The sequence below is a fragment of the Pistacia vera genome, unplaced genomic scaffold (assembly GCF_008641045.1).
Source record: "Pistacia vera cultivar Batoury unplaced genomic scaffold, PisVer_v2 Contig27, whole genome shotgun sequence".
In the NCBI taxonomy this organism is placed as follows: domain Eukaryota; kingdom Viridiplantae; phylum Streptophyta; class Magnoliopsida; order Sapindales; family Anacardiaceae; genus Pistacia; species Pistacia vera.
In genome coordinates, this window is record NW_022196079.1 from 444302 (window position 1) to 515566 (window position 71265).

The 71265-nt window shown below is 33.7% G+C and overlaps 7 protein-coding genes across 8 annotated transcripts in view; all 7 read left to right on the top strand.

The window, feature by feature from the left end:
• The first annotated feature begins 808 nt into the window (after positions 1–808).
• Positions 809–16687, top strand: LOC116133458. Its single transcript, XM_031419163.1, has 9 exons — positions 809–1236; positions 2299–2649; positions 2739–2954; positions 3482–4131; positions 4885–4981; positions 5072–5125; positions 5206–5303; positions 15326–15522; positions 16050–16687. Exons 1-9 carry the CDS (start codon positions 943–945, stop codon positions 16685–16687), a joined length of 2595 nt encoding a protein of 864 aa, XP_031275023.1. The 5' UTR covers positions 809–942.
• Positions 16688–17196: 509 nt separating this feature from the next.
• On the top strand, positions 17197–22450 carry LOC116133459 (probable NAD(P)H dehydrogenase subunit CRR3, chloroplastic). The gene is given in 3 exon segments (XM_031419164.1): positions 17197–17445; positions 17835–17977; positions 21967–22450. Coding segments are annotated over 3 exon segments (480 nt in total). The 5' UTR covers positions 17197–17233; the 3' UTR covers positions 22092–22450.
• A 7589-nt stretch (positions 22451–30039) lies between these two features.
• LOC116133471 (U-box domain-containing protein 39-like) lies at positions 30040–31525 on the top strand. The gene is made up of 2 exons (XM_031419176.1): positions 30040–30273; positions 30800–31525. Exons 1-2 carry the CDS (start codon positions 30081–30083, stop codon positions 31435–31437), a joined length of 831 nt encoding a protein of 276 aa, XP_031275036.1. The 5' UTR covers positions 30040–30080; the 3' UTR covers positions 31438–31525.
• A 797-nt stretch (positions 31526–32322) lies between these two features.
• Positions 32323–37487, top strand: LOC116133442 (probable NAD(P)H dehydrogenase subunit CRR3, chloroplastic). 2 transcript variants are annotated; one of them, XM_031419147.1, is made up of 3 exons: positions 32323–32571; positions 32961–33137; positions 37004–37487. In XM_031419147.1, exons 1-3 carry the CDS (start codon positions 32360–32362, stop codon positions 37029–37031), a joined length of 417 nt encoding a protein of 138 aa, XP_031275007.1. In that variant the 5' UTR covers positions 32323–32359; the 3' UTR covers positions 37032–37487. The 2 variants fall into 2 exon arrangements, with proteins under 2 accessions (XP_031275007.1, XP_031275006.1); XM_031419146.1 differs by having other exon boundaries at positions 32961–33103.
• Positions 37488–40085: 2598 nt separating this feature from the next.
• LOC116133427 (putative clathrin assembly protein At2g01600) lies at positions 40086–48144 on the top strand. The gene is made up of 15 exons (XM_031419132.1): positions 40086–40311; positions 40445–40514; positions 40642–40739; positions 42062–42200; positions 42370–42497; positions 44258–44350; positions 44567–44617; positions 45237–45302; positions 45396–45461; positions 45608–45688; positions 45785–45865; positions 46632–46817; positions 46912–46993; positions 47096–47220; positions 47466–48144. The coding sequence occupies exons 1-15, from the start codon at positions 40222–40224 to the stop codon at positions 47829–47831; spliced, it is 1722 nt and encodes a 573-aa protein (XP_031274992.1). The 5' UTR covers positions 40086–40221; the 3' UTR covers positions 47832–48144.
• Positions 48145–55546: 7402 nt separating this feature from the next.
• On the top strand, positions 55547–59459 carry LOC116133437 (myosin-binding protein 2). Its single transcript, XM_031419140.1, has 4 exons — positions 55547–57097; positions 57194–57340; positions 57419–58806; positions 58892–59459. Exons 1-3 carry the CDS (start codon positions 55756–55758, stop codon positions 58771–58773), a joined length of 2844 nt encoding a protein of 947 aa, XP_031275000.1. The 5' UTR covers positions 55547–55755; the 3' UTR covers positions 58774–58806; positions 58892–59459.
• An 8526-nt stretch (positions 59460–67985) lies between these two features.
• LOC116133479 (putative receptor-like protein kinase At4g00960) overlaps positions 67986–71265 on the top strand; it is a 4335-nt gene continuing 1055 nt past the window's right edge. The window contains exons 1-4 of the mRNA XM_031419185.1: positions 67986–68167; positions 68282–68421; positions 69071–69281; positions 71016–71250. Of these exons, the coding sequence (XP_031275045.1) occupies positions 68107–68167; positions 68282–68421; positions 69071–69281; positions 71016–71250 (647 nt within the window). The 5' untranslated portion in view covers positions 67986–68106. The remainder of the gene's footprint in view (positions 68168–68281; positions 68422–69070; positions 69282–71015; positions 71251–71265) is intronic.

A 71265-nucleotide genomic window follows, 5' to 3' on the forward strand; every position in this document is an offset into this window, starting at 1 on the left:
GACACTGTTTCTTGTGAATAGTTACATTTATTGAACATATTTAGTGCATAGTTTCCACTAAATTGTTGTGATAATTGAAGGGTTCATGAATATTATCATGTTTAGATTAAATGTACATATGTAGAATATCAGTAGTTAAGAGATTGTGATAAATAGTTACATTTAGTGAATATCTTTAAAATATTATTTTGAAAAATTATTACTGGTAATTGAAACCATGACTATTATAGCAAGCCCAATAAACAGCAAACACGTGGACCAATTAACAACATCCTACATGGCGATCATATATCAATCCTACGTGAGGTCAGAAGAAGCAGTCTGCTTCAGTATTATATTAATATATAGATATTATTAAATATTATCACTTTTAAATTTTAATTTATAAATAATTGTTTTTGGTATTGGATATATAAATAAATTTAAGAAAAATCAGAATAATGTATCTGTGCCTAAATTAATATTATCTTTGTAGAATTGTTTTTAAAATAAAATACTGAAATATGTATATAAAGGGATGAATAATACTACACATACATCATTCTCATACAATATTATGTGACAAGATATGATTAGGTGAAAGTTTAATTTTAACTTTAAATTAGTCAATCATATCTTATTACATAATATTATATGAAAATGATATATATGTAGTATTACTCATATGAAAATAATAATATTATATAAAAATAATATATATATAGTATTACTCATATGGAAATAATATATGTGTACTACCCATCATTGTAATTTAAAAAAATGTATTATGATTTTATTCGTGATAAAATAGTTATATATTAAAAAAAATTCTCAAAAATCTAGTAAATTCCGACTGCCAAGTTCCCAACCAGTGTCCCTGCAAAAGACGAAAAATTTCGCCATTAAAACCCTCTTTCAAAACCTTTACAATTCCCATTTTTTGAGCATTTGAAAGACCAGAAAATGTTGGGTTCAGCACTCCCAGCAACTCATTTCAACTTCAGCATGAAGTTGAAGCCTCAGTATTGGAATGTGGATGTGGGTAGAGTTAACGCCACCTCCTCCATTAAAACAATGCCTAGAATCAGAAGAAACTCCAAAACCTTTTCATCTTTTCACTTTGGCCCCCATGTTTTATTTATCTTTAAGCCCAAACCTTCGTCTCTCCCTACACTTTTATCAAGCTTCAGTTGTTGTTGTAGTAGTGGTGGTGGTGATGGTGCCTCTGATTCAAATTCTCAACTCTCTTCTTCTGTTGTAAGTCTCTCTATATCTTTTTTCTTTTAATTATTCTCATTTTTAATATGGGAATATCGGTTACTTCGAAATTCTTGTAAATGTTGATTGAGATTGTTTATGGTAATAATGGGTTCTTCGTGTTTAGTATATTTATTTATTATTTATTAGTATTATTATTGGTTTTATCTTTGATATTGCAAGTTTTACGTTTTCACGTTATAAGTTTGGCTAGTATTATAAGAAGTTTGATGCAGGTTGTCATAAAATTTGATTATAATTTTAGTGAAGCGTCTGACTGACTCGCCGACGATATTGAATTTGTAGGAATATGGTTTGGAAATTAAGTTTGGTGGTCTTACTTGCTTGTGTTGTTCATATAGAGAAGTGTTTACAAGTCCTGTGCATTCAATTGTTCCTTTTCTTTTGGGAAACAACTTATTTAGTAGATTGTATGTGGAGCTATTATGAAAATTTTGAGTCCTCATCAGGGGTTATGAATTAAAGACGGAATGTAAATAGCGTACTGAACATCAAGTGGCCATGCTTGAAGAAAGGTTTAGAATTCTTTGAAATCAATTTATAGTTGTATGAATTCTCATGTTGGTTATTTTGAGAATCTAGATAGACTTTTTTGATGCTCCATTGTCAGCTGTAGTTCCTGCAACATATATTTTTTTTTTTTTTTTGTGTGTGTGTGTGCCTAGAATCGTGCTGTAATGACTTGCTGACTGCAGATTAGACCGCCTAGCTGAATTGGTAGTGATTTTCAATATTGATACTGTTGCCATGGATTCTTGTTCTCACCGCTGACCACAAGTTCATACTAGATAATTTTTCTCTTTCTATAGGCCAAAGTTTTTGAGCAAGATTCCAAAAGATATTAACATAATGCCATTTGGTCTTAAGGATTTTTATTTTTATTTTTAAAGTACTATTTGGAGCATTTTTCAACCCTAAGTTGTTTGGGCTTTTGCAATATGAAGTATTTTTTGCTTTTATTGACATTGGTTTGCATATAAGGATGACACTTGTTCATTAGTTCAAGCTACATAATGATGCAGCTTGTCACTTTGATTTCAGGATACTAAGGAAATAAAAAATAGCTCTTCTACTTTTGGTGACAGTTATGTTGCCTTGTTTGTCCGGATGCTTGGTCTGGACAATGATCCACTCGACAGAGAACAAGCAATAGTGGCACTATGGAAATACTCGCTAGGTGGAAAGAAGTGCATTGATGCTATCATGCAGTTCAGTGGCTGTATAAATCTCACCATTAACCTTCTTAAGTCAGAATCTAGTGCTACATGTGAAGCAGCTGCAGGCCTTTTACGATCAATATCTTCAGTCAATTCATATAGAGATTCTGTAGCAGAAAGTGGAGCTATAGAAGAGATTACTGGATTGCTGAGTCAATCTTCTTTGACTGCTGAGGTATAGGATAGGTATCCCGCCATTGGAATTTCTCTCTCATATTTCTTTGTTGTGGAAAATTGAGGCATATTGTGAACTTATTTCTGCAGGTGAAGGAGCAGAGTATATGTACTTTGTGGAACTTATCTGTTGATGAGAAGCTTAGATTGAAAATTGCAAATTCTGATATTTTGCCATTACTTATTAAATCCCTGGAAGATGAGGACATTAATGTAAAGGAAGCGGCTGGAGGGGTTTTGGCAAATCTGGCATTAAGCCGCTCTAATCACAACATAATGGTTGAAGCAGGTGTTATTCCCAAACTGGTAAGATGATGTTTTATTCGGTTGACAGTATTGATTGATTTCAGAAGTTAAATCAAACTCTTTATTCATTTGGTGCTTCACACTTTAATGATGTTTATATTCTGTCAACATAAGCAAAGCAAAAGCATTTTATATTTGTGAAAAATAAAATAATGACAACAAACCAAAGGAACAACAGAGGTTGGATTCATGAATCGATAACAGCATCCTTCTTATTTGGTATGATTTTTGTTGATTAATATCTTCATTTTGGATTGGATTCCATCTAGCTGTGAAATATGTAAAGTATACAGTTGTGGCATATTTGGACACCTTGTGGAAATTGAATGTGTGTAGATTTGTTTTCTAGACTTTTAAGGATATGCATCTTTACAATCGGTTTTGTTTTGAAAAGTGAATCTGTTTACTGCAGCAGATTCAGTTGGGATCTGTTTGTAGAGAAAGTTTCAATTGACATCTTGGAATGTTTCTATTTTGAAATTTTAATTGTAACAATATAGGCCAATTATGTTGGATACTTCCTGCAGGCAAAGCTCTTAAAAACTGATGTGGAAGGATCCAAAGTCATACGAAAGGAAGCAAGGAATGCACTGATTGAACTTGCTAAGGATGAATATTATAGAATTCTTATTATAGAGGAAGATCTGGTTCCTGTCCCCATGATTGGTTCAGCTGCATATAAGTCCTTCAGACCTGGTTTGTATTCATGGCCTAGTTTACCAGATGGTACTGAGATTGAGCGGACTTCACAAGGCCCTTCCAGGTATGGTGCCAATGAACTACTCCTTGGATTAAATGTTAGTGAAAAGAATGTGGACATAGAGGAAGCCAAGATGAATGCTGTGGTTGGACGGGCAAAACAACAATTTCTTGCTCGTATTGGGGCTATAGAGTTGGAAGATGAAAGGAAACCTCAATCTGATTTGCCTACTGGCCAGCGGGTAACACTTCTGCCATTGATGGATGGTGTGGCTCGACTAGTTTTAATACTTGGACTTGAAGATGAGGCAGCCATATCAAGAGCTGCAGAGTCAATTGCGGATGCATCTATTAATGAACATATACGGGTGTCATTTAAGGAAGCTGGGGCTATCAAGCTTTTGGTTGGGCTTTTAGACCATAATAATGATGCTGTCAGATTGGCTGCAACATGTGCTTTGGAGAGACTGTCTGTCAGGTATTTGAATTTTCCTTTCTTTAATTCTCTGTCCTAAGTGCCAAACTTGATCTTGCTAGCTAAACATTTTTAATTTCAAATGAGTTCTTATAAGAAAGCAGGACAGTAGTCATTTTTGTTTTTATTTTATTAAAAAGCGTTAGTTGGTTGTTGAATCAGTAATTTACTTGCCAGTCAATGAAGGGGCACCTGTGCTTGTCTCAAAATTCTTGTGTCAGAGTAGTGAATTAGCACTTTTTATTCTATTCTAAGTTGCTGGTGCAAGATTTTTCTCTCAGCCTTAGAGTGTGTGTGAGAGAGAGAGAGAGAGGTGTTTCTAGTTCCTGCACTTGCTGTTGGTCCATCTGTCATGAACAAGCTAAACAAATAAGGTTTCCTAGTGCTAATGCTATTCTTCCTAAAGGAGGTTCCTTGGGTGAATGATGTCAAAAGGCTTGACTCTCAACATTTTTTTGTGAAGTTGCCAATCTTGATATCTGTTGTACAGTCATGTGACAGTGATGGATACCACCTTGGGCATTGACAGTGATACAACATCTAGCTTCTTGTTTTTTCCATTTTTGCATGTTGGAAATGCCTTCTGTATTAAGATTTTTTCCTTAAATCTGTGTCTAACATATATGCTTTACTCCACTTCTGCATCTTGTTATGAGTTTATCTTCATATGTTAATAAGGCCTAAATAATTATTATCTTTTACATGCTTGACGTATCATAGTTCAAAATTAATATTTTCTTCACTTTCTTGATGCAGTCATGGTGTTTGCCAGATTATTGAAGCTGAAGGTGTTATTGATCCTTTGGTTAATACTCTAAAGCACTCAGACATCTCTGAAAGCTTGATGGAAAAGGTCTTATCGTTATTTTGGTTGGCTCAGAAATTTCTGAATAAGAATTCTGATTTTGTGTTGATGATGATGTGAATTTTTGCTGCAATGCAGACCTTGAATATACTTGGTCGTATCATAAACCCGAGTAAAGAATTGAAATCAAAGGTTAGTTGGCACTTTCATGCAGAAAATTATAAATGCTTTTAGTGTTCTGCTGACTTACCTAGTATGTTGATGCATCCCAGTTTTATGATGGACTGGTTAATGGATCGAGAAAGGGATTCGATGCTTCTACAGGATCTGGAACCACAGCTGAGATACCATCATCAGAAACCAATACAAGGTTTTTTTTTCCCATCTCCTGCTTTTGGTTCCTTTCTTTTTCCATTGTTATGTGCTATTACGCTGATTCTTATCATTTGTTACTTTGAATTTTGCTTACCCTGTGTGAGATGAAAACACAATATAAAGCAAGCAAAATCATACATTTTCATAATGGATCTCCTCGTCTAGGTAATGCCAAGTTTGATTGTTTTGTCTAGATGGTCTGGCAAAAGTCATGCTTGCTTGTAATGCAACAGGATGCAATATCTTCTCATAGCTGATGTAGCCATGTAGGACATATTTTCCTAAATTAGGACTAGTTTTTATTTTCCTTTTTATTATTAGATTTTCTAATTTTAATTAGGATTTTGTATTTGTAAGTTTAGTTATTTTTGGATTTTAGTTAAGTCTTGTTTTCTTATTATATAATTCCTTGTACTAGTAGTATTAGGGAATTTTTTTTTTTTTTTTTTTTTTTTTGTTTTTGTTCTATTGTATTAGGATTAGTTTTGTATAAATAGGCTTGTTATCCTACAACAAAATCAATGGTTTATCAATAAAATTGAGTTCCCTTATGGGATTCTTTGTCTTGGATTCAACATCCCTAAGAAAGCTACGTGTTAGCTTTTTTTTTTTTTAATCCTTTTTTGTGTTTCCGTTTTGTCAATCGCCTAATAATCGAGATAGCGACCATCTTTCTAGCAATGAGTAAATGATGAGGACCATAACAACGCAAGATGTTAGGGATATCATTCGGGATCTACTACAATCAATACTTCATAGGTTGGATGCATTAGAGACTAGCGGCAACAAGAATTTAGAACGAAAACATAGAAAAGCAGATGAGGCTCGTGCTCATTGTCCACTGTCAACGAGATGGATTCTTGATTTCAATCGAAGAGCTTTTGCAAATAACCATTATCAACAAGGTTCTAAGCAAAGCTGTAATACTCCATATTTTATGGGATTTTCATTAGAATTTAAAAGACTTTGAAACTTTGGAGGGAGTAGAGTGTAACAACCGAAACAAATGAGGACTAAAGTGAAATTTGTCAGATATTTTTTTTGAATAGTAATAGATTTTAAAAGAGGAAGGATCGGGAAGAAGGAAAAAAAAAAAAAAAAGAGAAAAGAAAAGAGAGAGAAGAGAAGAAAAAGGAGAAAAGAAGGAAGGGAAGTTTGGCCGAGAAGAAGAAAAAGAGAGGGAGAGTTTTCTTTGTGCCTTCTTTTCACCATTTTTGTGTGAAGAATTGAGAGAGTAAAAAGCAAAATTTGAGTGAAGAGGAAAAGAAGAAGAATTGGTGAGTTGAGTGGAATAGTATTGCATTTAAAATTCATAGTTTGTTATTGCATTTGTTTTTAGCTTTAATTGTGTGATATATACATACATACATTTGTGGTATGTGTGTGTGTATTGTTTGGAGATTTTTTATTGTAATTCCACTAAACAAAAAAATGTGGGAGGGCTGGTTTGATTGTGTATTGTGTTAGAGTTGGGAGGTTGGAAAAAAAAGTTGGGGTTATTGAAACCTTATTTGGTGGAATTGTGTTTTGGTTGTTATAAATGAGTTATCGTATGCATGTACATATGTATTGGGGTAAATTTGATGAGGGAAAATGTTATAGAATGAGGAGATAAGTATTGAAATGGTTAAGTTGAGAGAAACCCAGAAATTTGGGTGAAATCGCAATCGTGTTGCGGCGAAGAAAAAGCTTTGTTGCGGCAAAAGAGTTTTGGAATGGTTGGGAATTTTCTGGGGAAAACTTTGCCGCGGTGGCGAAGAAGCGCTAGATTTTGGGCCATAAGAATTGATGAATATAGGACTTGGGTTTGCATCTTGATTGGGTTGTGAGAAGAAGAATGAAGCCCATTTATATTGGGCTGTTGGGTTTATTGTTGAGGTGCGTCGACTGTTATTATTAAGGTCCAGTTAGTTGTTTGGACTGTTGGGTTTTATTTAAGAAATTGATGGGTTTAATTATATTGATGGGCTAATTGAATTGGTGGATTTAATTATTTAAGTGGGCTGAACTATAAATAATGAGACCCAATTATTTGATTTGGATAATTAGATTTATTAAAGAATTGGTAGCTGGCATGTTAAGGAGTTGGAGTATCTTACTTTAGGCCTGTTGGAATTGGGCTATAGATATGGCCCAATTATGTGTTAGAGGTATTGAGTTTTATAGTTAAATTGTTGGACTTGAGTTACTTTGGTGGGTATAAGGCCTAGGCTTTTTTTTTTTTTTTTGTTGTTTTTTGGGTTAGTAATTGATTGTAATTGGTGGAAGGATAACCAAGTGGTAGATTATCATTTCTGCGAATATTGAAGCACAGGCTGGAGGTTAATTGTAAGGATTTAGAATATACAAAGGTTTGACTGTAAGGGTTTAAAAAGGCAAATAGTTGATCGTAAGGATTTAAAAGTGAAGGGGTTTGACTCAAGGATTCAATAGTTTAGGAGGTTGACTTAAGGATCCAAAATGTTTGGGACTTAATTAAATGAATGAAAAATGTAAGGGGTAAATTGATATTTTACATGTACGTATTTTGGGACGTTACACTCTTTTTTACATGTTGGCATTGTTAAGAACTATATAGCACCCATATTCGAATTACTTGTATGAAAACATGTAATGTCATTGGAGCTTGGGAAATTCAGAGGTGTTATTATAGAAACTTTATTTTGGACTGTAACCATCGTTTTAGTACCCATCCCCCTCCAGACATTAGCTAATACTTATATTTGACCTCATGCACGTGATGAGCTAACCTATACTACCGAACGATGACGACTCTTTACCATCCTAAAACGGTGGTTACAATTCGAAATAAAGTTTTTTATATATTTCGCCTCAGCCTATACCCGTTGGGTATTCACAAATTCCACCCCAGCCTATACTCGCTGGGTATCCACAAATTCTACTCATTCAGTTAATGCAGCCACTATAACCATCACTTTAGTACCCAGGGACCTACATCATACATCTCGATTTTCAATTCCTAATATAGACAAACAAATTAGTTGATCAGATTAGGCCAATACCCGCCTAGGGAGCTATCTTGGGCCAATACCCACCCCAATGATCTCGAACCCACTTAGGCAAATACTCGCCTGGTGTAATAAAAGGCCAATACCTGCCCAAATAATCTCAATTCACCTTGGTCAATACCCGCTTGGCGAAATAAAGGACCAATACCCACCCAAATAATCTCAACTCATCTAGGTCAATACCTGCTTGGTGTAATTATCATCAAATCCCATCCAAACCAATACTTGTTAGGTGTAATCTCGCCTGGAGCTTGTCAGGCGCCCCATCCTGTCCCGGTAGGATGGTATAGAGTCATCATCGTTCAATAGTACTGGTCATCTCAATGCACACATGAGGCTAATCAGATCCTACTTAGGCCAATACCTACCTGGTGTCATCCTGTCAAATCCCACCCAAGGTCTATCCTCGGGTTGTCATAATCCACTCAGGCCAATATCCGCCTGGTGTAGTACTTTCAAATCCCAGCAAAGGTCTATCCTCGATTTCAAAATCCACTCGACCAATATTCGCTTGGTGTAGTATCGTCAAATCCCACCCAAGGTCTATCCTTAGGGAATCATAATCCACTCAGGACAAAGCTGCTTAGTGTGGTATCGTCAAATCCCACCCAAGCCAATACCCAATCAGTGTAATCTTGTTTGAAGCTCGTCAGACGCTCGTCCTGTCTTGATAGGATGGTATAGGGTCGTCATTGTTCAGTATTACAGGACATCTCATTGGCGCATGAGGTCAAATATAAGTACTAGTTGATGTCTGGAAGGGGACGAGTACTAAAACGATGGTTAAAATCCGAAATAAGGCTTCCACACTCACACCTTCGAATTTCCCAAGCTTCAATGATATTACATGTTTTCATGCAAGTAATTCGAATATGGGTTTCATATAGTTCTTAATAACGCTAGTATGCAAAAGCGAGTGCAACATCCAGAAATACGTAATTTAAAATATCAATTTACCCCTTACATTTTTCATTCATTTATTTTGTCCCAAACATTTCAGATCCTTACAGTCAACTCTCTAAACCATTGAATCATTGAGTCAAACCCCTACACTTTTAAATCCTTACTATCAACTGCTTGTCTTTTTAAACCCTTACGGTGAAACTCCTGTATATTCTAAATCCTTATAATTAACCCCCTGCTTGTGCTTCACTATTCGCATAAATGACAATCTACCCCATGGGAATCCTTCCACCAATAACAATCAATTCGCTAACCCAAAACAAGGAAACCTAACCCTTATGCCCACCAAAACAAATCAAGCCCAACAATTTAATCATAAAACTCAATACCTCTAACACGTAATTAGGCTATATCTATAGCCCAATTCCAGCAGACCCAAAGTAAAATACTCAAACTCCTTAATATGTTAACCCACTAATTCCTTAATGAATCTAATTATTTAAACCAAGTAATTGGGCCTTATTAATTATAGGTCAACCCACTTAAACAATTAAACCCACCAATTCAATTAGCTCACCAATATAATTAAACTCATCAATTTCTCAAATAAAACCCAATAGCCCAAAAAATCAATTAGACCTTAATAATAACAGTCGGCCCACCTCAACAATAAACCCAATAGCCCAATATAAATGGGCTTCATTTTTCTTCTTGCAACCTAATCAAGATGCAAACCTAAATCCTATATTCATTCATTCTTACGGCCCAAAATCCAGTGCTTCTTCGCCAAGGCAAACCAAAATTTTTGGGTTTCTCTCAACTTAACCATTTCAATACTCATCTCATTCCACAACACTTCCCTTCATCAAATCCTAATACATATGTACATGCATACGATAACTCATTTAAAACAACCAAAACACAATTCCACCAAATAAGGTTTCAATAACCCTAACATCAAAACCCATCTTCAACACTTCTTTTTCCCACCCCCTAACTCCAGCACAATACACAATCAAACTAGCCCTTCCACATTTTTTGCTGGAATTTCAATCAACAATCCCCAAACAACACACACACACACACACATATCTATATATATGTACAGCACACACTTAAAGCCAAAAAACAAATGCAATAACAAACCATGAATTTTAAATGCAATACTATTTCATTCACTTCACCAATTCTTCTTCTTTTTCTCTTCACTCAAATTTTGCTTTTCACTCTCTCAATTCTTCACACAGAAATGATCAAAGGAAGACAAAGAAGACTCTCCCTCTCTCTTTCTTCTTCTCGGCAGAACTTCCCTTCCTTCTCTTCTCTTTTTCTTTTATTCTTCTCTTCTCTTTTCTCATTTTTTTATCTTCTTCCCGATTCTACCTCTTTTAAAATTTGTCACTATTAAAAAAAATATCTGGCAAATTTCACTTTAGTCCTTACTTGTTTTTAGCTATTACACTCTACTCCCTCCAAAGTTCCAAAATTTTACACTTATCCCTCGAAAATCAAAAATATATTTTAATAAAAATCCCATAAAATATGTGGTATTACAATCTTTCCCCCTTAAAGAATTTCGTCCTTGAAATTTAAACACTTGATTAGAGTAACTCTGGGTATTATGCCTGTATATCCTTTTTGCACTCCTAGGTTGCTTCCTCTTTCGTATGAGTATTCCATTGAATCTCTACCCAAGGGATGGTCCTGGGGATCGTGGGTTATGGGCCCACCACGCTTCCATTGTGCCACTATGATGTTCACTTCTACTAGTTAGCATAATAAACACTTTGAGTCAAACTCTACAATCTCTCTTTAGTACATAGTCACCACATCTTGCAGCTGAATCTTCAATCCCCTTAACTTTATTGGTGCTAGGTACGCTTGACATTCCTTCTGGGGTACTTCCTCCTCTAATGTGGCCTAGGCCTCTTATTGGGTCATGGTAATTACTCAGCCTGATTATAAAGTTATCTCGATTCTTTTTGTCTACCTTTGCTGCCACGACTCGTACTAGTCTTTCCTTTATTGCACGTAGTGGGTTCTTCCCTAGGTTGGGACCTCTATTGTCCCTCAACACGACTACTTACTCCCTGGGTGCCTTACTGGACAACCTTCTGAGATACACTCCCACTTTGAGACAAATTGGGGCACTCTCTCTCTTAATATGTCCATGTTGTCCACACTGATAACAGACTGGAGCTCTGCTTCAACATTACCCTTCATGGTATCTGCCATATTTGTCACACAACATCTTTTGTTCCCACTAAAAGCTCTATTGCCTGACCTTTGGCCATTAAATTTCCCTTACCTCCCGCTGGCCCTAGAGCTCCAGCTACTAGATGTACTAGAGAAACTACTTTCACGCCTCTGTACACGATTCCTCCCCTTCTTTCCTAACTACACTCCGCTCTACCCTCATGGCAGATTCTACCAGCCAAACAAAATCTGAGTAGGAGTATCTAACCATTGCTATTATGATTCTCTTCCTAAGGCCATCCTCAAGCTTCCTACACTTTTTTATGGTATTCTACTTCCTTGAATTGTTCGCTGTCCGACTACGAGTAGCTCAAGTAAACGATTGGGCCAATCCCTCAATGGTTCGCGCTATCCCATACTCACTATTAGGGGAATGAATCCCCTGTTCTATCTCTTGCTTCCCTTCTGACCCTTCCATTTACGGTCCCCCTACATGGGCCATAAAAGCTTCCCCCTCGATCCTCTTTTCCTAATCCTCCCTTAACCCTGAGGATCGATTATTTTCCCTTACAGGTTGAGTGCGTAGTCGGCCTCGTTGACACATGATCAAATCTATGAAACAACTCACTTGTTTAGACCCAAAATATGTCATGCATGCTTATGAAAATGCACTCAGAATCCACACCTAAGTTATGATCAAAGTTCTACTTGTCGTAAGGTAAATATTGATCTTCTTTATTTCAATGGTAATTTGCATGTGGAAGATTTTCTTAATTGGTTAAAGGAAGTGGAAGAACACTTGGTGAATATTCCGAAAGAAAAGCACGTTAAACATGTCTTTTATTAGAAAGCTAAGCATATGATTGGTGGAAACATGTGGAGTATAATAGAAGTAGATGGGAAAAAGGCCAATAAGAATATGGTCTAAATTGAAGAAATTATTAATAGAAAAGTTCTTACCACAGGAATATCATCAAAAGTTTTATCAACCACCCTATTTTTACCACAAGAATATCATCAAAAGTTTTATTAGCCACCCAATCTTCCATACTACCCAAACTACAACAAGTTAGTCATGCAAAAAGAGTCACAACCAAAACCACCTTGTCGTATTTCTAACCCAATTTCAAATCAAGAGTTCCTAAAGAATCTCTCATCTATGACTTTTAAATTAGAACCTAATCAAGAAGTTGCTTGTAATACTTGAGATGTCAAAGGTATGTTCCCAACTCTAAATAATCTTTTAGATTAAAGGGTAGGCAAAGTGGCTTATAGACTTGTGTTGCCAGTGAGTATGGAAAGAGTCTATAACATCTTCCATGTTTTGTTGCTGCGTAAGTATGTTAGTGATCCTTCACATGTGCTTCAGACAGAAGAAGTGGAATTATAGGATGATTTGGTTTATGAGGAATGCTCAGTTCAGATCCTTGATAGAAAAATAAAAGAACTCAGAAACAAGCAAATTTCACTTGTAAAAGTGTTTTGGAGGAATCACAAGATAGAATAAGCTACTTGGGAAGTGGAGCAAGATAGGAAAAGTAGATACACGAAGTTGTTTTTATAATTTCGGGAACGAAATTATTATAAGGGGGAGAAAATGTAATACCCAAGATGTCAAAAGTATATTTCCAACTCTAAATAGTCATTTAGATGTTAATTTTATGTTAAAAAACATAAAATATAATTAAGGGCAAAATAGTCAATTCATTTGAAACGGTATGAATCAATTTCCATAAAAAGGTATTAGGGGTAAAATTGTCATTTTGCCTATGGATAAGCATTGCAAAAAATCAAGGATAAGTAGACTTAATTGCATTTAATGGCATTAATTAAGTAATAATTATGTTTAGTGTCAAAAGACTTAATTGCTCCTATATGAGAAATTAAGGACTTGTGAGTTTAATAATTAAAATAGTTGGGCCAATAAGGTGATTACATGTTATAAGGAAGATGAACATGATAATTCAATAAATTTTGGCCATAAATTTCGACCAAGAGAGGAGAATGAATCATTTTTCTTCAACCTCTCACAACTTCTCTCAAATTCCACTAATCTTAGTATTTGATAGAAATTGTGAGAGGTTGATGAAAAATTGTTCATTCTCCTCTCTTGGTCGAAATTTATGGCCAAAATTTGTTGACTTCTCATGGTCATTTCCCTTATAACATGTAATCACCTTATTGGTCCAATTATTTTAATTATTAAATTCATAAGTCCTTAATTTCTCATATAAGGGCAATTTGGTCTTTTGGCTCTAAAAATAATTATTATTTAATTAAATACAATTAAGCATACTCATTCTTGACTTTTTGCAATGTTTATCCATAGGCAAAATGACTATTTTGCCCCTAATACCTTTTTATGGATAATTGATTCATACCATTCCAAATAAATTGACTATTTTGCCTTTAGTTATATTTTATGTTTTTTAACATCTAAATGACTACTTAGAGTTGGAACATACCTTTGACATCTTGAGTATTACATTGATGGTACACCAACGGAAGGAGAAAAAAATTCTTAGATAATCTTTGAAGCGGTTTTTGACGTAGTTCATGATTTGAGCATTGAAGAAAAAATGTTTGAAATAGTTCACCAAAATCATAATAAAGTGGTTGAAGAACAAGAAATTCAAATTAAAGATAAACATGTTGAAGTTGAGCATTTGAAAGAGAAGATATAATTAAAGAAGATTGAGCAAGAGCAATTTGTCCTAGAGGAGTAGATTGAGCAAGAAGAGTCAGAAGACTACATTCAACAAGAAGTATACATCAAGTAGAGGATCAAGAGGGTGAAACATCGACTTGAAGATTGTGGTGCAAGACAATTCTCCAAGGAAGATCGATGACGTAGGGTATTTGTTTGCTCCAACGGATGACTTACTTCTCTACTTCAAGTATTACCTGTCAGATTGCAAAACTCGAGGACAAGTTTTTTTAGAGGGGGAGTATGATGTAGGACAAATTTTCCTAAATTAAGATTAGTTTTTATTTTCCTTTTTGTTATTAGATTTTCTAATTTTAGTTAGGATTTTATTTTTGCAAGTTTAGTTATTTTAGGATTTTAGTTAAATTAGGAAGGTTAATTTTTGTTTTCTTATTTTATAATTCCTTGTAATAGTAGTATTAGGATTTTCTTATTTCTTGTTCTAGTAGTATTAGGATTAGTTTAGTATAAATGTACTTTTTATCTTACAAACAAAATCAATGGTTTATCAACAAAATTTTGAGTTCCCTATGACCAATGCTCACCTATCAGAGACAAAAAAATGTAAATTGAAATTTCTGCAGAATACATTTTCCTTTGGGTTAACAATTGTTTCAGTGCTCTATTGTAGGGAAAGGATTGAAACTCTAGTTTACGGATGTACTAGAGCTAACCTTTGATAGAGTTTGGGTTGGTTTCAGCTGGATCAACTAAGCTGCCCCTCCTGAATTCGACCTCATTCATTATTTGGCCAACCCAACCTATGTACAAACTCAATAACATTATAAAAAATATTAGAACTGTACAGATATATAACAAATTTTGCTATCTGAGTGCAATTCAGGTAGGCCTAACCTGGACTTGACCTACTCATCACCAGCTTGGGGATGGGATAACTCCAACTGACTCTTTTAAGAAATTCCAGCCGTAATATCTGTTTAATTTGGTTAGGCTATGGGGTTAGGAAAGAAATACCTAGATCTAGGTTCATGTTTAGATCTCTTTTTGTAAAAATTAGCTTTGTGCAAGCTTTTGATTGGATGTCATTTTTTTACCAAACTTTTAGTGTGCATGCGTGCTTGAAAGTGTATTTTTAGTTTGACATGTGATTTATTCATGTAACTTGGTAGTTTAGTGATGAAAAAATGGTGAAAGTTTGGTGCTGATAATCTTGTAAACCAGTTATATGAAAGAAGTGTTGGACTCTGTCTTCATCAGTCGCCTGGTTGACATTCTGAAGACCTCTTGCCCTAGTTTACAGAGGAAGGCAGCTTCTGTCCTTGAGTTTGTGACAATTATTGACCCAAGCATGGACACAATCATTTCGGCGGATGTTGAATCTGGTCTGGATGCCATTTTCCAACAAAAAGTTTTGGAAGGTATGAGGAACAATAACACTATGTTGTAAAGACTAATTATCTCATATCTGTATGTTTAAGTTTGAATGCTATTTTGGATCCTTTTTTTAAACTTAAGCCTTATGAGATTGCTAATTCCTCATCATGGTTTCATAGCTTGAGTGCGAACCCAGAAAATCTATCCATGGTGTTAACTTCAGATATTTGCATGTGGTTTGATCCTCGTGATAATAAAATTTAGCCTTGTATTTGAGTGTAGCTAGAATTTAAATACTATTGTTGACCGATTTCCAATAAGCTTGAATATTGGAGTGATGGTTCCTCAGCATTGTAAATCCTCCACATCTGAGTTTAACCCTTTAGTTCCCTGAAGATACGAGTTGCCATGTTGTGCAAGCAAACTTTTTTGTAGCTCGAGTAAATCCTACATTTGCCACTACATAGAGAGTTTTAGTTCTAGAAGCCTAGATTAAATGCTATCTCGAGTGGTGTGGAATAGTATTATCTTCGCACCTGTTTCAAATGAATAAGTGTGTTATTTCCTGCAGATTTAGAGTCTGATGTTGAAGCTCAGCAACCAGAAAAATATGCCCTTGAAATTGAAGAAGCTGGTCTCACAATCTCTGCTGCATCGCGGCTACTGACAAAATTGCTTGATTCCAAGCAGTTTTCTCAAACCATAGACTCCTCTCATTTCACTGAACTGCTGCGCAGAATCCTTAAGTCAGATATCCCTCTTCACTACAAAGACTGGGTTGCTTCCTGTCTAGTTAAATTAATCTCTCTGTCCGGTTCTAACATCGACTACGAAAATCCAATCAACATGGAGGTAACGCTTTATGAGACAATCCCAAGACTCATCGAGCAAATGAAATCCTCATTCTCGCCCGAAGCTCAGGAATCTGCAGTTGTAGAACTGAACAGAATAATATACGAAGGGGTGGTAGATTCGACTCGAGCCATTGCGTCAGAGGGCGGAATATTTCCATTGGTGAAGCTCATAGAAGAAGGGACTGAAAGAGCTGTTGAAGCAGGCTTAGCAATACTGTATAATCTGAGCATGCACAGTGAAAATCACTCGGCCATTATAGCTGCTGGTGCAGTCCCAGTTTTGAGGAGAATTGTTCTTTCACAGAGACCACAGTGGACAAGAGCACTTCGGTTGTTGAGGAATTTGCCCATTTGATGAAACAAAATACATACTTGATGTTGAGACAATGTAGAATTTATGTAAATCACATTTGCTTCATTATGTAACACCATTTTTATGAATTCATTAATATTTTTAATAATAAATATTAACCTTTCTTGAAGTTCTAAAAATCATTATAAATATTTTGGGATCTTTCTTCAAATTTCATAAAATTCTCATGGGTGGAATACAAAATTTGGATCAAACAAAAAATACAAGATTAATTCAATTTATTTATTTATTGATCCTCCATTTTTTTTAAAGTCTAAACAGGAACTTATATATAGAGTTAGTCACTTATTCTCTGATATAACTTTTTTAAATTCGGATCACTGTCAGTAAATAGAAGAACACAAAATTTTAATATCATTTTTTTATTGAAAATTATAAAATTTTGTAAATTTTAACACTTATGGGAGTCGATAAACAGAATTATGAAATTAAAAAAAAAAGAATTGGATGAATTTTGTCATATATATACCAAAATATCTATTCTACTTCAACCTATCTTGAACTGAAACCAGACCCTCGAACTCCATCATGTATTGCTTATCCAGCAGCCATTACACAACTCTAGCTTCTCTTACCAATAACTCTTCTTCTACTTCTCCTCAGACCAACCATCCCACAAACCCTCCTTCACGTAAACCTAAAATCCCCAGAAAAAATAACTCACAGCAGCAGAAACAGCTCCAACTTATGGAGATTGAACGAGCCATCGGTGCTGGCACTTTTCGTGACAATGAACCCAGGCAAGTTCCTTTAAGTCTTTCTCCATTTGTTTCTTTTTTTTTTTTTTTTGTTAAGCAACTTTTTTTTTCAGTAAATAAATCGAACTTTTTTAACTTTAGGATATTTCGTACTGTAGTATTGGAAACATTATCGGCTAATATTGAACCTTTTATCATTAGGAATCTGTTGTGGTACTGGGAACAGTAACATTACCCGGATGAATCTGTTAATTGTGAACCATGATGAATCATGTAAAAGTGACAGTCTAATTTTGTTTACTGTTATTATGTTTCAAAATTCTGGATTTTAATGTCGCTTTTTTAATGATAAATGAGTGAAACTTGTCCATTTTTTTTGCCAGTGATGCTAAATTTTGAAGATTTTTTTTCCTCTTTTGTAATGTGTATAGGGACTCGGAGAAGCAGAAGAAGATAGTATTTAATGGGATTTTGCCAGATCTTAGTGGCGTATTTGAAGGACCTGTTGAGAAGCAGCTTCGTGAGACTGGAGAGTGGTTTTCTAGTCACACCGAGAAACGCCTCCGATCCTCCAGTGTTGATTTTTCTCTTATTTCATCAATCTTTCAGTGAGCTCTTAACATGATTTAGTTTCTTTTATTCTTGATCAAGATGACATATAAGCCTTAAATTTTGTGTTTCAAGAGTAAGTGTTTACAACTTGGATAAACTAAAACCCAAAATTGTTGAACCATTTGCTAAAGATTTGAAAGCTTAAGTGCTGATGGATTTTGCAATTTGTCTTCATTGTTACGAATGGCTTGATGTGACAACATTTTTCTAGTGAATTAGAATTAGAATTAGAAAAATTCAGTAGACTGCTAAGTGTCACGTACTTAGTTCTTTGGCTAAGTTCCGTGCGGCCTTAACACTAGGAGATGGTGTTAAGCAGCCTTAAATTCACATAAACACAAGGACTAGCAGTAATGAAAATGAGTAGGAAGGGAGTATAGAGAAAATTATAAACTCTATTGCTAGAAATTTTGGATCCTACACATTATACATTTACAAAGTGAAGTGCCCTATTTATTGGCAAAACCTCTTAAAGGAACTGTCTATATACATTTAATACTTCATGCCTAAGTTTCCTAAGTTAGTTGACAATTAGCAAATCTTGAAATGGGTGAAGCATAAGGTAATTGCTCATTAGAAATGAAGTTTCCTAGCTATGAAGTTTCCTTGGCCATGAAGCTCCTTAGCGATGAAGCTCTTTTAACCATGAAGTTCCTTAGCAAGGAAGCTTTTTAGCCTTGAAGCTCTCTTAGCAAGAAAGTTTACTTAGTGGTGAAAGAGTTAATAACTTCTTTGAAGCTTTCTTACTAATGAAGAAATTACTTAACAGCTTCTAAGAAGTTATTATGCCGGTTGCCCACGACGTCATGCATGATGCTTCTGTTGTTAAGCAGGTTGGTTGTGACACTCTCTCACACTTATTGCTGCGATGCCTTCGTCACATTATCCTTGTAGCGCTAGATTGATAATTGGAATTGTCATAATGAGTCTTTGGTCTCCCAATTGGCTTCGGTAGCGGGCAGTCCCTTCCATTTGACGAAGTACTCCCGATAATTTGGCATGCCATGTCGCCTAATGACTCTATTGGCAAGTATTTCTTCAACCTCCTTGTCAAAGGATGTTGCAATGGTTGTTGGTGCTCGGGTCAAGACTCCTCGGGATGGCTCCTCCGAGTCTTCCTGGAATGGCTTTAGCAAGCTTACATGGAAGGTCGGATGTATCTTCAATTTCAGAGGAAGTTGGAGTCTATACAAAACTTTGCCTATGCGCTGAATTATTGGAAAGGGGCCTTCATACTTGCGCACTAGACATTTGTACACCTTTCTTAGCGTTTTGAATTGTTGAGGCAACAACTTTACAAGGACAAGGTCGCCTTCTTGAAATCAACATGCTTTCTTTTCTTGTCAGCGTACTTTTTCATTCTGTTCATTGCTTTATATAGGGTAGCACGGGTAGGTTACGCTGGTTCGTGCCATGATTTGGCCAACCTGAATGCTGCGGGGCTCCTCCCATCATAGCATGTGGCTAAGGAAAGAGGTGTGTTTGGTTATTTTCCCATGATGATCTCGAAGGGACTCTTGTTGGTTGCCTCACCCCACTGCAAATTATATGAGAATTGGGCTATATCAAGAAGTTTTGCCCAATCCCATTGGCTAGCACTCACATAGTGTCATAAATATAGCTCTAACAGTGCGTTGATGCGCTCGATTTGGCCACCAGTTTGGGGGTGGAAGCTAGTTGAGAACTCTTTCAAAACCTCCCAGTGAACCAAGGATCACGATCGCTAACAACGCTTCTTGGAATGCCCCATAGCTTGACAACGTTGCGAAAGAAAAACCTAGCTGCTTCTTCTGAAGTGCAATCTGTGTATGCGGGGATCAAGGTAGCATATTTGTTAAACCTGTCCACTATGATTATAATGCTTTCGAACCCTTCAGACTTTTGCAAATAGGTGATGAAGTCCATTGAGACACTCTCCTATGGTCTCTCGGACACGGGCAACAGGTCTAGCAAGCTTGCTGGTTGCTGCTGCATTACCTTGTCTTACTGGTAAATAAGACACGTTCGTACATACCCTTCAATGCCATCTTGCATCCCAAGCCAATAGTAGGCAGTCTTCAAGAGAGCAAGGTGTCACGACGAGCCTGCTCGATGACACAAGCATCCTGCATGATGTCGTGGGCAATCCGTACAACAACTTCCTAGAAGTTGTTAAGTAGTTTCTTCATTTGTAAGAAAGCTTCAAGGAGGTTATTAACTCCTTCACCACTAAGTAAACTTCCTTGCTAAGAGAACTTCAGGGCTAAGGAGCTTCATTGCTAAGGAACTTTATGGTTAAAGAGTTTTATGGCCAAGGAGCTTCATGGCCAAGGAAACTTCATGGCTATGAAATTTCATTGCTAAAAAGCAGCCATCTCATGCTTCATCCATTTCAAGATTTGCTCATTACCAACTAATTTAGGAAACTTAGACATGAAGTATTCAATGTATATAGACATTTCCTTAGGAGGTTTTGCCTATAAATATGGCGCTCCACTTTGTGTAAATGCATAATGTGTAGGACCCAAAATTTCTAGCAACAGAGTTTACAATTTTCTCTATACTCTCATCCTGCTCATTTTCATTACTGTTAGTCCTTGAGTTTGTATGAGTTTAAGGCCATACGGAACTTAGCCAAAGAATTAAGTATGTGACAAGTGGTATTAGAGTCTTGGTTGATACACAATGGCAAAGGATACTGTCGGTGGAGCAAAGGGATCCAAGACGTCTGAAACTGAAAATCCCCGAGAACATGTTCGTCAGGAGAAAGTTGACACCAACCTCTCAAAGCCGCGAGGTAAGTCTAAAGACCTTATTTCCAGTTTTGACTTACGTTTGTCTCGTGTAGAAGAAAGGGTGAGCACAGTTGAATGAGCTAGATCATTGGATGGATGATCTAGAAACGAAGGTTACCGAAATCCATATTGTTGTGAAGGTCATGATGGTCCAACTGGAGGAGTTGTTGAGGACTAAAATGGGGAAAATCCATGACGATTTCATGGGTGAACTCGCCAAAACATGTCATGTGTTCCAGACCAAAATCAATAGCACTAATTTAGTGCGACGCAAGTGCGCCATGGTTGCAAGACTCGGTAGCAACACCATTAAAGTTCAGAGGATTGATGTTCCAAAGCCTAAAAGCTTTGGTGGCTCCCGCAAGGTGCAAGAAGTTGACAAGTTCTTGTGGGAACTAGACTAGTACTTTTGGGCTGTAGGCGCCACGGAAGAGACCTCCAAAGGCAAACGTTGGGACAAAAGCTCCAACAAACCACACCTTGTTGAGTGCCTCTAAGGAGCTTTTGTCCTAATGTTTGTCTTTGTCCCTGCCCTTGGATGAGGTAGTGTCCTGGCGGGCATCCCAATTGTTTTCTTTGGTTTGCCTTCTGTCTCCCGCACCTTTAGCAAAGTTGCCTTTCTTATCTTTGGGTTTGCTAGTGGGCTCTCTTTGGTTGTTATAATCTATTAAGCTTTCCTCAATCGCTATGGTTGTGGCAACATCATGTACTCCTCGACGCCTCAGTTCCTTTTTCACCTACGATTGTAGTCCATCTTTAAATTTGAATTGCTAGTCTTTGTTGGACATCTCAGGGATCTCCAATATCAAGTTTGTGAAGTCTTTGATGTAATCACGGATTGTCCCTGTTTGCTGGCAACGTTTGTTGGAGACAAACTAGTGAATGCATATCCTTTTAACAGGGATTCATGAGCGTGACAATTGAAGGTTGCTTAGTTTAGGAGAAGCTATTTTTTGGAGAGGAGAATTTCTACTTCCTGACAACTTCATTTGCCTTGTTTCCATTTACAAAAGTTAATTGTATTGAAGATCTTCAAAAAAAAATTACCCTAGATTCTTTATTAGATTTACATATATGACAGACAAAAGGCTAAAATTTTTTTACCATACTCTTTTTTATTCATATTATGAGATATGTTAAAAGTATATGATTTAATGTTGGTGTGTTTAATTTGCAGGAAAAGGAATTCTGATGCTGTTGATTAAATGGATTCTTCCCATATGGACTTTGTCACTCCTGTTGGCTCTTGCAGCCACAAAGCTTGCATAGACCATACCATTCATGGATGATCTCATTATATGAACATGGAAGTAATTCAAGCCTTCTCTCCAATGTAGTTACTTCTTGTACAGAACTACGAATCATCCGCCGGCTTCTCGCACGATATCAGATAGAAATATGATTACAAAATGTTAATCTCTTTTTTCAAGAACTTCCCTGGTGAGTTCCATTGCCAAAACTTTGTATGGTATTATGTTATCAGGTTATAGTGACCGCCTTCCGTTAATGAAAGTCCGGATTTCAAAAAATATGGACGTCTGCACCTGAAAAATCTTGTCTGATTATAAATGTAATGCATAATTGCAATTCACTTGTTAAGCTTATGTCTGGCATCTCATTATAATCTAAAATCCAGATCCTAGAGTTTCAATTTGTATTTAGAATTTATGTTTTCGAAGTTCATACTTGAATCCAGTGTCTTAATATGCTTTTTCTCATTTTTCATTTTTTTTTTTTTTTTTTTTAATGGGGTGGTCAAATACAGAAACATTTTAGTGAGTATCTGCCAAAGACTTAGAAATTTGATCTTTGAAATTCAAAATTCATTGACTATACACTATAAATTAAAGAATACTCACCAATATTCTAAATATGGGTGTTGAGAGTTGGAGATCTGGTTAAGATTATATTCAAATCTTGGTTGTAAATAAATAAACTTCAATGCTTCACTCCATATAATCCTCATAATCTTTAACTTGGCATTTAATTTGTTAAAATTATAAAATAAAAATAAAAATAATTTGACTATTTGAAAAGTAATTCTGATTTTTCCTTTTGTCAATTTGACTTCTCCCTGACAAAGTCAAGCCGATATTGGGTATTAAACAACAGAAGAAAACAAAGTTTAGCAACCAAATCCCAGCTGCCCACTTTGAAAAAGTCGTATATTTACTAATTTTGATTTTTGAACACTCAACAATTAGATATAGAAATATTCTTTTCTTTGTTAAGGATTGTTGTGGCTATGCCTCCAAAGTTTTGGTTTTCTTTAATTAATTAATATGATTAGTTATTAATTTTGGAACGTAAAAATGTTGTTTTATATTACCAGTTTTATATTTAATAATAATAGTATTTATCAATTGTAGGACACTGTTTTTTTAAATTTAAATTACTTAAATTTCAATATACAATAAAAAAATCCCCCCCGAAAAAAAAAATATATATATATTATTGTGAAGTCTAATAGAAAAAAGAAATTGAAAGATATAAAAGCATTTCAATCAATAATTGAGGAGAAAAAAAAATTAAGAAAATAAAACAGCTAGGATTTATTACATTATAAATTGGGAGATATTGTCCCTTTTTCTTTCTTCGTTATTGGCCTAAGGGTATTTATATTGTTTAATTTTTATGTCAAATTTAAGAATAACTAACTTGTTTTAGTATTGTTTATATTTACCCTTAGAGGCTTAGAGCACACTTTAAAAGAATTATTTTTAAATTTATATATTTTCTTTTAATAAGTGTATGAAAAACTGTCCTTTTAACTGTAATAGTCCTTAATAGTATCATAAATATTGTTGGAAAATCATTATAAAATTGGTTTACCATAAGGTTAATTAATTCTGGTTCCCTACTTTTTCGCCAATTGCTTGTGGGCTTTATTTCTTATTAATGTTGGCTTTGGAGGACGTCATTTTCTTGCTTTGGTTAAAAAAGCAACTTTATGGTTTGTCAAAACCTAAATTATATCATTTTCTTTCACACTAAAGACTGTCGATATTATCAAGGCATTCATTTTTTATATTTATTAAAGCATTTATAGGACATTAGGACGTAACCCCATGGTCCGTTTTTCTTTAAAATGTATAATAAAAGTTTTTTATCTCTCAAATATTTACAATTTTAATTTTATGGGAATTTAATTAACTTATTTTTTAATTTTAATAAATAGAAATCATAAATCATAATCAATCCAAAAATTATATATTGAAAACTTAGATTATAATTCTAATTTTTAAAGCACATGTTAGTTTACAACTCTTATGAAACGATAATTATCTTTGATAAAATCCAAAAATTCATAAAAAATATATATTTATAGAAAATCCAAAAATTACTCATTCCCAAAGAGTTTAAAGGCTCCAAACCCAGCTGGGACAAAGCCAACCAGGAGACAACACTTGGCCACCCGATCAAGAAAAATTTATTCCTTCTGCTTTGTATTTAATCAATTTATTATTATTATTATTATTTAAACATATATTAATTTAAATTAAATTAATAAAAAGTAGTTCCAAACCGGTGCAACACAGTTGGTCACCGCACTCGTGGCACTTAGGCCCACAGAGGCACCAATCTTCTTTACTATAGTTGTCAATTATTTATTTTATATTAAAGTATTCAATATTAAAATAAAGTCATAATTTAATAATCTCTGATATAACTTTTTTAAATTCGGATCACTGTCAGTAAATAGAAGAACACAAAATTAATATCATTTTTTTATTGAAAATTATAAAATTTTGTAAATTTTAACACTTATGGGAGTCGATAAACAGAAGTATGAAATTAAAAAAAAAGAATTGGATGAATTTTGTCATATATATACCAAAATATCTATTCTACTTCAACCTATCTTGAACTGAAACCAGACCCTCGAACTCCATCATGTATTGCTTATCCAGCAGCCATTACACAACTCTAGCTTCTCTTACCAATAACCTTCTTCTACTTCTCCTCAGACCAACATCCCACAAACCTCCTTCACGTAAACCTAAAATCCCCAGAAAAAATACTCACAGCAGCAGAAACAGCTCCAACTTATGGAGATTGAACGAGCCATCGGTGCTGGCACTTTTCGTGACAATGAACCCAGCAAGTTCCTTTAAGTCTTTCTCCATTTTTTTTTTTTTTTTTTTTGTTAAGCAACTTTTTTTTTCGTAAATAAATCGAACTTTTTAACTTTAGGATATTTCGTACTGTAGTATTGGAAACATTATCGGCTAATATTGAACCTTTATCATTAGGAATCTGTTGTGGTACTGGGAACAGTAACATTACCCGGATGAATCTGTTAATTGGAACCATGATGAATCATGTAAAAGTGACGTCTAATTTTGTTTACTGTTATTATGTTTCAAAATTCTGGATTTTAATTCCTTTTTATGTAATGTGAACTGTCATTTTTTTTGCCAGTGATGCTAAATTTTGAAGATTTTTTTTTCCCTCTTTTGTAATGTGTATAGGGACTCGGAGAAGCAGAAGAAGATAGTATTTAATGGGATTTTGCCAGATCTTAGTGGCGTATTTGAAGGACCTGTTGAGAAGCAGCTTCGTGAGACTGGAGAGTGGTTTTCTAGTCCACCGAGAAACGCCTCCATCCTCCAGTGTTGATTTTTCTCTTATTTCATCAATCTTTCAGTGAGCTCTAAACATGATTTAGTTTCTTTTATTCTTGATCAGATGAATATAAGCCTTAAATTTGTGTTTCAAGAGTAAGTGTTTACAACTTGGATAAACTAAAACCCAAAATTGTTGAACCATTTGCTAAAGATTTGAAGCTTAAGTGCTGATGGATTTTGCAATTTGTCTTCATTGTTACGAATGGCTTGATGTGACAACATTTTTCTAGTGAATTAGAATTAGAATAGAAAATTCAGTGACTGCTAAGTGTCAGTACTTAGTTCTTTGGCTAATTCCGTGCGGCTTAACACTAGGAGATGGTGTTAAGCAGCCTTAAATTCACATAAACACAAGGACTAGCAGTAATGAAAATGATAGGAAGGAGTATAGAGAAAATTTAAACTCTATTGTAGAAATTTTGGATCCTACACATTATACATTTACAAAGGAAGTGCCCTATTTATTGGACAAAACTCTTAAAGGAACTGTCTATAACATTTAATACTTCATGCCTAAGTTTCCTAAGTTGTTGGCATAGCACAATCTTGAATGGGTGAAGATAGGTATTGCTCATTAGAAATGAAGTTTCCTAGCTATGAATTTCCTTGGCCATGAAGCTCCTTAGCGATGAAGCTCTTTTAACCTGAGGTTCCTTAGCAAGGAAGCTTTTAGCCTTGAAGTCTCTTAGCAAGAAAGTTTACGTATGTGTGAAGAGTTAATAACTTCTTGAAGCTTTCTTACTAATGAAGAATTACTACAGCTTCTAGAAGTTTTATGCCGTTGCCCACGAATCAGCATGATGTTCTGGTGTTAAGAGGTTGGTTGTGACACTCTCTCACACTTATTGCTGCGTGCCTTCGTCCATTATCCTTGTACGCTTAGATTGATAATTGGAATTGTCATAATGAGTCTTTGGTCTCCCAATGGCTTCGGTACGGGCAGTCCTTCCATTGACGAAGTACTCCATTAATTTGGCATGCCAGTCGCCTAATGACTCTATTGGCAAGTATTTCTTCAACCTCCTTGTCAAAGGATGTTGCAATGGTTGTTGGTGCTCGGGTCAAGACTCCTCGGGATGGCTCCTCCGAGTCTTCCTGGAATGGCTTTAGCAAGCTTACATGGAGGTCGGATGTATCTTCAATTTCAGAGGAAGTTGGAGTCTATACAAAACTTTGCCTATGCGCTGAATTATTGGAAAGGGGCCTTCATACTTGCGCACTAGACATTTGTACACCTTTCTTAGCGTTTTGAATTGTTGAGGCAACACTTTACAAGGACAAGGTCGCCTTCTTGAAATCAACATGCTTCTTTTCTTGTCAGGTACTTTTTCATTCTGTTCATGCTTTATATAGGGTAGCACGGTAGGTACGCTGGTTCGTGCCATGATTTGGCCACCTGAATGCTGCGGGCTCCTCCCATCATGCATGGCTAGAAGAGGTTGTTTGGTTATTTCCCATGATGATCTCGAAGGGACTCTTGTTGGTTGCCTCACCACTGCAAATTATATGAGAATTGGGCTATATCAAAAGTTTTGCCCAATCCCATTGGCTAGCACTCAATAGTTCATAATATAGCTCTAACAGTGCGTGTGATGCGCTCGATTTGGCCACCATTTGGGGGTGGAAGCTGTTGAGAACTCTTTCAAAACCTCCCAGTGAACCAGGATCACGATCGCTAACAACGCTTCTTGGAATGCCCCATAGCTTGACAACGTTGCGAAGAAAGAAACCTAGTGCTTCTTCTGAAGTGCAATCTTGTATGCGGGGATCAAGGTGCATATTTGTTAAACCTGTCCACTATGATTATAATGCTTTCGACCCTTCAGACTTTTGCAAATAGGTGATGAAGTCCATTGAGACACTCTCCTATGGTCTCTCGGACACGGGCAACAGGTCTAGCAAGCTTGCTGGTTGCTGCATGCATACCTTGTCTTAGGTAAATAAGACACGTTCGTACATACCCTTCAATGCCATCTTGCATCCCAACCAATAGTAGGCAGTCTTCAAGAGAGAAGGTGTCACGACGAGCCTGCTCGATGACACAAGCATCCTGCATGATGTCGTGGGCAATCCGTACAACAACTTCCTAGAAGTTGTTAAGTAGTTTCTTCATTTGTAAGAAAGCTTCAAGGAGGTTATAACTCCTTCACCACTAAGTAAAATTCTTGCTAAGAGACTTCAGGGCTAAGGAGCTTCATTGCTAAGGAACTTTATGGTTAAAGAGTTTTAGGCCAAGAGCTTCTGGCCAAGGAAACTTCATGGCTATGAAATTCATTGCTAAAAGCAGCCATCTCATGCTTCACCATTTCAAGATTTGCTCATACCACTAATTTAGGAAACTTAGACATGAAGTATTCAATGTATATAGACATTTCCTTAGGAGGTTTTGCCTATAAATATGGGCGCTCCACTTTGTGTAAATGCATAATGTGTAGGACCCAAAATTTCTAGCAACAGAGTTTACAATTTCTCTATACTCTCATCCTGCTCATTTTCATTACTGTTAGTCCTTGAGTTTGTATGAGTTTAAGGCCATACGGAACTTAGCCAAAGAATTAAGTATGTGACAAGTGGTATTAGAGTCTTGGTTGATACACAATGGCAAAGGATACTGTCGGTGGAGCAAAGGATCCAAGACGTCTGAAACTGAAAATCCCCGAGAACAGTTCGTCAGGAGAAAGTTGACACCAACCTCTCAAGACCGCGAGGTAAGTCTAAAGACCTTATTTCCAGTTTTGACTTACGTTTGTCCGTGTAGAAGAAAGGTGAGCACAGTTGAATGAGCTAGATCATTGGAGGATGATCTAGAAACGAAGGTTACCGAATCCTATTGTTGTGAGGTCATGATGGTCCAACTGGAGGAGTTGTTGAGGACTAAAATGGGGAAAATCCTGACGATTTCATGGGTGAACTCGCCAAAACCGTCATGTGTTCCAACCAAAATCATAGCACTAATTTAGTGCGACGCAAGTGCGCCATGGTTGCAAGACTCGGTAGCAACACCATTAAAGTTCAGAGGATTGATGTTCCAAAGCCTAAAAGCTTGGTGGCTCCCGCAAGGTGCAAGAAGTTGACAAGTTCTGTGGGAACTAGACTAGTACTTTTGGGCTGTAGGCTCCACGGAAGAGACCTCCAAAGGCAAACGTTGGGACAAAAGCTCCAACAAACCACACCTTGTTGAGTGCCTCTAAGAGCTTCTAATGTTGTCTTTGTCCTGCCCTTGGATGAGGTAGTGTCCTGGCGGGCATCCCATTGTTTTCTTTGGTTTGCCTTCTGTCTCCGCACCTTTAGCAAAGTTGCCTTTCTTATCTTTGGGTTTGCTAGTGGGCTCTCTGGTTTTTATAATCTATTAAGCTTCCTCAACCACTATGGCTGTGGCAAAGTCATGTACTCCTCGACGCCTCAGTTCATTTTCACCCACGATTGTAGTCCATCATAAAGTTGAAGAGCAGTCTTTGTCGGACATCTCAGGGATCTCCATATCAAGTTTGTGAAGTCCTTGATGTAATCACGATTGTCCCTGTTGCTGGCAACGTTTGTTGGAGACAAACTAGTGAATGCATATCCTTTAACAGGGATTCATGAGCGTGACAATTGAAGGTTGCTTAGTTTAGGAGAAGCTATTTTTTGGAGAGGAGAATTCTACTTCCTGACAACTTCATTTGCCTTGTTTCCATTTACAAAAGTTAATTGTATTGAAGATCTCAAAAAAAATTACCATATATCTTTTATGAGATTTACATATATGACAGACAAAAGGCTAAAATTTTTTTACCATACTCTTTTTTATTATATTATGAGATATGTTAAAAGTATATGATTTAATGTTTGGTTTTAGTTAAATTAGGAAGGTTAATTTTTGTTTTCTTATTTTATAATTCCTTGTAATAGTAGTATTAGGATTTTCTTATTTCTTGTTCTAGTAGTATTAGGATTAGTTTAGTATAAATGTACTTTTTATCTTACAAACAAAATCAATGGTTTATCAACAAAATTTTGAGTTCCCTATGACCAATGCTCACCTATCAGAGACAAAAAAATGTAAATTGAAATTTCTGCAGAATACATTTTCCTTTGGGTTAACAATTGTTTCAGTGCTCTATTGTAGGGAAAGGATTGAAACTCTAGTTTACGGGTGTACTAGAGCTAACCTTTGATAGAGCTTGGGTTGGTTTCAGTTGGATCAACTAAGCTGCCCCTCCTGAATTCGACCTCATTCATTATTTGGCCAACCCAACCTATTTACAAACTCAATAATATTATAAAAAATATTAGAACTGTACAGATATATAACAAATTTTGCTATCTGAGTGCAATTCAGGTAGGCCTAACCTGGACTTGACCTACTCATCACCAGCTTGGGGATGGGATAACTCCAACTGACTCTTTTAAGAAATTCCAGCCGTAATATCTGTTTAATTTGGTTAGGCTATGGGGTTAGGAAAGAAATACCTAGATCTAGGTTCATGTTTAGATCTCTTTTTGTAAAAATTAGCTTTGTGCAAGCTTTTGATTGGATGTCATTTTTTTACCAAACTTTTAGTGTGCATGTGTGCTTGAAAGTGTATTTTTAGTTTGACATGTGATTTATTCATGTAACTTGGTAGTTTAGTGATGAAAAAATGGTGAAAGTTTGGTGCTGATAATCTTGTAAACCAGTTATATGAAAGAAGTGTTGGACTCTGTCTTCATCAGTCGCCTGGTTGACATTCTGAAGACCTCTTGCCCTAGTTTACAGAGGAAGGCAGCTTCTGTCCTTGAGTTTGTGACAATTATTGACCCAAGCATGGACACAATCATTTCGGCGGATGTTGAATCTGGTCTGGATGCCATTTTCCAACAAAAAGTTTTGGAAGGTATGAGGAACAATAACACTACGTTGTAAAGACTAATTATCTCATATCTGTATGTTTAAGTTTGAATGCTATTTTGGATCCTTTTTTTAAACTTAAGCCTTATGAGATTGCTAATTCCTCATCATGGAATCATAGCTTGTGTGTGAACCCAGAAAATCTATCCATGGTGTTAACTTCACATATTTGCATGTGGTTTGATCCTCATGATAATAAAATTTAGCCTTGTATTTGAGTGTAGCTAGAATTTAAATACTATTGTTGACCGATTTCCAATAAGCTTGAATATTGGAGTGATGGTTCCTCAGCATTGTAAATCCTCCACATCTGAGTTTAACCCTTTAGTTCCCTGAAGATACGAGTTGCCATGTTGTGCAAGCAAACTTTTTTGTAGCTCGAGTAAATCCTACATTTGCCACTACATAGAAAGTTTTAGTTCTAGAAGCCAGTTTAAATGCTATCTCGAGTGGTATGGAATAGTATTATCTTCGCACCTGTTTCAAATGAATAAGTGTGTTATTTCCTGCAGATTTAGAATCTGATGTTGAAGCTCAGCAACCAGAAAAATATGCCCTTGAAATTGAAGAAGCTGGTCTCACAATCTCTGCTGCATCGCGGCTACTGACAAAATTGCTTGATTCCAAGCAGTTTTCTCAAACCATAGACTCCTCTCATTTCACTGAACTGCTGCGCAGAATCCTTAAGTCAGATATCCCTCTTCACTACAAAGACTGGGTTGCTTCCTGTCTAGTTAAATTAATCTCTCTGTCCGGTTCTAACATCGACTACGAAAATCCAATCAACATGGAGGTAACGCTTTATGAGACAATCCCAAGACTCATCGAGCAAATGAAATCCTCATTCTCGCCCGAAGCTCAGGAATCTGCAGTTGTAGAACTGAACAGAATAATATACGAAGGGGTGGTAGATTCTACTCGAGCCATTGCGTCAGAGGGTGGAATATTTCCATTGGTGAAGCTCATAGAAGAAGGGACTGAAAGAGCTGTTGAAGCAGGCTTAGCAATACTGTATAATCTGAGCATGCACAGTGAAAATCACTCAGCCATTATAGCTGCTGGTGCAGTGCCAGTTTTGAGGAGAATTGTTCTTTCAGAGAGACCACAGTGGACAAGAGCACTTCGGTTGTTGAGGAATTTGCCCATTTGATGAAACAAAATACATACTTGATGTTGAGACAGTGGAGAATTTATGTAAATCACATTTGCTTCATTATGTAACACCATTTTTATGAATTCATTAATATTTTTAATAATAAATATTAACCTTTCTTGAAGTTCTAAAAATCATTATCAATATTTTGGGATCTTTCTTCAAATTTCAAAAAATTCTCATGGGTGGAATACAAAATTTGGATCAAACAAAAAATAAAGATTAATTAAATTTATTTATTTATTGATCCTCCATTTTTTTTAAAGTCTAAACAGGAACTTATATATAGAGTTAGTCACTTATTTTCTAATATTCCTTCCGTTTCGAAATAAATGTTGTTTTAAGTCATTGCAGGCTTTTTAATAAACTAATTTTTTAACGTAAATTTTTTTTTCTTTGCTCCTCCCTCTAAAAGTGCGTGGGAAATGGAAGGAAGAAAAAGCAATGATAATTGATGAAAAAGTTGTGTTAAATGGCTTTTGAAAGAGAAAGAGAAAGAGAAAGAGAGAGAGAGAGGAGATGAGGGGTGAGGGAAAAAGAGAGAGGAGACAGGGGCATACTTCGAGAAAGAGAGAGACTTGTATTTGGCCAAACGACATTTATTTTGAAAAAAATTTATAAGACTAAAATGACTTTTATTTCGAAACAGAGAGATTATAACTTTTTTAAATTCGGATCATTATCAGTAAATAAAAGAACACAAAATTTTAATATCATTTTTTTGTTGAAAATTATAAAATTTTGTAAATTTTAACACTTATGGGAATCGATAAACAGAAGTATGAAATTAAAAAAAAAAAAAAAAAGAATTAGATGAATTTTGGCATATATATATATATATATACAGTATATATATATACCAAAATATCTATTCTACTTCAACCTATCTTGAACTGAAACCAGACCCTCGAACTCCATCATGTATTGCTTATCCTGCAGCCATTACACAACTCTAGCTTCTCTTACCAATAACTCTTCTTCTACTTCTCCTCAGACCAACCATCCCACAAACCCTCCTTCACGTAAACCTAAAATCCCCAGAAAAAATAACTCACAGCAGCAGAAACAGCTCCAACTTATGGAGATTGAACGAGCCATCGGTGCTGGCACTTTTCGTGACAATGAACCCAGGCAAGTTCCTTTAAGTCTTTCTCCATTTGTTTCTTTTTTTTTTTTTTTTGTTAAGCAACTTTTTTTTTCAGTAAATAAATCGAACTTTTTTAACTTTAGGATATTTCGTACTGTAGTATTGGAAACATTATCGGCTAATATTGAACCTTTTATCATTAGGAATCTGTTGTGGTACTGGGAACAGTAGCATTACCCGGATGACTCTGTTAATTGTGAACCATGATGAATCATGTAAAAGTGACATTCTAATTTTGTTTACTGTTATTATGTTTCAAAATTCTGGATTTTAATGTCGCTTTTTTAATGATAAATGAGTGAAACTTGTTTATTTTTTTTGCCAGTGATGCTAAATTTTGAAGATTTTTTTTCCTCTTTTGTAATGTTTATAGGGACTTGGAGAAGCAGAAGAAGATAGTATTTAATGGGATTTTGCCAGATCTTAGTGGCGTATTTGAAGGACCTGTTGAGAAGCAGCTTCGTGAGACTGGAGAGTGGTTTTCTAGTCACACCGAGAAACGCCTCCGATCCTCCAGTATTGATTTTTCTCTTATTTCATCAATCTTTCAGTGAGCTCTTAACATGATTTAGTTTCTTTTATTCTTGATCAAGATGATTTATAAGCCTTAAATTTTTTGTTTCAAGAGTAACTGTTTACAACTTGGATAAACTAAAACTCAAAATTGTTGAACCATTTGCTAAAGATTTGAAAGCTTAAGTGCTGATGGATTTTGCAATTTGTCTTCATTGTTACGAATGGCTTGATGTGACAACATTTTTCTAGTGAATTAGAAAAATTTAGTAGACTGCTAAGTGTCACGTACTTAGTTCTTTGGCTAACTTCTTTGCGGCCTTAACACTAGGAGATGGTGTTAAGCAGCCTTAAATTCACACAAACACAAGGACTAGCAGTAATGAAAATGAATAGGAAGAGAGTATTGAGAAAATTGTAAACTCTATTGTTAGAAATTTTGGATCCTACACATTATGCATTTACAAAGTAGAGTGTCCTATTTATAGACAAAACCTCTCAAAGGAAATGTCTATATACATTTAATACTTCATGCCTAAGTTTCCTAAGTTATTTGGCAACGAGCAAATCTTGAAATGGGCGAAGCATGAGGTAGTTGCTCCTTAGAAATGAAGTTTTCTAGCCATGAAATTTCCTTGGCCATGAAGCTCTTTAGTGATAAAGCTCTTTCAACGGTGAAGTTCCTTAGCAATGAAGCTCTTTAGCCTTGAAGTTCTCTTAGCAAGGAAGTTTACGTAGTAGTGAAGGAGTTAATAACCTTCTTGAAGCTTTCTTACCAATGAAGAAATTACTTAGCAGCTTCTAGGAAGTTGTTATGCCAGTTGCCCACGATATCATGCATGATGTTTGTGTCATTGAGTAGGTTGGTTGTGACACTCTCTCACACCTATTGTTGCGGTGCCCTTGTCGCATTATCCTCGTAACGTTAGATTGATTATTGGAATTGTCATAATAAGTCTTCGGTCTCCCAACTGGCTTCGGTAACGGGCAGTCTCTTCCATTTGATGAAGTACTCCTAATAATTTGGCATGCCACGTCGCCTAATGACTCTATTGGCAAGTATTTCTTCAACTTCCTTGTCAAAGGATGTTACAATGGTTGTTGGTGCTCGGGTCAAGACTCCTCGGGATGGCCCCTCCGAGTCTTCCTGGAATGGCTTTAGCAAGCTTACATGAAAGACCGGATGTATCTTCAATTTCAGAGGAAGTTGGAGTCTATACAAAACTTTGCATATGCGCTGAATTATTGGAAAGGGGCCTTCATACTTGCGCACTAGACATTTGTGCACATTTCTTAGCATTTTGAATTGTTGGGGCAACAACTTTACAAGGACAAGGTCGCTTTCTTGAAATCAACATGCCTTCTTTTCTTGTCTGCGTACTTTTTCATTCTCTTAATTGCCTTGTGTAGGGTAGCACGGGCAAGTTACATTGGTTCGTGCCATGATCTCGAAGGGACTCTTGTTGGTTGCCTCACTCCACTGCAAATTATATGAGAATTGGGCTATATCAAAAAGTTTTGCCCAATCACGTTAGCTAGCACTTACATAATGCCATAAATATAGCTCCAATAGTGCGTTGATGCGCTGGATTTGGCCACCAGTTTGGGGGTGGAAGCTGGTTGAAAACTTTGTCCAAAACCTCCCAGTGAATCGAGGATCATGATCGCTAACAATGCTTCTTGGAATGCCTTATAGCTTGACAACGTTGTGAAAGAAAAGCCTAGTTGCTTCTTCTGGAGTGCAATCTATAGATGCGGGGATCAAGGTGGCATATTTGTTAAACCTATCCACTATGATTATAATGCTTTTGGACCCTTCAGACTTTGGCAAATAGGTGATGAAGTCCATTGAGACACTCTCCCATGGTCTCTCGGACATGGGCAACGGGTCTAGCAAGCCTGTTGGTTGTTGCTGCACTACCTTGTCTTGCTGGTAAACAAGGCACGTTCGTACATATCCTTCAATGCCATCTTGCATCTCAACCCAATAGTAGGCAGTCTTCAAGAGAGCGAGGTGTCACGACGAGCCTGCTCGACGACATAAGCATCCTGCTTGATGTCGTGGGCAGTCAGCACAACAACTTCCTAGAAGTTGTTAAGTAGTTTCTTCATTGGTCAGAAAGCTTCAAGGAGGTTATGAACTCCTTCACCACTAAGTAAACTTCCTTGCTAAGAGAACTTCAGGGCTAAGGAGCTTCATTGCTAAGGAACTTCATGGTTAAAGAGCTTTATGGCTAAAAAGTTTCATAGCCAAGGAAACTTCATGGTTATAAGACTTCATTGCTAAGGAGCAGTCATCTCATGCTCCACTCATTGCAAGATTTGCTCATTGACAACTAACTTAGGAAACTTAGACATGAAGTATTCAATGTATATAAACATTTCCTGGGAGGTTTTGCCTATAAATAGGGCACTTCACTTTGTGTAAATGCATAATGTGTACGACCCAAAATTTCTAGCAATAAAGTTTACAATTTTCTCTATACTCTCATCCTGCTCATTTTCATTATTACTAGTCCTTGAGTTTGTATGAGTTTAATGTTGTTTAACACTATCTCCTAGTGTTAAGGCCACACGGAACGTAGCCAAAAAACTAAATATGTGACAAGTGGTATTAGAGTCTCGGTTGATACACAATGGCAAATGATACTGCCGATGGAGCAGAGGGATCCAAGACGTCTGAAACTAAAAATCCCAAAGAATGTATTTGTCAGGAGAAAGTTGACCCCAACCTCTCAAAGCTGCGAGGTAAGTCCAAAGACCTTATTTCCAATTTTGACTTACGTTTGTATCGTGGTCGAATGAGCTAGATCATTTGGTGGATGATCTAGAAACGAAGGTTACCGAAATTCATATTGTTGTGAAGGTCATGATGGTCTAACTTGAGGAGTTGTTGAAGACTAAAATGGGGAAAATCCGTGACGATTTCATGGGTGAACTCGCCAAAACACGTCATGCGTTCCAAACCAAAATCAACTGCATTAATTTAGTGTGACGCAAGTGCGCCATGGTTGCAAGACTCGGTAGCAGCACCATTAAAAGTCAGAGGATTGATGTTCCAAAGCGTAAAAGCTTTGGTGGCTCACGCAAGGTGCAAGAAGTTGACAAGTTCTTGTGGGGACTAGACTAGTACTTTTAGGCTGTAGGCATCACGGAGGAGACCTCCAAAGGCAAACGCTGGGACAAAAGTTCCAACAAACCACACCTTGTTGAGTGCCTCTAGGGAGCTGTTGTCCTAATGTTTGTCTTTGTCCCTACCCTTGGATGAGGTAGTGTCCTGGCAGGCGTCCTAGTTGTTTTCTTTGGTTTGCCTTCTGTCTCCCGCACCTTTAGCAAAGTTGCCTTTCTTATCTTTGGGTTTGCTAGTGGGCTCTCTTTGGTTTTTATAATCTATTAAGCTTTCCTCAATCTCTATGGTTGTGGCAATTTCATGTACTCCTCGACGCCTCAGTTCCTTTTTCACCTACGATTGTAGTCCATCTTTAAATTTGAATTGCTAGTCTTTGTTGGACATCTCAGGGATCTCCAATATCAAGTTTGTGAAGTCTTTGATGTAATCACCGATTGTCCCTGTTTGCTGGCAACGTTTGTTGGAGACAAACTAGTGAATGCATATCCTTTTAACTGGGATTCATGATCGTGACAATTGAAGGTTGCTTAGTTTAGGAGAAGCTATTTTTTGGAGAGGAGAATTTCTACTTCCTGACAACTTGATTTGCCTTGTTTCCATTTACAAAAGTTAATTGTATTGAAGATCTTCAAAAAAAAATTACCCTAGATTCTTTATTAGATTTACATATATGACAGACAAAAGGCTAAAATTTTTTTACCATACTCTTTTTTATTCATATTATGAGATATGTTAAAAGTATATGATTTAATGTTGGTGTGTTTAATTTGCAGGAAAAGGAATTCTGATGCTGTTGATTAAATGGATTCTTCCCATATGGACTTTGTCACTCCTGTTGGCTCTTGCAGCCACAAAGCTTGCATAGACCATACCATTCATGGATGATCTCATTATATGAACATGGAAGTAATTCAAGCCTTCTCTCCAATGTAGTTACTTCTTGTACAGAACTACGAATCATCCGCCGGCTTCTCGCACGATATCAGATAGAAATATGATTACAAAATGTTAATCTCTTTTTTCAAGAACTTCCCTGGTGAGTTCCATTGCCAAAACTTTGTATGGTATTATGTTATCAGGTTATAGTGACCGCCTTCCGTTAATGAAAGTCCGGATTTCAAAAAATATGGACGTCTGCACCTGAAAAATCTTGTCTGATTATAAATGTAATGCATAATTGCAATTCACTTGTTAAGCTTATGTCTGGCATCTCATTATAATCTAAAATCCAGATCCTAGAGTTTCAATTTGTATTTAGAATTTATGTTTTCGAAGTTCATACTTGAATCCAGTGTCTTAATATGCTTTTTCTCATTTTTCATTTTTTTTTTTTTTTTTTTTAATGGGGTGGTCAAATACAGAAACATTTTAGTGAGTATCTGCCAAAGACTTAGAAATTTGATCTTTGAAATTCAAAATTCATTGACTATACACTATAAATTAAAGAATACTCACCAATATTCTAAATATGGGTGTTGAGAGTTGGAGATCTGGTTAAGATTATATTCAAATCTTGGTTGTAAATAAATAAACTTCAATGCTTCACTCCATATAATCCTCATAATCTTTAACTTGGCATTTAATTTGTTAAAATTATAAAATAAAAATAAAAATAATTTGACTATTTGAAAAGTAATTCTGATTTTTCCTTTTGTCAATTTGACTTCTCCCTGACAAAGTCAAGCCGATATTGGGTATTAAACAACAGAAGAAAACAAAGTTTAGCAACCAAATCCCAGCTGCCCACTTTGAAAAAGTCGTATATTTACTAATTTTGATTTTTGAACACTCAACAATTAGATATAGAAATATTCTTTTCTTTGTTAAGGATTGTTGTGGCTATGCCTCCAAAGTTTTGGTTTTCTTTAATTAATTAATATGATTAGTTATTAATTTTGGAACGTAAAAATGTTGTTTTATATTACCAGTTTTATATTTAATAATAATAGTATTTATCAATTGTAGGACACTGTTTTTTTAAATTTAAATTACTTAAATTTCAATATACAATAAAAAAATCCCCCCCGAAAAAAAAAATATATATATATTATTGTGAAGTCTAATAGAAAAAAGAAATTGAAAGATATAAAAGCATTTCAATCAATAATTGAGGAGAAAAAAAAATTAAGAAAATAAAACAGCTAGGATTTATTACATTATAAATTGGGAGATATTGTCCCTTTTTCTTTCTTCGTTATTGGCCTAAGGGTATTTATATTGTTTAATTTTTATGTCAAATTTAAGAATAACTAACTTGTTTTAGTATTGTTTATATTTACCCTTAGAGGCTTAGAGCACACTTTAAAAGAATTATTTTTAAATTTATATATTTTCTTTTAATAAGTGTATGAAAAACTGTCCTTTTAACTGTAATAGTCCTTAATAGTATCATAAATATTGTTGGAAAATCATTATAAAATTGGTTTACCATAAGGTTAATTAATTCTGGTTCCCTACTTTTTCGCCAATTGCTTGTGGGCTTTATTTCTTATTAATGTTGGCTTTGGAGGACGTCATTTTCTTGCTTTGGTTAAAAAAGCAACTTTATGGTTAGTCAAACCTAAATTATATCATTTTCTTTCACACTAAAGACTGTCGATATTATCAAGGCATTCATTTTTTATATTTATTAAAGCATTTATAGGACATTAGGACGTAACCCCATGGTCCGTTTTTCTAAAAAATGTATAATAAAAGTTTTTTATCTCTCAAATATTTACAATTATAATTTTATGGGAATTTAATTAATTAATTTTTTAATTTTAATAAATAGAAATCATAAATCATAATCAATCCAAAAATCATATATTGAAAAATTTATATTTCTAATTTTTAAAGCACACATTAGTTTACAACTCTTATGAAACGATAATTATCTTTGATAAAATCCAAAAATTCATAAAAAATATATATTTATAGAAAATCCAAAAATTACTCATTCCCAAAGGGTTTAAAAGCTCCAAACCCAGCTGGGACAAAGCCAACCAGGAGACAACACTTGGCCACCCGATCAAGAAAAATTTATTCCTTCTGCTTTGTATTTAATCAATTTATTATTATTATTATTATTTAAACATATATTAATTTAAATTAAATTAATAAAAAGTAGTTCCAAACCGGTGCAACACAGTTGGTCACCGCACTCGTGGCACTTAGGCCCACAGAGGCACCAATCTTCTTTACTATAGTTGTCAATTATTTATTTTATATTAAAGTATTCAATATTAAAATAAAGTCATAATTTAATATAAATTTATATTTAAGTCAAGTTCATTTTCTTAATACTCTCATATTTTATTCTTCTAAGCTAATCTTTTGTCTAAGAATTTAAGCATAAGTATTATCATATATTCATAGTTTCTTTCTCTAGCAAATATTGATATATCTTTCTAAAATGTAAATCTTATTTACCCGTGGGCTTTCATTATTGATGAAATAATTGAATTTTATCTGCTATAAAAATATTGAAAATGAATTTATAATTAAATTTAAAAATTTAAAATTTAAATTTTAAATAATATTATACTTACAATTACAATTGAATACTACAATAAAACAAAAATTTTACAAAATTAATATAAAATAACTATTTTATACGTTAACATAACATTATTCTTTAATTTTTACTTCAGGATAAACCTGACTGTCTGGCCCCAACTAAAGCTGAAACTAGAAAAATGATGATGACGCGTACCAAAAGAGGGGCCGCCAAACGGCCAACCATTTCAGAAATAATTCTATAATAAATAAATGAACTTGCCACACAAATAAAAAATAAAATAACTAAATAAAATAGGAAGCACATTTCTTGGCAATCTTGATCAAATTGTTCTCTTTTCTCTCTCTCTCTCTCTCTTTCTCTCTCTCTCTCTCCATTCTGCGAAAAACAGAATCTAAATACGCGCTGAGAGAGAGAAACCAGGCCTCAACAACACGTAATAACTGAACAAGAAACCGATCTCCGCGCTCTGAACGACACCGTCTTCTTGCGATGGGAACGCTTCAGACTTGGCGAAAGGCCTATGGCGCTATCAAAGACTCCACCAAAGTCGGCCTTGCTCATGTCAACAGCGACTATGCGGTACCGTTTCAATCACTCTCACACTCTCTCTCTCTCTCTCTCTCTCTCTCTCTCTCTCTCTCTCTGTGTTTCTCACTCGCTCACTCAGTCTTTAGATCCGATTTGATTTTTGTTTTGATTATGCTATAATTAGGATATGGATGTGGCCATAGTCAAAGCTACCAACCACGTCGAGTGTCCGCCCAAAGAAAGACACCTTAGGAGTGAGTAATTTTAGTTTTAATTTTAATTTAATTTTTGTATTGATATAATTTTGGTTTAGTTTTTTTAAAACGAGATTATTGAGGTTTTGGTGAAAAGATTTAATAATAATTGCGAAATTCTTTGCAGAAATCTTGTTTGCCACATCTGCAATTCGTCCTCGAGCAGATGTTGCTTATTGCATTCATGCACTTGCTCGTCGATTGGCCAAGACTCGTAATTGGACGGTAATGATTTTGATTAATTTTAACATTTATTTGGTTATTACATATTTGTTGTATAATTTTGGTTTCTGTAGATCTGTTTATTATTGTATATTTATCGCTCTTTTACTTTGCTACACCTATATATGCTTATTTGAGATGTATAGAAGATAATTGTAGACAGCAACATGTGTTATTATACTATCATGAGTATCTAATTTAACTAAACGTGAGGGTCGGAATTTGTTATCATAAAAGCTTTTTTGCATTAACATATTGATCACAAATCTCGTGATGTTAGTAACTTAGTTTGTAATGTTTTGAGCTTTGGTGTGATAATTTGATTTTTTTTTATTTACTAAGATGATGGTTGTGGAAGATTGGATAACTAATTAATGCATTTCTTGAGCCATCAAAGCATAATGTTCACCACGGGACTGGATAAAAGATTTTGTGATATTTGTGAAGATTCTGATCACAGAAGCTATTTGTGTTATTCTTGGTCAACCTTGTTGGTGAAGAATTGTCCAAAAATGATTAGCTTTTAATAGGAATTGTGATAAAGTTCACGTCTGGTTTATTAGCTATTTGTTGGAAGCTATGTGAAGAATTGTCCAAAAGGATTAGCTTTTAATAGGAATTGCATAAAGGGTATTTCCTTTGATCTAAAGGTGACAAGGAGGAGCCCTCTCACTTACCTTACAACTATCCTAGTCTTAGAATTGACCTGGATCTGATTATGTTGCTTAATAGATTTCACCAGTGGCTAAGTTGGTGCCTCCCTAGAGGGTTCTGTCATGGTTGATGTCCAGTTTTTCTGCCTACACTTATTTTGGATTGCTGTTTATGAAAGATTCTAATTAATCATCTAAAACAGGTTCCTGTCAAAGTTATGTGGCGATTTATTTTCCCCCTCTTGTCCCTAAAGAACAAAGAGATACATATGGTTCTTTTCTTTTGGTCATTGGCAATGCTGGAGGAACTGCTGTATATTTGTTGCAAAGTTCATGAATTTTATCTTGCTTTCTCATGGGAAAGGTGAAAATAGATTGCGAGAATTTTTAGAAGTGGAGTGTACATTGGCCCTTTGGTGATGGTCTTGTTTACAGGGTATCTTATGCCATCCTTGCATCAGAATTTTTATGGATCTTAATTTTATTTCATAAGCTTTTTTGCATTATGAGTTGCATGTCATGAATTTTGATATCTATGAAGTAATTAAATAAGTTGAATTGCCGCTGTAATTATTGCCTGAAACTAGAATCCTTCTAATGTGGAAAACAAATTCTTATATTACTATTATTATTGTTGTTGTTGTTATATCTTTGTTTCTTGTTGTTCAACAGGTTGCATTAAAGACACTGATAGTTATCCATAGGACATTGAGGGAGGGCGATCCTACTTTCCGAGAAGAACTACTGAATTTCCAACAGAGAGGACGCATTCTCCAACTTTCTAATTTTAAAGATGATTCGAGTCCAATTGGTGAGTTTTGATGCCCTTATCTCTCTCTTTCACTTATCTTGGCTCTCAGTATTATCTTTTATCTGTTGGATCTGCTAACACCATATAAATTAACAAAAATACCTATGTGGTGTGTTTTGCTTATTTATAAAGATGAGAATTCTTGAATTAATACTTAATATATGTTCAGCCTGGGATTGCTCTGCATGGGTACGTACCTATGCACTATTTTTGGAGGAACGACTTGAATGTTTCAGGGTTCTAAAGTATGACATTGAAGCTGAACGTCTTCCAAAACCTGCCCAAGGGGAGGATAAGGTACATTCCCTTAATGGTTGCATCATTTTTGTTGAAATGAGAAATCAGAAGTGAATAAAAGTTATGATGATAACATGTGCCTGGGAAAGAAAACAAAATGGAGAGTTGATAAATTAGTATTGTGAAATTTGATTTTCATTTGACTGTTTAAATGTGGATTTAGCATCTGTTTTTAGTCATCAGTTTTCTACATTGTATAAGTTTGCTCACATCTTGTTTTTTATTTCTAGAATTATATTCTGAATGGCAGCAACTTTGTAGAATTTGATTCTTGTTGATAAAGTTTGATGTTATCATTTTTTCTTTGAAACAAAGAAAACTATTTGATTGTTGAATTATAGTCCTTGGATCCTTATAGTACATTGTGTGACACTTTCTTTGTTTTCTTAGCTTCCATGGGTAATGCTTATGATATACTTATTATTATTATTATTATGGGAGTTTCAACCAGTGCTCATGCTGATTATATTTCTCTTTTAAGGAGGTAATGGTTATATATTAGGCTGTTAACATGATGAAGTGCTTTTTGCAAAATAACATGACAGTAAGTGCTATTGAAAGTTTGTCTCATTAGGAGCTCTAGAACTTGACACCCTTGAAATGCCATGGAGTCTTATTGGAGTAAACTTGTTTAATGCATGGCTTCACTGTGTCTTTTGAGCAACCTGTGACAACAAGTAGCCCATGCCGTTAAGTGCTGGAGCCTTTGATGACATGTGCTAGATTTGAATGAGAAATACTCTCACCGGACTTCATGGGCTAAATTGTTAGGGATGTTATTCTCTGCTACTGTGCTTCTTAACTAGAACCTTGCACAATTTAAGGTTTTCTTTGTAAGAGAATGAAATTTGGTGACTTTATGTTGGACTAAAGTGAGAGTAGCCTGTGATTATCTTATTGAGATAATTAATATGTGAACCAATCAGTAGGGCATTCCACCTCTCATAAATTTATAGTAGTATAAATACACTGCCCTACTGCTGCTGCTAAAGAATTAAGCAATAATTTATAGTAGTATAAATTTAATTTTTGACCTATAATTTTATCCTTTTCTCACTTATTTTCTTCATATATCTTTTCTTCCCAGGATTCTTCACGTCTCTGTCTCCCTTTCTTATTGCTTTCGTGCCTTCTCGCTTAATTTTTATTCAAACACAGTGTTAGCATTTAGCAAAAGGAATCTGTCAAGTAAAGTTCTAGATATAGTTAAAACTTGAACCAATATGTTGTTGATTTATTGTTTACGATGTAACTTGGAATTGTGTTCTGTTCTAATTTTCTAGATCAAAATTGGTTTTTATTGATAAGTATCAGTTACCAAAGTTATAAGAAAGCATCAGTTGGATATATGATGCTAAGGAGTAAGGACCTATTTGATATATAATTAAATGAAGTGTTTCCTTTTTTTTTTTTTTTTTTTTTCTTTTTTTTGAAACCAAGGGACACAAGAAATTTATGAAATGCATGTGATTGAAATGAGTTGAAATGTTTACATAATAGTTTTGGATACAATCTTGAAAGCTAGTGTAAAATAAATAAAAAATGTGTTTAGTTATAAAAAATATTAAGATACTACTCAAACCGTTTTAAAATTTATTTAATTAAACACGTTTTCAGAACACCAACCAATGGGCCTAAATTGGCAGTATTTTGTATCCTTTATTATTGCAAGTGTGTTGAGCTGCAATATTCTGGCAATTTTTGTTTTAATCTTTATGTATTCATTGTGTCATTCAATCTTTCTCTTTTTCAATGGGTAGGGTTACAGCAGAACCAGGGACTTGGACAGCGAAGAACTGTTGGAGCAGTTGCCTGCTTTGCAGCAACTGTTGCATCGTCTTGTTGGTTGCCTGGTACTTCTTTTAAATCTTTTTGAAACTAATTTTCTCATGAATATAGTTATATGTTTTTAAATAATTCGTTTGTGGACATTTCTTACCCATATTATGATTTTGGCCCACACAAGGATATAAACCTTTGTGGTGTAGATACTTCTGCATTCTGCTCATTTGTTGTTCATTTTAGCATTTGTGAAAAAATAAATGTTGATGCCGCTTTTGTCTTTGCAGCCAGAAGGTGCAGCACTTCATAATTATGTTATACAGTATGCTCTTGCTCTGGTATGAATGCTGTCTTTTTCCTTTTTCCTTTTTCCATTTTTCTTTTTGGTAATTTCACCTTTTTTATCACCTCAAGTTTTGCCTATACCATCCTGTACCTCTGTGTGTATGTGTACCACTGTGATCCAAAGATAAAAATGTCATCCCTTGTGGGGCCAAGTTTATATAACTGTACGCTAACTGATTGAAAGATTCTTGCATAATCAAACTAAGTACCTGTTCCTGACCAAATATAAAAAAAAAAAAAAAAAAAAAAAAAAAAAAAAAAAAAAAAAAAAAAAAAACTATTTAAAACAAAATCTGAAAAAGGAAAATAGAAGTTTTTGGGGAGAAGGAAAGAGAGGGAGGGGGTTACATGTGTGCGATTGAACTAATGCTTCCATTATGTGGATAATGAAGATTTTGATACTTGTGAATTAGGTTCTGTTTAGATGAAAAATTTGTTGTTTTCTCTAGCATTTGATTGTAATGCGCTTATTTGTTTTTTTAAAATCATTAATCAATATTACTGTAGCAAACGTAAGCATTCATGTTAGAAGATGTGACATAAAAAATAATGCATAATTGATTATGAAAGTTATTCAAATTTATTTTGACCTTGTCAATATACATTTTTCAGGTACTGAAAGAGAGCTTTAAAATTTATTGTGCTATTAATGATGGAATCATTAATCTTGTTGATAAGGTAATTTGGATTGGTCAATTATGCAAGAATTGTTTTGTTTTAGCTAAATGTTATTATGCTTTCTGTTTCTGTTAAGCTTTAATTTCCTTGCAGTTCTTTGAGATGCCAAGACATGAAGCTATCAAAGCCCTTGAAATCTACAAACGAGCTGGCCAGCAGGTTATGTGGTGCATTTCTTTTGTCTAATCTTGATATTAAGTTGAATATAGTTGACAGCTTTCATATGCATTCAGATATTACTTTTATGTTATTAATTGTACTTTTTTAAGTTTCATTGCCACCTAATATATACATTTTTGCTGCAGGCTGGGAGTCTTTCTAGTTTCTACGAAGTTTGCAAAGGATTGGAACTTGCTCGGAATTTCCAGTTTCCTATTCTGAGAGAGGTATTGATGCTGTAATGATAATAGGATACTTTAGTTTGTTTTCGTTCTTATCTTTGTTACAATAAACTTCTGTTAATTCTTTGTTTCCTTTTCCAGCCACCACAATCTTTTCTTACAACAATGGAAGAGTATATACGGGAGGCACCGCGGGTTGTTACTGTTCCTAGTGAGCCATTGGTCAGTACAAATTTAATAATGTAGATAACATAGTGTTTTACAAAATCAATGTCCCTTTTATGTTGGTTTTCTTATCTATATTTAAAGCCTCTGACTGGCTTCATCATTTTTAACAACAAACTAGAGTTACAGAGAAAGGCAGCATATTGTTAAAGAGTGAGAAATGATAGTGTAAATTGTCAAAATCTCAGTCAGTGAATATGGACAGAATCGTACATAGAACTAGAGTTGTAAGGATGAAATTGATTTCTGTTTCAGAATTCAAGTGTGATCGGGGATGTCATTTATGTCAAAGCTAAAGAACTGGTACTAGCTGGCCATACTTTATGGTTGAATACTCTGGCCTGTTAAGAAACATCACGGCTGAAGTGAGATTTGAGTTGGATGAAGAGTGAGGAAAATGGAATAAATCTATTTGAGACAAAGTATGAGTATGATGAGTTAAGGATAAGATCCGAGTTTCTTCAGATAGTTTGGCAGTGTGAAGCAAAATCATGGATATTGCCGTTAAGGAGAAGGAATAAGATCTGAAAGAAGTAAGAAAAAGTATGATTTCCTTCAGTCTTTCCTGAGGTTATGGCCCCTGGTGGAGAGCTTTATGTTGAGAAATGATTCACATATTGCTGATGCCTTGATTTTGGGGTGACAAAGTGAAGTAGATATGTAGTAACACTAACTGATTTTAGTTATCCTTAGCTCTACTGCTTATTTTCCTTGAGTATTGTTTTAAGGAGATCCTATAGGACTAACATGTGATTGTTAACAGCTACTAACGTACAGACCTGATGAAGGTCCTTCAGAAGATGCAAATATACCTGGTGATGAACCTGAGCCTCAGCCTTCGGATGATGTTTCTGTCTCTATTGAGGAGGTTACACCTCCTACTCCTACTCCACCTCCTCCTCCTCCTCCTCCTCCTCCACAGAACAACAATGATTCTGCAGATCTGCTGGTAATTGATATTTGATTTGTTAAGTCATTGTATTTGTTATCAGAATTCACCCTCTATCACATTTCATTATGTTTATCCGTTCTGGTGGGTTCAGGGATTGAGCTATGCTGCCGCCAATGCATCTGCAATTGAGGAAAGTAATGCCTTGGCTCTAGCCATAGTTCCATCTGAACCTGGTAATGCAATTTTAATTCTTATCTCTCAAGAGTCTTTTTCCGCCTGTGCTTCTGCAATTTTTGTTGCTTTTAATGTTCATCAAGTGGTGCCTTTTTCTGTAGGTGCTACTGCTCCAACATTCAATTCACATGCTGGTCAACCAAAAGATTTTGATCCTACTGGATGGGAGCTTGCCCTGGTCACCACACCAAGTACCGACATTTCTGCAGCTAATGATAGGCAATTGGTATGGCCGTCCTGTGGTTTTATCATGAATCTGTTAATCCGTTGCAGTTTTAAGTCAGGCTGATAGTATTTTGGGAACTAGGCTTGTTGTTCTAGATATAGTGCCTAACCTAGAATTTTCTGCATTTTCTCATTTGATAATAAAATATTTATCATTCGTATTTTTCTATAGCCATATGGAACAATAGTTGAACTTGAAGTTAGCGCATGTGTCTTTTGCTAACTATACTGTCAATCGAATGCTAGGCTGGTGGACTGGACTCCCTCACACTGAACAGTTTGTATGATGAAGCGGCATATAGAGCCCAACAGCCTGCCTATGGAGCACCAGCCCCGAATCCATTTGAGGTACAGGACCCATTTTCCATGTCGAACACCATTGCTCCCCCTCCATCAGTTCAAATGGCAGCAATGTCTCAGCCGCAGACCAATCCCTTCGGAACATATCAACCGACCTTCCAGCCTCAGCCGCAGCCACAGATGCAGCCGCAACAACATTTAATGATGACCCCATCGAACCCTTTCGGTGACACTGGCTTCGGGACATTTCCCGTGAATCCCGTCAGCCATCCACAAACAACCAATCCTTTTGGCACACCAGGTCTTTTGTAATGACACGCATTGAAACTTTTGAAAGGTGTGGTAATTTTTCCCGGGTGCAGTTGGTTTTGGTATATTATGCAGGTGAGTGATTGGGCTGATGGGGAGCATTTTGTTCCATAAAATTTGATAATTTTCGGCCTGATTTGATGACTTGTCTGGGTTGTAAAAGTTGTCGAGTGAATAGTAAAAGATATAATAATTAGTTCCATTTTCTCTTTTTTCCCCTCCAAACATATTCAAATCAATTTGTATTGAAAGGTCGTTTTCAAATTACTTGCTAATTCAATTATTTATTTTAATAGATGAGGTAGATTTGGTCACATCCATTTTATGCCTTTTGTAGTTGAAAGATTGCTGTATTGATTGTTATCGGAAACCAATTGTTGATGGGCATTCACAAATCAGAATTGAAATATGTAGTGACAAATTCATACGCGTCTTTATCATCAACTTCCCAATACCAAATAATAGTTGCTAGAAAACAAACCTAAAGATTCTTCTTTTATAATCCTGGAAATCGGCTGAAGAATCTGAAAGAATGCAAAAAAGTTGAACAAAAAAGCAATTGAATACTGGCCCATTTCATCTTCATCAACCAAGATTTAAAAGATAAATTGGATTCCCTGAGTTCTGTGCTTCACAGATACGGTATGCAACATCAATTTCTGCGAACTGAGTTGTTGTATTCTATTGGATACCATTTCTAGTAAAGAACAAAAAGATGCATTGCGATGGGGTATATGTTAAGAGAGCTTTAACTTATAACATGTTTATCCACACTTTTGGGCTTTTGGTTTGGTTGGATACCTAATGTTCCTTTGAATGTCTTTATTTCCTCACAATTTGGTTGCCTATTTTTAATTATTTATATATGGTTCAATCTTTGTATTTGGTCAATTATTATTATTAACCAAATCATTTCCTTTAAGGGCATGTTAATTGTTGCATGATTTAGTAAGAAATCAAAGTGAGAAACTTAAACAATTATGAGATAATAATAACCCAAAGAGGATAAACATATATAGTTTCCTTTACATGCTCTTGTAATCTTCAATTTTTGGCTTAAAAATTTAACCAAACCCAATGAAAACAATTGCCTTGTTAGTAAGCATGGAATAATGGGTGTGCAACACATGTGCTTTATTTTTTTTGCATGCTTGGGAGTTATCATGCAATGTTTCTCTTTGAGGAAACTCTTTCTTATGTTATTGTTATATGCATGCTTACAAAATAGGATTGCTTCTTCAACTTTGCCCACTTTTGCTTTAAACCAAAACATGTTATTGGCTTAAAAAAAAAAAATTTTAACATTTCGGTTGGATTACAAAGAAATATTGAAGCTATTTTTATTTTGTTTTTAGGTTTTAAATTAGCTTTTAGGATTATATTCAAACCTGTTTCCAAAAATATTTCAACCAAAAACATATTTTAATATTTTTCAAAAGGTAATAATTATATTTAAATTCTAAACAAATAATATAAAAAGTATTTTTTATTTTTATTATTATTTTTTAAATATATCTATAAATTCTCGAACTTGCTTTACAAACCCGGTTTTACAATTGAAGCTCCCATTTAACCCGATAATTTCTAAGAAGCATTTGTGGAAGTAAACCATAGGTTCTGACTATTCAACTAACACCCATCACCCTCATGGGTATTGTATTAAAGGCAATTTTCTTATCACTTTCTAAATTTATAGAATTGGAAAAAAAAAAAACTTATCAAGTTTTAAAACAATAGCACCATTGTTCAATTAAATTTTTTGCTTTTTAGAGAAGAAAGAATATCTAGATTTTTCAAAAGCCGAAGCAAGGGAGATGGGGGGGAAGGGCGAAGGAGGGGCCTAAAAGCTAAAGAAGGGTAAGGCAAAAAAGCTAAAGAAAAATTAGGGCCCAAAGCCTCTCAAATCTTCATCATTACATTCACAATCTCCATTTGGGTTAATTTTCTTTTTTATTTATATTTTATATTAATTAATTAACATGTTTGTGGTTATTACAGCTGGGTTTCATGAATCAATAAAGCTTTGTTATTTTGGTAATCATGGAATCCTAAGTTTTTCATATTTATATTCTTATGATACCATTAATTCTCAGTTAAGTTCCTAATCTGAATAATCCTACGATTAACAAGTTAATTTTTACATTAGGAAATTAATTCTTCAGAAACTTGGCTCTATTTAATTACAACTGAAAACTATTTAAAAAAATTATACCTACTAGCCCTAAATCTGTCAAAGAGAATTTTGTTGGGGCTAGAGATTTTATTTTATATTTTTAAAGAAAAAAAATTATATATCATTTTCAGAAGTTTAGGAAATAGCTTTTTTATATTTTGTAATTGCTTTTACAGTAATTCCTATAGTATGTAAGAAATATTAGCAATATATAAAATATATTTTATCAAATTAGAAAATTATTACTACTGATAATAAATTTTATGCTTTTTTTTATTTTTAAAGAAAAAAAACTCTATATAAAGAAAATTAATAGTTAATTTTTTTAAAATGAGAGCAAAAAATTTGACTTTTATTAATCATATTTTTTAATATGCATTTCTTTATTGATGTGCACGTGGTAGTTTGATGTTAGGAAAGGTGACATAGTGATATAATAATTGGTTATGCTGTAATATCAAATAGCAATTATATTATTTAATTACATTTTACAGTACCATGTTCCCCCTATATTAATTTAATGCATTTATTATAATTAATTTTTCATTAAAAGTTTATATATTACAATTATTCACAATTACTGCGCTATTACATTTTTCTTTTAATTTGACATTTCTACCATCTTTAATTACTTATTTATTTATTGACTAAGAAATTAAATGTTGTTTTCTTTAGGTTCCAATCAAGCGGAAAAAATACTAAATAAAAGAAAATCATATCATATTGTACATTTATCCTACTAAATCGGATATCAGATGGGGAATCGAATCTGAGATCGTATATCTATCTGCCCCATCTTTTATTCGCCCTAAACTACCCATAGATGGGTTTATCTAGTAAAATGCTATTACATATAACTATATATATAAATAAAGGGTATTTTCAAAATTGATACAAAATAATAAGATTTTATTAAATAAATATATAAATGATATAATATGCAAGTCTTGTTCATCAATAATTTTCTTGGTAAACAACAATTTTTTTTCTTTTTCAATTTAGTTTGATTTTCTTAATTCATCAGCTTTAAACTCAGCCTTTTCATCATATATAAATATAATTATATATATCTTGAATTTTAGGGTTTTAGTTTTAAAATATAATGTGTCTTATAGTAGAAAATATTATTTTTTCGAAAATATTTTATTTATTTATTTACTAAAATAATGTTCAAAAGCTTCCTTTAAGAGAACTTTTATTCTCTTCACTTTAGTTCTAGTTCCTTTCAATTTCATACATCAAACCAACCAAAGTTATTACAAATAAAAAAAAAATATCCATCATATAATTGTCCGATTATTATATCATTTTATTAGAAAAAAAAAAACTAATTTTCTAATGTAAAAAGATAATTTATAATCATAATTTTGTTCACATATTAAAAAACTTTCAAACTTCGCAATTGAGAATTTCGTGTATACAAAAAACACTCTTTTTTAAAAAACTTAACGTGAAAAACTTGAAACTGAAAAAAAAAAAAAGTTAGCCTAATTTTGTGCACCACCCACTTGAAAGTGAATCTCAAACAGTGCTGGGTTGAGGTCCATGTCCAAAAGATTTGGACACTTCAACTATAGCTAATGCTTATCTCAACTGAAATTTAAAGTCAGAATCAATCTTTATAATAAATTATATCATATGATATTTTTCATATTGCATGATGCTGATGAGCCCTACACCAAATTTCATAAAATATGCTTTTCTGGGCCTTTCATCTATAAACAACCCTTATATTTACGCCCATGTATCGTTTTTTTTTTTTTTTTTTTTTTTTTAAATACATGTTATGCACTGAAATCTAGAGAATATTTAATATTCCATATCTTAGTCTAATTTAATAGACTTTAATTTAAATTAATCCCATTTTAATTATATCTATCAAGAAAGATATACATGCCATTCTTAATCTTTTGGATGGATACCCAATCATCCAAATAAATAACATCCTAATTAGGGTTGAGGCTTAGAGCATTTCGGATTAATGATATTCTAATAAGGGTTAAGGACCAAGGCATTTCTAACAGTTAAACGATATCCTAATCAAGAATAAGCGTCGATAATATAATGTGCTAGAGTTATTAGAGAAATATTTATATGAGACAATTGAAGTATGTGAGATCATCCAATAATATAGGAAAATGTTAAACCTACAACCTCTTCTCACAATCCCGACGTGATAGCTCACAATTGCTCAGTTCATAATATATCCCACCTGATAAATTACGACTGACCAATTGTGAGCTACCACGTTGGGGTTGTGAGAATAAATTGTTAATGTGACATTACTCAATAATATAATGGCATGAGCCCTAAAGGGTTGTTTTGCTTACCTTGAAACATTACATTTGTAAGATATTCAATGCTTTAGTGATTAGTTGAAATACGTGTAAACTAGTTCGGAAACTTTGATCATAAAAAAAAAAAAAATAATAATAATAATATAACAATATTTGTTACCACATATTTATCAAACTTTTTCATTCATCTACCCGTCACCACAATTCATAAATAACTACTAATTATCTGTTTAAATGATGCAAATGGAAACTTAAAAATACGGATTGAAGAGTATGATTGGGACTGAGGAAAAGGGGTCCGTTTGTATGATTATAGTATGAGATTAAGCAAAAATTATAAGATTAAAAATACTTTGTCAATTGTTGGAGATTTCTTTATAACCACGCCTCAAAGGGGTCCCTCTTTCCATTAAAATTAATTAAACTTGTAGTGGCTGTGGCTCATAATTTTAGACCAAACTTTGATGAATTTAAAAATTAACGTGTTCTTTGTCACATGATCTTGGACCATTCTAGAAAATTTTGACCTATTTAAAACTATTTATTTAATTTTTAATAACAGTCCAAGAGCCTGTTTGATACGGCTTAAAAATTGTTCAATTAAAACCATTTATTTAATTTTTAATTAACAGTCCAAGAGCCTGTTAGATATGGCTTTTAAAATAGTTGAACAATTATATTTACAATATATATATAATATTAAGTTATTTTATGTTATTATTTACTTTACTTGTTTACTTTGTTCACTCAAAAAATAGTTTATAAAAATTGAAAGACTCATGTGGGTATGATGGTATCCAAGGAATATCTAATTTATGAATGAAAATTTTAAATACAGAAAACCTTCTAGATTGGCATCTAAAATATTGATAAATTTATTTTCTTAAGAGCTTTATTTATTTATAAAAGAATTAATATAGCTCTGTCTGGAAACAACAATTAATTAAAATTAAATTAAATTAATTAAACATTACAAATAAACAAAAATAAATAATAACTCGCCATAAATGTTTTTTTTTTAATAATACCCACAAAAATTCTAGATGAATCCTAAGTTAATTAAAGATTATTTTTTATATTTTAATTAATACTACAAATCATGCCATAGATTAGACAATTTGAACATCAAATGGGACCTTCTTTGAATGCAAATTCATGTGGAAAACACAAATTTCAAATTTAAGTTATACTTTTTGGTCAAAAAATTAAAAGTATAAAGAGGGTTTTTTAAAAAAATAAATAAATAAATAAATTAAGCCCTAATTCACATTTAAATCCTAAATTAAAGTAAAAAAGCAGTCACAAAATTCCAGAAAAAAGTGTAAAATATTTGTTATTTAATTAATTATATGGTTACAGTTAAAAGTAATAAAAGAAGAGGGGAAACAAAACAAAATGATCTTTAAATTAAAATGAATTTAACTTTGGATCATCAGCTGATCAAAAGCTATGGAGCAAAATTGATTAAAGCAAAAGCACACAATTGAGGCCCCTTCCCAAAAGAGGGAGATTATAAAAATATTATGTATAATTCATTTTTATATTTTTAAGTTTTAGGAGCGGATTTAAAAGGGGTTATAATTAAAATTGTTTGGAAAGGTATCTTTATTATAATATTAATTTAATACTTTATTTTAAAAACAAAAGGCAAGAAAAATTTAAAAAAAAAAAATTGAAATTTTGTATGAATAATAAATTATATAAAAAAAAATGTTATTAATTGGTTGGTAATTGATTCAGATAAAGCAATTTCAATGTAAAAAGAAATATTAATTAAAATGATGATTAGATAGTTGAATTTGTGATTAAATATTTGGCGGTGCAGCCATGGCCCACAACAAAGAAACCCAATCGGACTCTAACCAAATTAAGACTTTGTTAAGCATTTTAATTCTCAAGCTTTCATGAAAGAAGTTGCCCAAATTGAATCACATTTTATAACAATTAAAGAGCACTTTATTATTTTTGTTATATTTTAAAAGGAAATCAATAATTTCCCACATCCACAATATATATGGGTTAATTTTATCTACCATGAAAAACTGCTAAGTCTCAAGCATTTCAATATTTTTAGAAATTTTAAATATACTTTCTAATATGAACTTAAAAATGATAACCCATTTGTTTTCTAATATGAAACCATTTATGAGAATTGCCTCTTTTAAAACAGAGTTAACCCAAAATTAGTACCATTCCATGCCATACAAATTAAGAAATGAAATCATTTCATTTAAAATCATATGATTCTCTCTTCATTTCATTTTTAAGGTAAACCAAATCCACAATTATTATTGGTAATTAATAAAAAGAAAACAAATAAATTTTATTTATGTATATCTTATAACATCCTTAAAAATTCATAAATTAACTAGTTTCTTTATATGAGATATTATCAATCAGGGGACAACGTTCGTGGATATAATAATAAAACGGATACAAGTTTCACAATAGTTTAAAAAGAGACAAAACTCCGTTAAATTTAATGAAAAAAATAGTAAATGACATAAATGTTCATGTTTTAATATTTATAACAAATATTTTTGTTGGGGGGAAATACTTAACATTAAAAAAGTAAAAAAAAAAATTAAAATTACAAGTATAAAATAATCTTACAAATATATTAAATGTAAATTTATAACAAAAATATGAATTTTAACACAAACATGACAAGCATAAAATTATATAATTATATTGTTAAAAGAAAAATCCAGTTGTGTAAAAGCTTGAAGAGAAACAGACTTGCATGATGAGGAGGAGCATCTGGCATCCTAAATGGGTCCCATACTTTACTTTGAGTGTGGTCCACCTAACTCTTTTACATTCCGTGGACCCCTCAAGTTCCGGGATTTTTCATTTTATAACCCAAATTTCTCTTTCTAAAACTAACAAATTAACCCCCACCCAAAATTCTTATATTTAAAAGTTAAAACTTCAACTCTCGCACATAAGATTTTAATATCGGGGGCGTTTGCAAAAGAGATTAACTATTAAAACGTTTTGAAGAAGGCAAATAAAATCTAAGAATTAATTTTATTTAATGGAAATTACATGTTATTAAAATATATTTTTTTTAATTAATCTATGGTGTAATCTATTACTTGTTGAATTAGTTGATCCTGTGACACTTGAAAAAACTTTCTTTAATTTTCTCTGAATCTATAAATAATTTTAAATTCTTTTATAAAAAACTTTGAGCCTTCTTTGGCTGTCATCCCAATTCCAACCCGCCTTTTCTCAGTCTAATTAAAACCACTTCCTTCTCTCTTTCTTACTCAATTTCTCCTTCTTCCATAACTTCTTCTTCACCATCTCTCAAAATTCCATTTTTTTGTTTCTGATTCTCATCAGTTTTACATCTTCTTCTTTGTCTTTTTACATAGCCTGCCTGCAAGTTGCTCTGTTTCACTCTGTTTTTACTCTGGTTTTGTATATATATAAGAAAAAGAGTAAAGCATCAATGGCGGCCAACAAATTTGCCACCATGTTACATAGAAACACCAACAAGATTACTCTTATTCTAGTCTATGCAGTTCTGGAATGGACTTTGATCGTTCTTCTTCTTTTAAATTCTCTGTTTTCTTATCTAATCATCAAATATGCAGAGTATTTTGGCCTCAAAAAGCCCTGTCTTTGGTGTTCAAGGCTCGATCACATCTTCGACTCTTCAAAGAAGAAGGATTCTTATAGAGATCTTGTGTGCGATGATCATGCTAAAGAGATTTCTAAACTGGGGTTCTGCTCAAATCATCAAACTCTTTCTGAATCGCAAGATATGTGTGAGGATTGCTCGTCCTCGTCGCATCGCGAATTCTCAAAGGATTACGCTTTCTTTCCATGGATGAAGCAGATTGGAATCGCTCAAAATGGTGAAGATGGTGCTCAAAATGGTGAGGTGGAGCCTAAATGTTCTTGTTGTGGAGTCAACTTGGAGAGAAAGTTTTACTCTCCATATGTGTTGTTTAAGCCTTCTTGGGAGGTGTTGGATTATCCCCAAAAGGAAAATTTGATTGAGCAAGATGGAGATGATGATCATTTTGATCAAAGTAGATCGGATTCTTTGACCAACCAACTTGAAGATGTTCAAAAGATTGCTGAAGACATGGGAATTTTAATTGAAGGGAGAGAATTGGAGATAGAGGAGAATTGTTCAACTAATGAAGATGATGAAGTGGATGTTGTTATAGAGAAAGAACAAGAGTCTTCTTCTTCAAAGGAGGAAGCTTTGAAGGCTTCAACAGAGGATCCATCTTGTGATGAGAGTAAAAATCAAGCACCTCCTGAAAGTACGACTAAGCATTTAGAGTTTTACATAGATGGAGAGGATTGTCATTTGATTCCAGTTGAATTGATGGATCCGGCGACGGCTGAAGGGAAAAGTGGGTACAAATTGAGGGATGAAGGTGAGGGAAACGGTGAAAATGAAGATGTTATTTTGGATTTTACCATGAATGATGTTGGGACAGAAGTTGAGTTGGTAATGGAGAATGTGGAGAACAGGTTCAGTTCAGAAAAGGCAATGGCATCACTTTCAGCCCATGAAAATGAGGAGCAAACTAAGGCTATGGTGCTTGAACCAGTGGAAGAAGAGAATGAGGATGAAAAAGAGAATGAGAGTGAGAGTGAGAACGAGTGGTCTTCATTTATACAAGCAGAATTTGGAGATTCAATCGAAGACGAGCCCGAACAAGTTGCTGTCGCGCAAACGCCTCAGACCCCGTCTGTTGATGCTCAAGGTGATGCTGAAGCAAGTGAGGAAACAGCAGGAGGAGATGTGGAATTGGAATCAGATTTTAATCAGGGTACATTATGAGTTCTATTTTGGTAGAATCTTTATTTTAACTTTTGTTTGATGAAACTAGGGCATGAGTGAAGCAATTTTGTTGATGTGTTTGCAGTTTCTGATGAAGCACTTCGAATGAAAAATGATGAAATTGATGCCGAGATCTCGATAGGGACAGAGATTCCGGAGCATGAACCGATTGATGACATTCAAAATGAACAAGAACCTTTTGCTAGTTCTTCTGAATTGCATGTAGATAATGGTAAGCTTTTATCTTCTTATATTACAACTTTCAGGAGTTATTGTAGTTGATCTTCTAATGTGATTGTTTTGATTTTAGGTTGTAAGCAAGTTGAAGATGATAATGTAGAGTTCAAGACCATAACAATTGAGACAATCAATCATTTGTCAATTCCCTCGGAGGTTAATGAGATTGAAGAAGATAAAGTTCCTGATACGCCGACTTCTGTTGATAGTTTTCATCAATTACACAAGAAGTTCCTACTACTTGATCGAAGAGAATCCGGAGCAGAAGAGTCCTTGGATGGTGGAAGTGTTATCAGTGACATTGATTCTGGAGATGGAGTAATGACAGTTGAGAAGTTAAAATCAGCATTGAGAGCAGAACGAAAGGCGTTAAATGGTTTATATGCAGAATTAGAAGAAGAGAGGAGTGCTTCAGCAGTGGCGGCGAGCCAGACAATGGCGATGATAAATAGGCTTCAGGAAGAGAAAGCGGCGATGCAGATGGAAGCTTTGCAGTATCAAAGAATGATGGAGGAACAATCGGAGTATGACCAGGAAGCATTGCAGCTTTTGAATGAGCTTATGGTAAAGAGGGAGAGGGAGAAGGCCGAGATTGAAAAAGAGCTCGAATTATATCGAAAGAAGGTTCATGATTATGAGTCGAAAGAGAAAATGATGATGTTAAGAAGAAGAAGCAGAACTTCATCTGCTTCTTGCAGCAATGCTGAGGATAGCGATGGTCTATCTATTGATTTGAATCACGAAGTGAAGGAAGTAGAGAGCCCTGAGAATAACCAAGAAAGTAGCAATCAGAACACTCCTGCTGATGCAGTTCTATATTTGGAGGAGTCATTGGCTAACTTTGAGGATGAAAGGCTATCCATTCTAGAGCAACTCAAGGTTTTGGAAGAAAAATTGTTTATATTAAACGACGACGAGGAGCAACATTTTGAGGATATAAAATCAATTGATCATTTCCACAGAGAGAATGGTAATGGCTATACTGAGGTTTATGATTTTGAAAGTGAAATTAATGGGCTAGCCAATGGCCATTTCAAAGAAATGAATGGGAAACTTCATTATCAAGAAAGGAAAATTATCGGTGCTAAGGCGAAGAGACTTCTTCCTCTTTTTGATGCAATTGGTACTGAAACTGAAGATGGAATTCTCAATGGACATGAACTAGAGTTTGATTCTGTTGCATCGCAGAACTCCTCTATCACAAAATTTGAACTGGACAGCAAGAGGTTTGCTCTTGAGGAAGAGGTCGATTATGTCTACGAAAGGCTACAAGCACTTGAGGCAGATAGAGAATTTCTCAAGCATTGCATGAGCTCCCTGAGAAAAGGAGATAAAGGAGTAAATCTTCTCCAGGAAATCCTACAACATCTTCGCGATCTCAGAAGCGTTGAGCAACGTGCAAGAAATATCGAACATATTGCTTCATAAAAACGCAAATCAATTCCAAAAAAAAGATTACAGGTATTGTTCTTACTTCTTACTTTATCAATTCAAGTCACTTAAATCTGTTACATGTCCATTAAAATTCTGTGTTTGATAATTGCAGATTGTTCAAATTCTAGGACAAAGAAGCACCAAATGCATTTGGAAAATTGCAACAAAATTTCAAAGGAAAGTCCCTGGATGGAGAGGGAAGCTCCTGGTAATTAAAAGATCAGCCTAATGATCTTTATCTTTTGGTGGACTACAAATGAAATTTTGCAAGTCTACCCAGTTTTTAATTTTGATTTTAATGGTTTTGGTGTCAAAGGTTAACCCAAATTTTTGGTGGGTTGAGCTCATCATGCACTTTTTTTTGGGGGAAAAAACAGTGGAATGATGAGTGTTTATGTGTGTGTAGGGTAGTGAGGTTATGAAGGCAACCAAGCTGTCAATTTGTATTATGTTTGTGAGAAAAAGGCCTGGACTCAATGATCCAACAAAGATTCCAAGTTTGCCAGGCAAAATTAGGATTAGTTTATTGGACAGTTAGAGAATTAGGAGAGTTGTTTATTTTGGGGGTTAATTTTTTAATCTCTTTTTCTTTTTTCTTTGTCTATTTCACAAGGGGTTTGTACTTTTGTATACTAAATGTATCCGTCCTTCTGTAAGTATATAAAGTGAGTGTTTGTTTATTCTGTTTTTTTTTTTAATGTTTTGTGACAAAGATGGAAGTAAATAAAACAATGAGAGTAGGTTTAAAAATTGAAATTAGGATGTTGCTTTAAGCATAAATAAAACAACAGTTGGTTGGTAGAAACCAACAAAAGTTAAGCAAGACAATATAATTGCTATAAAACAAATTTGTCGGTTGGCCTAACACTTCCAGCTTGGACACAAATAGCCAAAGTAGAGCTTCATTTCACCGCACAATCAAAGATTTAAAAAGATAACCAATAAGCCCGCTCGAGCCATCAGGTTTCCAGTTTGTTTTCATAAGGTTTGAATTTTCATTCGTGACCTTACTTTGCGAAGGCCCCATTGAACCCTATAATCTTTGGGAGGCGATAAATAATTTTCTCTCGCATTTTTTGAGTTTAATGAGAATGTTTTCTACTTGCCAATGATTTTTAGATATAAGAACAAAAGGATAAAGCTTAAGAAAAAGGAAAAAGTGGGTCTTTTCAAGAATTAAAACAAAACAAGGTTAAGAATTTTCGAAAATAAAAACAAAAGAACAAAGCTTAAAAGTAAGTCTTTTCAAGAATTAGAATTCACTTCGTGACCTTATGTTCCGAAGCCAAATTCAAAACTAGAGTCTACCCGAAGCCCTTGTTGAACCCTATATTCTTAATCTTAGGAGAACAAACCATAACCACTCAACTAACTCTTTGTAAGTATCATATCGTTTTATATAAGTAATCTTCGATAGGTTCAGAGTCATCATATTGTATTATGTATATAAATAAAGATCTTTGATATATTGAGTTATCGTATTATATTATATTATATGAACAAAGATCTTCAATAGGTTGGATTCGATCTATTGGTTATAGGATTTTTTTAATCTTGCATTGTGCACACAATTAACATATAACAAACTATGTGACCTTAGGTTAAATTATCATAAAGAAATAGTCTTATCGTACTTCTAAAGCATATTTTACCCGTTGTTAATTAAAAGCCATTAATGGTGGCACTCATAATGTTACGCAATCTTATTCCAATTAATTAATTTTTAACTTATTTATTAATTATAGATTAATTCCCATCTACAACTACAACACACCCTATAATTATGTTACTAACATATCGCAAACCCTAATTTATTCCTTCCACGTGCATGGCCAAGATGATAATATCATTCTAAAATTTGATGAAGGCTGCAGCCTTAATTAAATTCTTCACTTTTGGGTTGGATCAAGAGGCAGCAGCTGGATTATGATTATTAGCTACCATTTTAAACTAACTTTCGGCGGGTGCTTAATTAAAAGATTAATTATAATTATAATTATAATTATAGTCTTTTAAGTTAATTAAGGGTAGGTGGCTTTCAATTTGTTTATGAATGGAGTTGTGAATGTAAAGATGTCACCATGTTCATGTACCAAACTGTTGCTTTTTTAAATGAATTTATTAAACCAAAGTTCTGGGAATGCCTTGGGATTAATGAGTGGATTCTCTTAGGGTAGGCTTTATTGTATTAATTAATTACTATAATACAAGGTTAAAGATATGGGGTTGGTAACATTTGACCCATCCCATCAAAGACTTTCAAACCATTCGAGAATTCGTGAGCAAAATATATTTGAATTGGCCGAAATTAAAAAATTCAACCCATTTGAAAATGTCTGGGATTCTTTAATAATTCATTTGTCAAAGGCAAAAACACTTTTATTTATAACATTATGAGTTTATTTCAATACATGAGAGATCCATAGATATTAACCTCATCAATGATAATTAAGAAAAATATAAAATACTCTTAAAATGAGGTTTTCAATACTCTTGTATCTTGAAAGATTTTTCCTTAATTTAAAAAAAATATATAATATTTTTAATAATATAACTATATTTATATTAATTGATCTCATAAAAGTAAACACTTAATGATACAGTTAATTAACTTTTTAAACGACACTAATTTTAATCTATGAAATTGTCAAACCTAGTAGGGTTAAGGAATGTCAAAAAGATTAGGTTTTTTAACTAATACTATCATAAAGTCTATGGAGTTGGTGGACGTTATATATTTACAATATGCTTGACTTAGTTTATAAAGTTAATTAAAACAATTAATTGTTATTCTTATCCAAATCCACCTACTTAATTAACCTAGATTGTGTCTAACATATTCACATGCATCCTGATTAAATCCAATTATAAACTCCTTCACATGAGATATAGATAAAACAATTCATGCAAAATTTGATACAAATATGATAATTGTTCACACCCATTTGGAATTATTGGGATCATGGTACTGCAAAATTAATATCAGCAAATTTCTCAGAGGGTTCTAAAATTTGTCACATTCCAATTATTTTCTTAGCTCGATCCAATTTTCTGACAAGCCAAACATGGTGCGCACAAGTAGGACAAAACAGCCATGCACAAAATAATTGACACCCAACAAAATGATCTTCTAAATATTATTTTCGATTTTTAGAATTATATATTATTCACTTGGAAAGTGAGAAGATAAAATGCTTAAAAATGGTAATTACTATTGAATTAACTTAAATGTAGTATTAAGGATTCATTTGATATGGTTTTTTCTAGCAGAACTTATAGAAGTAAAGTTTATTATAGTAGTTTTTATAAAAATAAAATAAAAAATTCATATTTATTTGGTTTAAAAATAAAAAATAAAAAGAGTGGAATACAATGTATAAACATAGGGAGGATGTGTTAGGTTAAGCGAAGTGGGCTTCTTACCTTACAAAATGCTTTAATCCCATCAAACTTTGAAGCTAAAAAATGGTTTCATTTTCATGAAAGAAAGCTTACAAAATGTATATAATAAATTATATTATTCTACTGTAAAATTACTTCAAAGAAAGCATGCCGTATTATTTTATATATTAATCTTCAAATCCCAAGTTACAAGCAAAGGGATACTTCAAATTCAGAAACATTCATAAAAATACTATTTCCCATTTCTATCAGGTTACAAATGAAATTTTTTTTCATTTAATCTTATTTCATAAAATTAAGATACAAATATTCTTGGTCAATTTTGATTGGGAAATAGAACGTTGACACTCCCTTTCATGGGCCAGCCAGATTGATCCCCACCTTGTCAAGCTTTTAAAACCTCAGAGCCCAGATACTGAGGACACCCCACATTATGCGTCGGTTTGGTAGAGTTTATCGACAAAAAAAACGTGTTGATTTATTTGAATAAATGCCGGTTTCACAAACGTTACCTGTGCAAGTCGTGCCATAAAGATTAAGAATCGAATTTCCGAATACAGCGGGAAATAAGTCAGCCGTGATAGAAAGACAATTAGGTTAAGCTGAGAAAGCATGCTTCCTCTAACACTAGAAAACAACATGGAGAAGGCTAGGTCAATGCAGGCACCAATAAATCATGTCAATTTTAGAAAGTTATGGAAGACCATCCGTCTCTTATTCAGTCAATAAAAAGATATTGCCCTGTAAACAAGGGAACTCATTAATATGAAGACTATATATAAATCTTGCCACTAGGATGAAGAAAAACTCTCACCATTTCAATTTGCTAATGCATTAAAAGTAATGAAATATTGTCGTATTTATGTTAGATTATACAACTACTCATTATAGTGACATTTTTCAATGAATTATGGTTGTGATTATTGATAATAAATGATACTATTTTAATCGATAATCATATATCATTAACAAAATTAAGTTGTGACTTGTCAGATTGTATAAGTTTTTTCTCTTGGAAGACAACTAAAAATTGAACTAAATACAGACAGATTGATGTTTAAATCAAGTAGAACAATATTTTAGTCAAGTAAAATGATATTTTAATAATATGCAACAATGTTTGATAATATATAAATAAAATTAGATACAATTACAATAATATTCATTTTGTTATATTATATATTAATAATAATTTTAAAAACTAATTATCATATTACCTATCCAAATTGATAAAAGGAAAAAGGAAAAAGCTATTTGTACAAACTCTCTTACAAACTGATGTAGCATGCCACACCAGTGTCATATGACATGGGACCCATATTATTTAATATTATGTTAGTGTTATGTAGGTCCACATGCCACGCGACGCATGCACACTCTACGTCAGTTTGTATAAACTTTCTTTAAGTGTAGACTTGTTCAACAAAAAATATATATAATACTTTATATATGGTGAGAGTCGTAGATAGGATTTTTAGTAGAGGTGGGCAACGTTGGGCACAGGCGGTCCTGAGGGTCTAGGCCCAAATTGGCTGGGATAGTCCTGGGCCCGTCACTTTTGTGAGGGCTCGGACCAATCTTAGGCCCGGGCCTGGCCTTCCTATGTAGACATAGTAAATATCCATTTAGCTCCCTAATTTTTTATAGTTAATTATGTAAGGGGTTTTTTGGTAATCTATCAAGGGGTGGTCTGTAAATTTTTAATTAATTAGTAAATATATATAAGTGAATGGTTATAAATTTATAATGGTTTTAATTTAAAGACATAATTTAATTTTAGCTTCGCAATGTAAAATTTAATTTAAACTTAAACAATTAAATAAATATAAATGGATGGTTATAAATTTATATAGTTTTAATTTACTATATATTAAAAATGGATGCATGCGAAGACTATATATTAAAATTATTTAAAATAATTAAAATGATTAAAAAGAGAAAACTTAAAGAATTTATCAAATAAAAAATGTCCTGATTTGTATTTGGGCCATCTGAAATAAATAATCAATCATATTTGTATTTTTGTAAGCAAATGGGGGTGTATTTGTAATTTTAAATGTGCTTTTGTCATTTTTAAACTAATAGGGACCATTTCATAATTATCTCGAGTACCTGGAACCGGAACTAGAACCTATTTCACAGGTTTCTGTTCCACCTATTCAGGAATGGGCTGGTTCCAGTTCCGGTTCCTCCAAAAAATCTAGGGTGCCCGGATCCGACCACCTCTACTCAAAATATCAATTATAAACTGAAGCCTTAAATCTTATAACTTAGACTTTTCAAACAATTTATATTAACCCAATAAAATTCAACTCATAAACCCATGAAAACTCTTAAATACAACCTAACTATCAAATAATTAACTAATTTGTCAAAATTAAACCAAATCTTCAAATCTCTACAACTTAGGGTTTTACCAATTCCTTAAACCAGTCAAAATTAACTCAATAACTACCTGAATTTATCAAACCCAACTTAAAACAACAACTAATTAACCCATACCTCAATAAAAACAAAATTAAATCAAAATCCATATCAAAATGTAGGAATTTAATCTTCCAATTTCAAATTCATTTATTAAACTTAACGAAAACTTATAGCTTATGATCTTTCGTTAATTAAGAAAGCTAAAAGAAAAAAGATTTTAAGGAAAAAAATAAAAAGTGCATCATCTTATCTTATAATCCAAAAGAATAGTCTTTCTTGAATATTCAACCAAAAGAAAAAGATAATATGAGAGAAAATTGGAGAAAACAAAGAAGAGAGAAAATGTTAAAAAAAAAAAATGTTCATTAATAATTCATTTTTGTGTGGTCAACATGAATTTAAGTAGATTCAAAATTATAAATTCCACCTTTTTTTTTTTAATTTTTAAGTTGAATAGGTTTAATTCAACTCACCCGTGGCCGTGTATGGTTCACTCTTTCCTATGTACAAAATATATTGGTTGGGTGCAACAATTATTCTCCTCGTTTTGATATCTCTTTTTTTATAACCAAGAGTCAAGCTATCTATCTTAACATAATTTAATAATACAAATCTTAACCATTAATCCAATGTAATTTAATAATTTAAGGATTATTCAATGAATATTAATAATAATTATGTCTCTTCTTCTACCTAACTAACTTGTAAATTTATTTTTTTATGAAAATATATTAAATAAAAAACTAAAATTGTAATATTTTACGGTGAATGAAAGGTGTAAATAATATTATCTAAGAATTTTTGAGTTTACTTGATTAAATAAATAATAATCAAACTAGACGTTTGGTGGGTCAAAACAAGATCATCTACACTCGTGTCCTACGAAAAATAATTAAATATTTACGATTGATTTTGAAATAACAATCAAATACTACTTTTTCTTGAATTTTTTAATTTATATTTAATATTATTATAAACTTCATGATTAAAATTATGACCATATACAATATGATTGGACCCCCACGAGGGGAGAAGTAGGATAGACAATTAAGCAAGATTGTTTGGCGGCCTAACGCCAATATTCTATAGATTAAGATAACCATTGTGATAAGCTGCTTTATTGACTGATACGTTTGAAACCATTAATTATTTTTTCAGACCTTTTTCTTAAAATCAAAACCCATGTGCCTACTTTATGTTCAAGTACTTGCTTTTCAAAATAGGTGCGTTTGCTTCCCAATTTTTCCATTATCCTATTTCTATCTTATCCAAAATACATATTTGTTTCTTTATTTTAAAAATATTATTTTATTTTATTCAAATTTTTTTTTAAAATCCTCTAGGTCTATTAATTTAACTAAACACAGAAAAAAAAAAAGTTTAGAAATTGATAAAAACACACTCATCAACCCACATTTACTAGATTCTGGTCACCACCACCGAAAGATAGCGTAATCTAGTGTAATAGTGCACTACTGGCTGATAGTACACCAATCTATTCTTTTTCGACCAGATCCACCATGGATCTAGTCGAAAAAGATCAGATCTACAGCTAGATTTTTGGCCGTAGCTAGTCGTCAACGACGACCATATTTTTTGCCGTCGTTAACAACCAAACGTGGCCAGATCTAGCTGTAGATCTGGCATTTTTCAGCTAGATCTACGGTGGATCTGGCAAGAAAGGCTATATCGATGCACGACCGGCTAGATCCAGCTGGTTGTGCGTCGATATAGCAACTTCGACCACCCTCCAACGGTGGTGGCTGTTGCCAATATTTAATGGGTCGGTGGGGATGTTTTTGTTAATTTTTAATGTTTTATTACAAAGGTGTTTAGTAAATTAACAAACTTAGGGGGATGTTTTTGTTAATTTTTAAATCCTATCATATAATAACTATCTAAATTTACTTTTTTCAAAATATTATTCTAAAAAGTATCAAAATAATGAATCAAACGCACCGGAAGTACTTTATGTTTGTAATTCAAATAAGAATTTACTTTTAAGCAAATTTGATTATATAATATTATTTTGTCAATAACTAAGAAAAAAAAAATTAATGGAGTATTCAATTATTAAACAAAAATTGCTCTTATAAATATGTTTTTTGGGCTAGCCCTCCTTGTGTTAAAGATATAATGATAACAGCTTTTTAAAAATAAAAATATGAAATTTATGCAATGTCACATCTATATATATATATATATATATTAAAAATATGATTTTTTATTTTATATGTCAATTATTGTAAATTTTTTAGAAATAATTTAGGAGTAAATCAGCAAGAAAAATTACAGAACTATTAGTTATAAGGAACCATTAATTTACTAATCTTATTAGGTTAAAGAGAAAGTCTTCTATAAATGAGAACATTTATATTTATTCAAACACGAGAAACATATATACATTTTATATGTACGTCAGTTAAGGATCTTATTGGTGATGGAGAAGGGTCTCAATTTTTTAATTTTTTTTTTTTATATCATTTCCATTGAAACTTGAATGAAGATTATTATTATTATTACATCTTTAAAATAATATTCACATTTCTTTCATTTTTTATTTCTTTGATTTAGTACCAAAGCGATGACCTCATCATCACGCCGCAGAGCTTTCTTGCATTGACTGTTACTTACATTACTCAAGAAAAAATTACATTAACCTACCCAATGTTTTATAAAACAACACTCATCTCCTAGATATTTCAAAATTTAACAGTAAACAGTATTCATGAAAATAAACTATACAAGGGTTAAATAGTATTTCAATATTTAAGATTAAATTCCTTCCGATTTCAACACAAATTTCTTAAACTCTAAACTAATTGATCATTAGAATGATCACAACCAACTACAATGCCTTAAAATCACAAACTAAACAGATTGTAGGTAACATGACACTACCTGATCTATATGGTTATAACACGACCAATAATCTAACCACGATAGACCCATTATCATCAAATGCGATCTCATATGTCACAACAGATTATATTAGGACATGCCATCATTAATAGATTAAGTTTTTACTCTAGGATTGATATGAGATTTTTACTATTTGTTATATTTGTTTATTAAAAATGATATAAGGTTCAAGCCATAATATTATCCTAAATATATGTTTTAAATTTAAAGGATGATTTTGTAATTGCACAAAATCCAAGTATTTCAATTCCTTAATGGTATCTTATTGTTGAGGTTTGAAATATTTGGGTACATTAATCGCGTCACAGAATCTAGGGCTGGTTTGTGTAATTTGTCCATAACATAATGTGAAACCCAAAAAAAAGCAACACGGTCAACCAGGGCCCTGAGTCAACACTGCAAATTTTCCAGGAAAATTAGATAATAAAATAAAAAAATAAAAGTCACAAAACGAAACAACGCAAAACAACTATCAACGTCCTCCTTCATTTCTTACTCTTCCACAATTCTTAATCATTTCCCAGATTTCAAGAAACCATAGGGTCCTTTTTAGAGTTTCTATGAGCTGAGTTTATCATGTCCAAATCCAAGAAGTTTTTTCAGAATTTAATGAAGTTCAATTTTCGTTCTAGTAAACGTAATGGACAAAAACTCCATTACCCCACTTCATTTCTTCAGCTTTATGTTATATTTCATCATTGATGTGTTGTTATGATTGATGTTTTGTTCTTGAATTGTGTGATTTGATCAGATGGTCAGAATGAAGAGGACTTGGAGAAGATTGCTGCACAGGAACAGAAGAATTTTTCTTATGAAACTTTAGTTTCTGCTACAAAAAATTTTCATCCTAATCACAAGCTTGGAGAGGGAGGTTTTGGGCCTGTTTACAAGGTTAAAGTTCTGTTTTTTTAGTAATTATTTGGAATTTCAAGTTCTGTTTTGTTGCTGAGAAAATTGCTGGAATCAATTGTGAATTTTTCATTTTTTTTCAGCCTCTAGTTTTCACAGTTTTTGTGATTGTTCTCATTGATTTCTTTCTTTGGAGATCCACTTGAAGTTGCTTTTTGCTTATTAATAATTCTTTTGAAAATTCTGAAATTGAAAAGTCTGGCTATTCCTTTTGGAAAGGAATAACTTTGCCTAACAAGCTTTCACATAGACCTATTTTAGAAGTTTTCTGCACTCTTTTTTTAATTATATCAAGAGCTGAAATGAGATAAAATAATAAGAAATTATGAAGATTTAAGCCTAGTTATAGAAATGATTCTAGTAACAAATTAATGAAAATGTCTTATTTTTCTTACGTGTTAATGTTGGCATTATTCATCATGTTTAATAAGAAAGGTTTGATTATTGTTGGTATCAGAAGCCAAAAGGGCTGCCAGTGCAATTGATTAATTGATTTTTCTGTATTTGTATTTACATCTCAGTTATGAATGTTTCACTTGGATTCACATTTTATCTCTTCAAAGGGGTGGTTTTCTTTGTTTTCCTGGTAATTAAGCTAGGCGTTGAAGTTTTCTGTGATTTTTCTTTACAGGGGAAGTTAGATGACGGTCGAGAGATAGCAGTTAAGAAACTGTCTCATAGCTCAAGTCAAGGGAAGAAGGAATTTGAAAATGAGGCCAAGTTGCTGGCTCGTGTGCAGCATCGAAATATTGTTAATCTATTAGGTTATTGTGTCCATGGCACAGAGAAGCTATTGGTTTATGAATATATCACGAATGAGAGTCTCGACAAGTTTCTATTCAGTAAGTATTTTGCACTTATCTATCTGGATGGGTTTGATTTCATGTCAAATTGAAACTAGATATTTCCATTAACTGAATTGAGCACACCTTAATACTGCCTACTGATGTTAATGCAGACTACAGAAAATCTTTGCTGGGTTTGTTTTAATGTTCTTCGAAAATTAATAAAGGTTAATATGGTTTATTGCAAATAGAACTCAGAAAATTTTCCTTCTCAGATTAGATCCTATATCATTTCTGAATTAAGTTAATATACTTTTCCTACAGATTCAGCCAGTTTTTGAAGCACATATATTTTGCTAGACTTCTGTGAGTCTTATATGTAAATATGTAAAAATTGTGAATGAGTAAGTACAATAAAACCTTAGAACAGATGAAAATTCCAAGAAAGTCTTGAATGTTTGTATCTTTAAATTTTCCTATAAAGTTGCAATGAATGTTTTGCTGTTAAGTCAATAACTTCTTTTTGTTAAAAGCTTGGGGAGAAATGTAGGAATCTATACTTTGCTATGATGAGATTCCTAAATGTTGCCATTTTAGAATGTTTTTACTGATGTTCAGCTTATTTACCCTATTAGATGTGACAATCTAAAGCTTATTTATGGTTTGTTATGTACAGTGTTTATATCTTGATTACTACTTTTGTTTTCTAATCTTGGAATTGATTTTTTTTAATGAGTTGATTTTGTGAAAATTGGCTTGCATAATCAGTTTTGGCCTTTAAAAAAATAATTTCTTGAAAATTGCCGCTGAATGACAATGATGTTGGCATGATTAGTTGTGATGGCATTAACTCAGTTCATTCCGGCTTGAGTACTCTTTTTGATGAGTTGATGCATCAAATTTAGGGGAGAAATACTTATCTTTTACTTTGGAAATAACAGAAACTTATAATAAGGTGACAATGACTATGAGCTCTCTGTTGTTGCAATATGTTTAGTCAAAATATCTTTTCCATGACACAACACAAAAATGACAAGAATGCAGGGCAAACTAGGTTGTAGGAGTTGAACATGTCTTCTAGAAAACACAGTGCTTGCCGGGGTGTAGTTCTATCTTTCTTTCTTTTCTTTTTATTTTATATTTCCATTCCTTTTTGCGTGTTTTTAGTTGTCAATGATACCTTGAAGTTGCTCCCTCATGTTTATTCATTGTNCAAAAATGACAAGAATGCAGGGCAAACTAGGTTGTAGGAGTTGAACATGTCTTCTAGAAAACACGGTGCTTGCCGGGGTGTAGTTCTATCTTTCTTTCTTTTCTTTTTATTTTATATTTCCATTCCTTTTTGCGTGTTTTTAGTTGTCAATGATACCTTGAAGTTGCTCCCTCATGTTTATTCATTGTTCCAATAATCTTGACCAATGCCATTAAATCCATTTGAAAATATTCATTCCTTTCCTTTTTTGTCATTTAAAACTTGTTTTTTCTTGCCTAAAACTCTCTGAGAAAGATAGTCAACAAGACTTTGACTTGTCTTTCTGTAAAGTTAAAATTGGATGTGTATGCCCCGACAAACTAAATGTCTGAACAGTTCAACTCTGACCAATCCTAGCAGAAACATTGTAGCTCAAAGCGAGAAAACCACCAATATCAAAACCATGTGCTTGACCATTAAGTTGATGACATTAAAATAAATAGTGATTCATTTTACTTGTTACTTTTATAGGCTCCAATACAATGGATCGATTTGCTTTATAGTCATAGTGATTGTGATGTAATAATCTCTATATACAGAATCCAATAGAAGTCAGGAGCTTGACTGGAAGCGAAGGTTTGACATTATCACTGGAGTTGCTCGGGGATTGCTTTACCTTCACGAAGACTCACACAAACGAATCATCCACAGAGATATAAAGGCTAGCAACATATTACTTGATGATAAGTGGACGCCAAAGATTGCTGATTTTGGCATGGCCCGCCTCTTTCCAGAAGATGAAACACATGTTAACACCCGTGTAGCCGGTACCAAGTACGTTGTCAAGCA

Bases quoted from the DNA above. Each gene is read 5' to 3' on its own strand.
- LOC116133458 (XM_031419163.1), top strand. From the start codon at position 943: ATGTTGGGTTCAGCACTCCCAGCAACTCATTTCAACTTCAGCATGAAG. The intron at 4,132-4,884 runs GTATTTGAATTT...TTCTTGATGCAG, and splicing joins TTGGAGAGACTGTCTGTCAG to TCATGGTGTTTGCCAGATTA. The intron at 5,126-5,205 runs GTTAGTTGGCAC...GATGCATCCCAG, and splicing joins GTAAAGAATTGAAATCAAAG to TTTTATGATGGACTGGTTAA.
- LOC116133471 (XM_031419176.1), top strand. From the start codon at position 30,081: ATGAAAGAAGTGTTGGACTCTGTCTTCATCAGTCGCCTGGTTGACATT. The intron at 30,274-30,799 runs GTATGAGGAACA...TATTTCCTGCAG, and splicing joins CCAACAAAAAGTTTTGGAAG to ATTTAGAATCTGATGTTGAA.
- LOC116133442 (XM_031419146.1), top strand. From the start codon at position 32,360: ATGTATTGCTTATCCTGCAGCCATTACACAACTCTAGCTTCTCTTACC. The intron at 32,572-32,960 runs GCAAGTTCCTTT...TAATGTTTATAG, and splicing joins TTTCGTGACAATGAACCCAG to GGACTTGGAGAAGCAGAAGA. The intron at 33,104-37,003 runs GTATTGATTTTT...TTTAATTTGCAG, and splicing joins GAAACGCCTCCGATCCTCCA to GAAAAGGAATTCTGATGCTG.
- LOC116133427 (XM_031419132.1), top strand. From the start codon at position 40,222: ATGGGAACGCTTCAGACTTGGCGAAAGGCCTATGGCGCTATCAAAGAC. The intron at 40,740-42,061 runs GTAATGATTTTG...GTTGTTCAACAG, and splicing joins CCAAGACTCGTAATTGGACG to GTTGCATTAAAGACACTGAT. The intron at 42,498-44,257 runs GTACATTCCCTT...TTCAATGGGTAG, and splicing joins CTGCCCAAGGGGAGGATAAG to GGTTACAGCAGAACCAGGGA.
- LOC116133437 (XM_031419140.1), top strand. From the start codon at position 55,756: ATGGCGGCCAACAAATTTGCCACCATGTTACATAGAAACACCAACAAG. The intron at 57,098-57,193 runs GTACATTATGAG...ATGTGTTTGCAG, and splicing joins GGAATCAGATTTTAATCAGG to TTTCTGATGAAGCACTTCGA. The intron at 57,341-57,418 runs GTAAGCTTTTAT...TTTTGATTTTAG, and splicing joins TGAATTGCATGTAGATAATG to GTTGTAAGCAAGTTGAAGAT.